The 72089-nt window shown below is 45.3% G+C and overlaps 2 protein-coding genes and 1 pseudogene across 2 annotated transcripts; 2 read left to right on the forward strand and 1 right to left on the reverse strand.

The window, feature by feature from the left end:
- Nucleotides 1–723: 723 nt before the first annotated feature.
- Nucleotides 724–26439, forward strand: LOC123586091 (olfactory receptor 10J1-like). The gene is made up of 3 exons (XM_045454957.1): nucleotides 724–1320; nucleotides 17966–17971; nucleotides 25520–26439. The coding sequence occupies exons 1-3, from the start codon at nucleotides 816–818 to the stop codon at nucleotides 26437–26439; spliced, it is 1431 nt and encodes a 476-aa protein (XP_045310913.1). The 5' UTR covers nucleotides 724–815.
- Nucleotides 26440–47015: 20576 nt separating this feature from the next.
- On the reverse strand, nucleotides 47016–48841 carry LOC123585792 (annotated as a pseudogene).
- An 18566-nt stretch (nucleotides 48842–67407) lies between these two features.
- LOC123586085 (olfactory receptor 10J4-like) lies at nucleotides 67408–68343 on the forward strand. The gene has a single exon (XM_045454952.1). The coding sequence runs from the start codon at nucleotides 67408–67410 to the stop codon at nucleotides 68341–68343; it is 936 nt and encodes a 311-aa protein (XP_045310908.1).
- Nucleotides 68344–72089: the final 3746 nt, after the last annotated feature.

The following is a 72089-nucleotide window of genomic DNA, read 5'->3' on the forward strand; positions in this document are numbered from 1 at the left end:
CAAGCAGGGGAGACGGGCAGAGGGAGAAGGGGAGGGAGGGGGGAGCGAAGGGGAGAGGGGGGGAGAGAGAGAGAGAGAGCGAGAGAATGAATGAATATGAGAATCTCAAGCAGGGTCCATGCTCAACGCATCTGGGGCTCAGACTCACGAACCATGAGATCATGACCGAAGCCAAAATCAAGAGTCAGACACTCATCAGAATGAGCCACCCAGGCGCCTATTTTTTCCCTCCTACTCTGTTATTTTTATAACTTCTCAGGATGAGTTCTCATCAATTTTCAGTTTTAAAAAAACAAGCATTTTCAATGATAAACTTTCTTCTCATAATGTTCTGAATGCACAGTGCACGTTCTGCTACATGGTTCTTCCATTACTATTTAATTCTAAATACTTCCTAACTTCCATTTTAAGTTCCTCTTTGAACTATAGATTTCCAAACATTTCCAATTTTTCAAGCTTTTTTGTGTGTCTATCTCATAGTCTCTAACTTAATCACACCGTCCCCTGAGAATGTGGTCAACATTTTAAGAAAATCTAGACCAACTTCATGGGCCATCCACAGGGTCAGGTGTCCTTGCAAAGAATGCTTTCCCTCAAACTTTCAAATACTGTTGCTCAGATTTTTGATCTTTATTTCAGTTCTAGGACTGAGTCTTCCACGTCCCTGGGAAAGGCGGTTGATTCATGAAGTTTCGAACCTGTTTTGAGCTACTGAATCTTTGCTCTTGACAGTGTGCTCACCAGGGGACGTGGTGGTCTTTGGTGCAAAGGGATAGTGTCAACCTTCTCTTTACCCTTCTCATCTGACGTCCTCAATGAAGACAGCCAATCACACAGAGGTGAAGGCGTTTGTTTTCCAAGGTTTCTCCAACTTCCGAGAATATCAACTCATACTGTTTGCCGTGTTTCTAACCCTGTACCTCTTAACTCTGGCCGGCAATGTCATCATCGTGACTATTATCCGTGTTGACCACCACCTCCACACCCCCATGTACTTCTTTCTAAGTGTTCTCTCCACATCAGAGACGTGCTATTCCCTGGTCATCATCCCACGCATGCTTTCCGGCCTCGTGGGTCTGAGCCAGTCCATCTCCCTGGTGGGCTGTGGGACTCAGCTCTTTTTCTTCCTTGGCTTTGCCGTCACCAACTGCCTCCTGCTAGCAGTCATGGGGTTTGATCGCTACGTGGCCATCTGCAACCCACTTCGTTACCCAATCGTCATGAATTGGAGGGCCTGTACCATTCTGGTGTCCTCTGTCTGTGCCTCGGGGTTCTTGCTCTCTCTGGTTCAGGCTGTGGCCATTTTCCGACTGCCTTTCTGTAACTCACTGATTGAGCACTTCTTCTGTGATGTTCGACCCGTGTTGGATTTAGCCTGTGTTACTCCAATCGTTAATGATATCTTGACCTTAACTATAAGCCTCTTGGCCATCACAGCCCCTGCCACTTTCCTCCTCACCTCCTACGTCCTCATCGTCTCCACCATCCTCAAGATTGCCTCAGCTGAGGGCCGGAAGAAAGCCTTTGCCACTTGCTCCTCCCACCTCACGGTGGTCATTATCCACTATGGCTGTGCTTCTATCGCCTACTTCAAGCCCAAGTCAGAGAACACCAAGGATCAGGACCAGTTAATCTCAGTGACCTACACGGTGATAACACCATTGCTGAACCCTGTTGTGTACAGTCTGAGAAACAAAGAAGTCCAGGATGCTCTGAGGAGAGTGGTGGGGAGGAAATCCCTTCCCTAAGATGAAATCTCTACCCAAATAGGCACGCGTATCTTCCGCATGGGAGCTTATAGGTAATGTTACGCGGCCACGGCTTCAAGTGATTGGCGAAATCTCACTCCTCGCGGCCAGGGCCAGAGCAAAAGTGAGGCTGGGGGCCGGCTTCTAATAATTGATTCTTACTTCCTCAACCTCTTTGTTAACATAACAAAAACATAAGTCACTCTGCAGGCCTGTGAAGAGATGCCCATTGGCCCTATTCCAGGAGATAACTACAAGGTCAGAGCATGATCTAGTGTTCATCTCAAAAGCTTCCATTTAAAGTGACCAGTCCACTCCCCTGAAGTATAAACCACTTTAAAATCACACTTGACTGAATCTTCTTTTAACATAAGCTGGATGCTTGAACCAGTGGTTATTAAAATGGAGACTGGGCCAAAAACTAATCGCCTTGTGTTTTAAGAAGATAAGGGAAGCAAAAAGAGAGATATCTTTCAGGAAATGGGTTTGGGATGAGCTAGAAACCTTCTAGAGAGAAGGTTTTCTAGCAACACCCTGCAAGTTTCCTGTAACTCACACGTGGGCCTTCAAGGGAAGGGAAATTGGGGGTGGAGGAGAAGGGAATTTACGCACAGGGGACTCCTAACCACGTGTGAGAGTCGTGAAGCTCTGGCCAGAGAAACAGCGCACATGACTGGGTCTGACCCTTTGCTTCCTCTGGCTGAACACAAGCTACACAAAGAAGTCCTTGTGGGGCTGACAGCAATGCCCCCCCCCCATGGACGGGATGACCAAGGGGCTCAGAAGAAGAGCAGACAGATGGCTCAGGGAGCAGACTGCTCAAAGAATGCTGTGAAATTGAGTAAGAAGAAAGAAAAATGAGAGGCAGATCCAAATGGGAGCTTCCAGTGAGAGGAGAGTAGGAGAAAGCAGAGGGACCAGGGGACGGTCAGGGCAGGGGGCAGGAATTCAGAAAACGTCCTTCAGATTGGGTCTTGAGCCCTTCACAAGCACAGTCACAAAGGCAAGGAAAGAAAGCTCAATGAAAATATGAAAAAAGGGTCAACAAAATATCTTTCTGATATATTAGGTTAAATTATTACTCCTGGAAAGCTAAAAAAAAAAAAAAAAAAGTCAACAGTAAAGGATTTTTGACATGAAACTTCCATAAAAACAAAGCAACTGAGTTCGATGTGTAATAATAGACTATTCACCATTATTCGCTTCAAAAATATATAAAACAATGAAGGTGAACTTCAGACTCAACTTGTGAGACGAAATAGGTGTTGACTAACACGGTGATTAGCAGTTGTAATTGCTGAGCAAGTCAAAGTTACTCTCCTGAGCTATTTGTAAAGAGACACAATAAACACACGAGTACACAGTATTCTCATTGCAAAATATTTTTGAAATGCAGAAATATCAAAATGTGTTAAGTGATTATGAATTTAAACCCAACGCATGCGGGTGCATAAACACCTAACTTTTAGAAGTTCTACGATTCCATCTATTTGGTCATTCTGAGCTCCCAATCGGACGGATAAAAGAAAAGGCCTCGAGTCCTTTCCATGCACACTGGGGCAATTTAGTGAATAAGTCACTTTATGAGTAAACATAATTGAATTCAATTCCTGCTCCCCCCTTTTTCCCCATTCTCCTCGGGGCGAATCAGTCAAGTTCTGCTCAAGGCTTCTAGTCTCCTTACCACAGAGGAGGGAACTATAGTCCACGGTCACTTCTAACTGCTCCGCGTTGGATCCTATGGAGATACATGACCCCCAGTGGCCATCTTTGGTGGCATCCTTTTTTTTTTAAGTTTATTTCTTTAGAGAGATGGGGTGGAGGGAGAGGCAGAGAGAGAAAATCCCAAGCAGGCTCTGTGCTCACCAGAGAGCCTGACATGGGGCTCAGTCTCACAACCATCAGATCATGACCTGAGCCGAAATCAAGATTCAGACGCTCAACCGACTGAGCCACCCAGGTGCCCCAGGTGCCAGCTACTGAGAGGACCCTGGTCTCGTGCTCTTTAACCAATGTGGTCCGTGCACCTCACCTTCCTTATGACTACTCTAGGGCCCCTGGACCTCCCTCAGCCCCTCCTTGAAGGCATCTAGGCACTCAGCTGTGCCCCTGACCCTGTAATGAAGAGGTCGATATTCAGAACCATGATTTGTAAGCTAAAAGAGGCTCTCCTCTCTAGAAAAGTTTGCTGAAGTTAAAAACTGTTTCGGCTTTTAAGACAAATGCTTTAGTTAAGAGTTTTAAAAAAAATCTTTTTGAAATTCAATGGACTTTTTTTTTTTTTCTGGGTTCTTTCAGGTTTACCCTGGGGCGAATGAAACTCCTGTGAAATGAAGAATGGGAAATGCAAAAACAAGGCAGGATTTTTATTCTGTCGCATTTATGTGTTTATTCTGTGTGTCCACAACATTAATTATCATGGATTTTTTTTTCAACGTTTTATTTACCAGAGCTAGTTATTTGCCATTCTTCTTTAGAATTTTTTTTTTTTTTTTTTGGATGTTTTGCTTGGCGTAAGTCTTAGAAGCAATCTGTTCAATTTACAACCCACCCTCCCCCACCCCAAAGGCACACAGCATTCTCCACACGGTTAAACACACACAAGCAAATCACACCCCAGCACTATTTTACGGGAATCCTACCACATTTATAATTTATGGAAAATTGACATCTTAATGATCTTGAGTCTCCGTATTCAAAAACATAGCGTTACTCTCCATTGGCTCAAGCCTCCTTTGGAATCAGGAACTTTAACATTTTTCTCTATTTTTTTCCTAAAACTTCTATAGTACTATGTTTTACATTTAAATGATCTCTTTTTGAGTTAAAGTTTATTTATTTTGAGAGAACTTTAACATTTTTCTCTATTTTTTTCCTAAAACTTCTATAGTTTTATGTTTTACATTTAGATGATCTGTTTTGAGTTAGTTTTAAGTTTATTTTCGGGGGGGGGGGGGAAGGGGCAGAGAGAGAATCTCAAGCAGGCTTTGCACCATCAGCACCGAGGGCTCGATTCCACCAAGTGTGAGATCACCTGAGCTGAAATCAAGAGTCTGCTTCTTAACCAACCGAGCCATCCAGACACCCTGAGTTAGTTTTGTTTCAAGTTTAAGGTTGAGGTCAAAGTTTGATTTTTGCTTGCAGATAACTACTTACTCCAGGCCAATCTTTAAAAGCAATCATCGGGGCGCCTGGGTGGCGCAGTCGGTTAAGCGTCCGACTTCAGCCAGGTCACGATCTCGCGGTCTGTGAGTTCGAGCCCCGCGTCAGGCTCTGGGCTGACGGCTCGGAGCCTGGAGCCTGCTTCCGATTCTGTGTCTCCCTCTCTCTCTGCCCCTCCCCCGTTCATGCTCTGTCTCTCTCTGTCCCAAAAATAAATAAAAACGTTGAAAAAAATTTAAAAAAAAAAAGCAATCATCTGGGGCCCCTGGTGGCTCAGTTGGTGAGGCATCCAACTTTGGCTCAGGTCAGGTCATGATCTCGCGGTCCGTGGGTTCGAGCCCCGCGTTGGGCTCTGTGCTGACAGCTCAGAGCCTGGAGCCTGCTTCAGATTCTGTGTCTACCGCTCTCTCTGACCCTCCCCCCCGCCTCAAGAATAAACATTAAAAAAATAAATAAAGGCAATCAGGCTCCACTGAACTGAATGTTCACATTTGTCAAAAGTCCGTTGAGCATATTTCTGTGGATCAGTTTCTGGGTTTCTTTCTGTTGCAGTCAGTGTCTATGCTTTCCAATACTGTACTGTCCTGGTTAATGCAGCTTTAGAGCAAGTCTCAATATTGAGTCAAGTGAGTCCTCTTATCCTTTGTCAGGAATGTTTTAATTACTCCAAGTCTTATGTATTTCTGTATCAATTTTAGAACAAGCTTGTCTATGTCTATGAAGCACGTCGTTGGGATGTCATAGGAATTGTATCAAATCTATAGATCAAGTTAAAGAGAACTCACATCTTTATGATGTGGAATCTTCCAGTCCATGGACACAGTAGGTCTCTCCATTTATTGAAGTCTTCTTTGATTTCCTTTATCACCATTTTGTAGCTTTCGGCATGCAAATTTTACACACATTCTATACCTGAGCATTTCATTTTCTTAGGAGAAATGGTAAATGATATCGTGCTTTTAATTTTGGTTTCCATACATTCAGTGTTAGCTTACAGAAATGTGTTGATATTGTGTGTTATGACCTTGCTTGAGTCACTAATTTTAGGAGTTTTGGGGGTGGGGTTTGGTAGACTCTCTGGGTCTTTCTGTATAGACGATTAGGTCATCTGTATAAATGAGGACGGTTTTATTTCTTCCTTTCTGATCCGTATGCCTTTTCTTTTTCCTGCCATATTGCACTGACTAGAACTTCCATTACTATGTTAAATAAGAGTGGTGAAGGCAGACATCCTTGCCTTATTCCTAAGGTTGTGGGGGTGAAAGGGGGAAACCGTTCAGTTTTTCACCATTAAGTACAGGTCTTTCAGATATGCTTTTTATCACACTGAGGTAATTTTCCTCTATTCTTGCAAAGAATTCTTGTCATGAGTGCTGGATTTCATCAAGTGTTTCTTGTAGTTGATGTCATTATATGATCATTCTTCTTTCATCTGTTAATATGGTGGATACCATTGTTTGATTTGTGACCATTGATCTAGCTTTGCATTCCTAAAAGAAATCCCACTTGGCCACGGAGGGTAATTCTTTTTATACGTTGTTGTATTCAGTTTCCTCATATTTTGTTAGGGATTTCTGCATCTAAGTTCCTGAGGGATACTTATCAATAGTTTTATCTGTACAGCCTTTACGGGGCGTAACAAGGTAATAGTGGCCTCATAAATTATGAACTCCTAAAGTGAGTTGATCAGTGTTCTATCCCCTTCTGTTTTCTGGAAGAGACTGTTCATATTTGATATTGATTTTTCTTCCCATGTTTGGTAGAATTCTCCAGTGAAACCATCTAGGCCTGGAGATTTCTTAGAAGTTTTTAAACTATGAATTCGATTTCTTTAATGGTTATAAGATGACTCCGATTATCCAATAGTTATAGGATTTTTCAGATTATCTGGCTGAGTTTTGGTAGCTCGGGTTTTTTTTGAGGATCCACTTGATCAAGTTGCTGGATTTAGAAACAAGGTTGCTCACAGTATTTCCATATCATCCTTTTAATAGCTGCAGAATGCGTAGTGATACCCTCATTTCATTCTTGATGTTGGTGACCTGTGCATTCTCAAGTTTTGTCAGTCTTTCTAGGGATTTATCAATTTTGTTGATTTTTCAGAGAACCCATTTTGTTACATGGATTTTCTTCTGCTATTTTCCTATTGTTTTATTTCATTGACTTCTGCTCTTTACCATTTCTTTCTGCTTGCTTTGGGATTATTTTCTCTTCTTTTCTAGTTTCTTGAGGTAGGAACTTTAGATTACCAATCTGAGAAGTTCCTTCCTTTCTAAATTTTTTAAATTTTTTTTTTCAACGTTTATTTATTTTTGGGACAGAGAGAGACAGAGCATGAACGGGGGAGGGGCAGAGAGAGGGAGACACAGAATCGGAAACAGGCTCCAGGCTCCGAGCCATCAGCCCAGAGCCTGACGCGGGGCTCGAACTCACGGACCGTGAGATCGTGACCTGGCTGAAGTCGGACTCTTAACCCAGAGCCTGACGCGGGGCTCGAACTCACGGACCGTGAGATCGTGACCTGGCTGAAGTCGGACTCTTAACCGACTGCGCCACCCAGGCGCCCCAGTTCCTTCCTTTCTAATGTAAGCATTCAGGGCTATAAATCTCCCCAGCAACACTGCTTTAGCCACATTCATGTACGACACACCCTACATTGATTCTCACTCCTTTCTAGGTATTCTTTTATTTCCTTTGAGACGGGGTCTTTGACCCATGGATTTGTTAGAAGCAGGATGCTTAATTTTTATGTTTTTAGAAGTTTTCCTATTGTCCTTCTGTTACTAACTTTTGGTTTGCATCCTGAACATTTTGTTTATTATGTTAGAAGACTCGAGATCCTACTTAAGTCTTTTATTTTAGCAGGCAGTCGCCCATTTTAGGGTTAGCGTGCAGGGCCTGGCCTGCTTTTGTTGCCTGTGGTTCCAGTGATATTTAATTTTCAGAACATTTTCTGTTGTTTGGCTTATTTGGGGCTGTTGAGATGGCCCTCCTGGTGCTGCCTGAGGGTTACCAGGGGTTTCCCCAAGCTGGGCTGCTGGTGTGGAGGGGAGTCTGGGCCTTGGGGACAGAGGCTTCTCTAGGCAAGTGCTTGTTAGGGTCACACGCCCCTCACATGTGGGAATGGAGAGTCTCTTCTAGTACTCCCCATGCCTATACTTGGTCTCTGGAGGATGGAGGGAAGCATCAGCCTCACAAAGTCAAAGAGGCTTCCAGAACTGGGTTTCTTGGTGGATCAGTAGCCCTAATGTCTTGGGTCAGGGAGGGGAGCTACAGGCCCTGCAGGGAGAGAACACACTTTCCCTGGCTACTTATTAGTGGGTGGTGGTGCTAGGCTCGCCAACTGTTGTGGGAGGGACTCCTCTTTGACCCAGGATAGGAAAAGAGCCAGGTCGACGGGCAGGAAACACAGGGGCCAAGGTGACCTTATGTTGGGATGGGGAAGGTTAAGATTTCCTGCCACTGTGCTGTTTCTGTAGGCCTGAGGTCCAAAACACGTCTGGCTTCCTCTCACCGTCTCTCAGAGTTCTCCTTTGGTTGCCTCTTGGGTTATTTCCAGGGGCTATAGTTGTACTTAAGAAGAGAAATGAATCTATACCATTTTATCTGTACCAGAAATTTGTTTTTCTATAAATTTTGCACATTTCTGTTTATTCTTTGACATTTCTTATAATTTTGCAATTGGAAATAGCTTTTCTTCCATTATATTATTAATTGGCTTTTATTCCCGTGTAGCTAGGAAAATGATAAACCTGAACCCAGAGTCCTTGTGGAATAATTTTAATGTATGTAATAATTTTTCAGTGAATTCTCTTGGGTGATTTTACAAGTATTCTATTATATTACCTGGGAAATACAATCCTACCTCTTCCTTTCCAGTTTTTATACCTTTTCACTCTTTCTCTTGATGTAATATTGTTGGTCAGTACACAATAATGGAGTTAAACAATAATGGTTACGGTGACCATTTTGTCTCTCTTTTTTTTAAAATTTTAATGTTTATTTATTATTGACAAACAGAGAGAGACAAAGCATGAGCATGGGAGGGGCAGAGAGAAGAAGAGACACAGAGTCTAAAGCAGGCTCCAGGCTCTGAGCCATCAGCACAGAGCCCGATGCGGGGCTCAAACCCACAGACCGCGAGATCACGACCTGAGCCGAAGTTGGATGCTTAACGGACTGAGCCATCCAGGCGCCCCACTGTCTTGTTTTATTTAATGGGAGTGTTTCTCATTTTTATGTTACAGAATTATTCATCTATCCTATTTAATTGGCTATTTTAAATGAAGAATGGTTGTTACATTCTATTGGATATCCTTTCCAGCATCTAGAGAAAGAGGCATATAATTTTCCTCTTTTTATTTATATGGTTTATGGTTTATTAAATTTATTAATAGATTGAAACATCCAGAATGCTTGTATTACTGGTATTATAATAGGGAACATACTGAATACTTACCATGTGTCAGGTACTTTCCTAAGGATGTTTGCTAATTAACTAATTTCATTCTCAAAATAACCTTGGGACGTAGACACCATTATTACCCCCACTTTATAGGTACGAATGTTATATAAACTTTGGTGAAAAGGAAACCGAGGCGCCTAGAGGTTAAACAACAGGGCAAAGATTACATAGTCCATAAGTGATGAAGCACGTTTTTGAATCCCAAGAGTTTTGGATCCAGTGGTTTTCCTACTGATCACATGCAATATGGCTGTGACGCATTGCCACGGGATACTATTATCTTAATCTAGTACTGGTTGCTCTTTATTCACGTTAGTGAAATCCGTATTTTCTGTCTACTTGCATGCGTACAGCAGGCAGCCCCAAGATGGGCTGCTTTGTCACATAGGCTATGTTGAGCAATCAAAACCCAGCAGCTTCAGGAGAAGCTCTTTACCCCCCCCCCCCCTCAATTGTATGCCAGTACCAGAAAGAGCACTATTAACAGAGATTCCTGCTACCTAAGAAACTTCTGGGCATAACAGGGCACCTTTGTTTTCCAAACACCTGCTCTCACCTTCCCACTAACCATCTTCTTCCCCTTTGTATCCTCAGACCCTGCCCTTCTCCTGAGCTCACATTGTTGCCTGTCTTCGAAATTCCGGGACAGTGTGGCTTCTCCACACATTTGTCATTAAATTGGGTTTTCTCCTGTTAACCTGTCTCATCAATCTGATTCTTAGTCCAGCTAGAAGAACCTTCAAGGGTAGAATAAATTCGTCTTCCCCAACACGTGTGTGTGTGTGTGTGTGTGTGTGTGTGTGTGTGTGTGTGTGGGTGTGTATCCGTCCAGTGTCTGTGTGATAATCAAATCGGGCTTTGTTTTCAATGCTATGCCCATCATAAAACAATTTGAAGGGCTCCCTCTTTTTCTAGCCTTCCCACCTTTTTAAAAGACTGGTGTGGTTATTTATTCCTTAAAGTTTTGGTAGAATTATCCTCTGACTTCACACCACATGATTTTATAGCCTAGCGTTTATCTGGAGCTGGGACTCTTGTTGTGAAGGGAAAGGTTTTTGACCACTCCCTCTACAACGTTTTCTAAAGAAAAGGTCGCTTTAGGTTAGTGCTTGTTGCGTTATGCTGATAGCTATGAAAAATAAGGGGAAATCCCAAATTTATAATTCCAGCTGTGGTCTTTCCCGGATCCAAGCTTGTATAACTGGCTGCCTACTTTCGCCACTTCCATTTAGAGGTGTAGGATTATTCCAGATAAAACACATCCAAAATTAGTATCCATTCCCCAAACTAGCCAATGATACCTTCTCTACCCAGTTGCTTGATCCAAAACCCAGTGAGCCTATCTTGAATCCTATCTTTTCCTTCCTCCTCCTCCCCAGAATGGCATCTGTCAGCACATTTTTATGCAAAAGAAGAAAAAGACAAGATCCTGCTAGCACCGCAGGGTGTTAAACCAAACGAGGTTGTAAGGAGAAAATATTCACAAGGACACACAATCTCCCAACTCTCTTTAACCCGTAGCTTTGGCTGTGCACAAGTGGGCTGCATGTACCACGGGAATGACACACTTATAAAAAAGGGGAAACAGGGACTATCTAAGTGATTATCCAACAGCAGGAGCTCCCAGGGGGAAACAGCCCTGTTACAAAGAAGGGCAGCATCGAGAACTTGGCAGCTGGCGTCGGCCTCTCCTTCCACTGAAATTTCTTAGACTGCTGTGTCAGCTCTTTGCCAAACTACTAAAAGGAGAGAGAAAATGAGCCTTTGGGGCCATCTAGACTGGGATCTCCTGACGAGCTTTGTCAGCCCTATCTACAAAACACAACGCGAATTTATCCGTTTCCTCCATCTCCACCGAAACTACTCTGATCCAGAAAGAGTCTCTCACGATGCACTCTCCTTGTTTATTCTTGTGCTTTTCCATTCCATTCTCTACCAAATAGCAAAGTGATCTTCTAAAAATGAAAATCCGATGACACCCTTCCCCTCATTAAACTATCCAACAGATCCCCATTGCACCCGGAATAAAATCCACCCTCCTCCTGATGGCCTATAAAGCTCTGCCTGTCCTTGCCGCCCGTGCTTTAAGAAGGGCGTCATCTCTTCTTGCGAACCCCCCGCTACTCCAACATCTATCAACACGGCAGGTTTATTCCCTCTGAGGACCTTTACACCTACCATTCCTTCAGTCTAGAGTGCAGGTTCTCCACGTTCTCGTTTGTTCTTTCTCCATCAGTCAGGCCTCCAGCGAAACGAGCTCATGTGCTCCTTCCCTGACCACTTCATTTATCATCAAGCACACCAGTGACATTCTCCAGGAGCTCTTTTATGGTCCTTCTAGCACTCATCGCTAGCTATCTGACACAAAATAAGAAGGTTGGCTCTAAGGGCGGGAAAACTATACACCAGGCAAAATACTAAATAGAAGAGAGCGGAAAGCACAAATGAAAACAAACAGGCTGTAAACACAGCTCCTGCTGTCGGAGAGCGTATACTTCAAGAGGATCGTAGCTGACTTCAAAAGTGTGTAGGTGATCTGTATCATTTTGGTATGTAGTAAGTGTCTAAAGATAAAGCGAAAAAGGACAAAAGAAATGAAATGAAGGCATGAGCCAACCGTAGGAGGACCTGGGGGAAGAGCACTCCAGGCTGAGATCAGAGCCAAGGGTCCGAGGAGGGTTAGCTGTGGCATTAACAAATAGGCCAGCACAGCTGGAGACAATGAGCAGGATGACGGGGGAGAGTCAAACTGTGGTCTCACAAGCTATGGCAGGGACTCTGAATGGGATGGATAGTCACTGCAGGAACATCTAAGCAAGCGATGACTTGATGTGGTTTATGTATTAAAATCTTTATTCTGGGGGCACCTGGGTGGCTCCGTCAGGCGAGCGTCCATCTTCGGCTCAGGTCATGATCCTGCAGTCCGTGAGTTCGAGCCCCGCGTCGGGCTCTGTGCTGATGGCTCACAGTCTGGAGCCTGCTTCCGGTTCTGCGTCTCCCTCTCTCACTGCCACTGCCCAACTCATGCTCTCTCTCTCTCTCAAAAATAAATAAAAGTTGAAAAAAAAATCTTTATTCTGGCTGCGTGGAAAATCAACTCCCAGAGCCAGAGGGGAAACAAGGAGAAACCAGTCAGGACCTTGTTGCTGGGCCCATGTTCCAGGTGATGGCGGCTTGGAACAAGGTGTGCCTTTGCATGAGGAGTTGGCCGGTTCAGCCGGGGGCACATTCTATTCAAGAGGCCAAGTGGACATCCAAGCAGGGATAATGGACTGACTGTTGAACATACAACTTCACATCCTGAAAAGCAGTATGGAGTAGAGATTTAATTCGGAAAGTGTTTAAACTTTCCAAGGATAGGTGAGGATAAACATAAGAGGTGAGGATAAACACAAGAGTGGTCTGGGGCTGAATCTTGAGGTGAGCTAACACCAAGAGACTGAGGAGAAGAGGAAAGAGAAGGAACAGTGGGGGAACAAAAACAAAGTGAAAAGTACCAACATTCAGGGCATGTCCTGGAAACTGCATGAAAACCGGTTTCCAAGAAAGAGAAGTCACATATTTGGGTCAAATGCTGCCAATATGCCCAGTAGGGTGAGTTACAATTAATTGACCATTAGACTTGGCAAAATGGGGTGATTAGTCCCACTGAAAAAAAAAAAAATCTGTATTGGTAGTATATAATGGTGAAAAAGCCAATTTAGTGGGAATTAGAGGATAGAGAAACTGAAGACAATGCAATTCCTTCCAAGAGTTTTGGTAAGAAGGGGAGCACATAAATGGGCCTGTAGCTGGAAAAGGATGTGGGATCAAAGAAGGTTGTGTCTGTTTTCATTCTTTTAGCGCAACGAGAATTAGAACACAGAAGTCTGTAAATGAAAGTGAGCTACTACAAACCTGATGAATCAAAGGAGACAGGGGAGAACCGCGGAGCCAAGGTCCTGAGTGAAGATGAGGGGCTGTGACACGGGCACCCAGCCAGGGGGGTGTGCAGTGCTCCCCAGGGGGAGGGTGTGCTCGGCTCCGAATCAGAGCACAGGCACACACAGCGGCCGAACGTGGTGGTGGGAATATATACCAGGCCTCACTGTCAGTGTGGAGCCTGATACGGGCTCGATCCTACACACTGTGAGATTATGGCCCGAGCTAAAATCCAGAGTCAGATGCCTGACTAAGCCACCCAGGCGCCCCCATTCATTTATTTTAAATTCTAGTTGACATACAGTGTAGCATTGGTTTCGGGAGTAGAATTCAGTTTATCCCTTACACACAACACACAGTGCTCGTCCCAACAAGGGCCCTCCTTAATGTCCATCATCCATCTAGCCCATCCCCCGTCTGCCTCCCTCCATCAAATCATCTGCAGAAAACAAGGATAAGGAAGAACCTCCAGAAGTTGGAGGACCGGAGATCGTGTGCATGGTAGGTGGGAAATATAGCACGTTGCTCACCAACATCAATACCCCGCTTACTGTGAAATGTCATGAAATTTCAGTAAGAGCAGTAAAGGGGTTCGGGTCACCAATTCTGATATGTGTGTGGGGGGGGTGGTTTCCCCACACCCCTGAGCCATTTTCCAACACCAGCTGAGTGTCCTCCGATTCAACTCAATTCTGACTCCACCACCTGGAGTCAGCATCAGATCCCACAGGTAGAAGGGTTCAGTCCTACCAGATGAACCCCTCCTTCCTTCAGATGCCAATCGCAAGCCCAGGTTGTCACCTGACCACCTATAAATCAGAGGTTCCCGTGACCCCTTCCTTGGGTTCTGTTAATTGGCTAGAGTCGCTCTCAAAACTCAGAAAACCGGTTTATTGACAAGACTACAAATCTAGTACAAAGGATGTTAAAGAATACCAGTCATCAGTCAGATGAAGAGAGGCATAGGTCAAGGTCCTGAGCAAAGGAGTTTCTGTCCTCGTGAATTTGGGGCCCCGCACAGGGACACATGGATATATTCTCATTCCCTAACCTGGAAACACTCTGAACCCCGTTCTTCTGAGTTTTTATGGAGGTTTCATTACACAGGCACAATTGATTAACGCATTGACCATTGGTGACTGATACAATCTCCAGGAACTCTCCCCTCCTGCGAGGTCATGGGGATTGAACGTTCCGAGTGTCTAACCACACGGCTGGTTCCCCTGGTCTTGTTTCCGGCCACCTAGCCCCTATCCTCAGGTATTTTCCAAAACTCGCCTCGTTAACATAAACCCAGCTATGGTTGAAAGGGGCTCGTTATGATTACTGAGACAGTCATCTCACCCTTTGGCTCTGATGCCCAAGGACAAGAGACCAGGTATTACTTTAATGTTGCAAAAGATGTCTCCGTGGCTCTAACTGCTCAAGGACTTTGGACGATTTGGGGAGCTGTGAGCCAGGAAGCCTGGAGGAAGACCAAATACGTATGAGAAAGGAACTTGGGTGATCTCAGTGACCAAATATGTTCGTTCAAATCAAAGTATTGCAACCAGTTACCAGCGTCACCAGCGAGACCCCAAAACCTGACTTTTGCCACCCACCTGCACGTGCCCACCAACCTTCGTCCCACATTTCCCTTAAGCTCTTCTCTCCAGCTCATCTGTTGACTCAGGCAAAAGACTGGCTGGGGATCGCATCTGGGGGTGGTGGAAATCCAAACTACCCCTCAAGCAGTGACGACTGCCCTCGTGAGGAGCCGCCCCAGACCAGTTTGAGCTCAACAGCCAACTCAAACTTGCGCAGATGGACCGCGCAGGGACACGTGGAGAGAGCTTTACCTCATTTTAATGCTAAAATCTCCACCCAAGGAGGAACACACGCCTCATTAACAAACAGGCGTGTTTTCCTTAGGTGCATTCACGACCTTATGCACGCCTCTACATACAGGGACAAGGCTCCCCTTTCTAAATGTTCATCCTAATCCTACATAAAAGGACCCCATTCACCCTCGCTTGGGGCGGAGGCGTGGTTTTGCAAGTTATTCCCTGAGATGGCCTTATTTGTTGCAAATAAAGTTCCTTTTGTGTGACACCTCCACCGGGTGTGGTTTCTATGTGTGACTTACCAGGGAGCAAACGCATGCTAATTGCGTGACGATAGTAACATATTTTTCACCAGTGAAGTTCAGCTGCCCAGGTGCTCTCCACAAGCAACATTTGATTCAACCAAAGCTGGTATTATGCCAGGTAAAACAGGGGCAAGTGAATTAAAGGTAAATGCAAAGCAACAAGGAAAATGACAGTCTGTGGAATCTTAACCGGGGAGGGAGGAAAGAAAGAAGAGCCAGGGCAGTCTCAGGGCAGGAGCCCCTGAGAACGAAACAAACACCCACAGATATAGAGTGTAGGACTTTATAAACTGAGAAATTTTTGGATTAGGGTGTCAGGGAGAATGAGCTGGAAAGATAAGTGATAAAAACAATAGCTCTTTAGAAGATATAATGGAAGTAGCCCACTTCTAAATGAAACAAAACACAGCAAATACACGGGAATAGGAAATGGGCATTTTCCATATGGAGAAGATTTTTAAACCTCTGTGAAACACCTAAAAGCATTTCCTTTTAAATCCCACTTTGGATAGAGAGCCTCCGTGTTGTAAAAACTAAGGATATTTCTTCTCCTTAAATTTCTATGAATACAAATAAGAAATCAAGAAAAGCACCATTAATTGTTAAATGTGCGAATAACTAGAAAAACTCCAAAGAAGAAGAATGGTGGGGGTTGGGATCAGCATATAGTAGCATCACAGAGTAACGATGCAAGATGTTTTTCTTATTTAATAGATGACATAGGGGCAGAAGGTTTTCCCTCTTCTAAGTACTTTGGTTGGCCTAATAATTGATATAAAATTGATATGAAACAGGTTAATGGGAGGGAAAAAAAGTTTAACAACATACATACCTTCTGTATGCATCGGAGAAACACCGAGGAAAACTAAGTACTCCCCCCAAATAAATGAAGCCATCATCTCAAATACCTTTTTCAGCCAAAGACAGAAGAATATGTGGGGGAGGATGGGGGGGGGAGGATAGAGGGAGGTGACCATGAAAAGCACAGCCAATAAGGCTAAGGTTGTGATGCAGATCTGATGAGACTTTAAACAGATTGAGTCATTCCCCTCTTCCTGGTACAGTGAGGGAGACACCCTTACAAATGGACTTTTCCCTTATAAATGCAAATGTCTTTTACAAAAGGGCAAATTCTACTCAGTTTCCACCTACGTGTGCTGTTAAAAATAACCAGTTTTAAATAATCCCTTGGGGTGCCTGAGTGGTTCAGTTGCTTAAGCATAGACCTCAGGTCATGATCTCAAAACTCTGGGTTCGAGCCTCGCGTAGGGCTCTGTGCTGATGGCTCGGAGCCCGGAGCCTGCTTCAGGTTCTGTGTCTGCCTCTGTCTCTGTCCCTCCCCCGCTCACTTTCTGTCTCTCTCTCAAAAATAAATAAACATTTAAAAAAAATTTTTTAATAATCCCCATGCCAGAGAGACATTTTGGGATGGCAAATTTTGCTCCCCCTTTAATGGTGTTGAGACAATGCCTAGTTATTGGGAATAATAAAAGGTATATCTGATTTAAGAAATATTTCTAAATTTGTTTCTTAAAACCAATTAAATTCCAGACGAATCAAATACTGAAACATAAAAAGTATAAATGAAAATAGGGATACTTAAAAAAAACAATCTCGTAGTCAGGGAGGCCCTGATCCACACATAAATATAATACTAATAAAATTTCAAACCCGTAAGCTCAGTAAAAATGATAAATGGAAGAAAACTATCTACAACGTGTATGATAGAAGGCATATTTCCCTATTATAGAACTCATTATAAGAAAATGACAATACGATACAAGAAACTGAGCAAGATACGTCAATGGACGTTCACAGCCAAGGAAGTACGCATGACTAACGGGCATATGAAAAGATACTCAGCCTCATTCATAATTAGAGAAATAAAAATTCAAAGAAAAAAAAATAAAACAGCATTTTTACCTATCATCTTGCCAAACGCTGAAGAAAAATTGGTCAATGCCCACAGTTGATGGAAATGTGGGTAAGAAAGCATTCTCAGTTATGCCAAATGTATACAAATGTCCTACCTTGGCTTCAGTTTAGCAATAGTTATTAAGTTCTTAAATGCACATATCGCTGACCAAGGAATCTTACTTTCAGGAGGGTAGCCTGTAGATATGCTCCCAGAAGTGCACAATTATATATGAAGAGTGATTCTCTAGAATATGCCTAAAAACCCACAAACAGCTGAACTATCCATTGATATAGGATAGGTTAAATAAATTACGCTCTGTTCTTATTCTACAATTCGCAGTTGTTCAAATGAATGCGATAAATCTTCATATACTGATTTGTAAAAGCATCTCAAATGTATTGTTATACGAAAAAGCAAGTTTATAACAGTACACAGAATACAGTCCATTTGTATTAGAAAAGCACACGCTCAGATAAATGGATAGAACATTTCTAAATTCCATTTAGTAGGTTTGGTTTTTGACGTGGCACAGGTTAGCAATTCAGAGACAACTTTCTATGTATATTAGACGAGCAAATGTGCAAATATATTGAGAACATGAACCAGGTTTCTTATTGCTGTAGACAGGAGTTATAAATATGGAAAGGGGCAACATCAGAATATACTCTGAGACAGTTTGAATTGCAGACACCGTCGTGAAATCATCGATTTTAAGATGTAGATGTTAATCCGCAGACACCAACACACATCCCACTTTCTGGTTGTTTTTCCCCACTGAGAGTCTAAGACTAATTACAAGCAATGACAATATCCAGATCTCGGTTTCTAATACGATCCGCCACCAAAGGGTATCAGAGCTCCCTGCAGAAATGGATGGTTCGAGGGCCAGCGCCGGGGAAGTATGAGAGAAGTACGAGAGGGCTGGTGTGTAAAAAAGTTACGAATGGATAATGGAGACATGTCAGAGGAACAGGGGAGCCAGATGACAGCAGCTCCCACTGACCAATTCGGTGACGATGTAAACATCAAAATAACATTATAGTATCTAACATTACCAAATAGAATCTACACGATCTAAATCTAGTTGTATGTAAATAGATCCCTTCCTTACGTAGAATGCCAATCTACAGCAAGGATGATGGAGTTAGAAACGCAACAATGGATCCTAAAACTGGAGAGCGAGAATTTGATGAGAGACAAGGTATTCATCTCAATAGATCACCCTTCGAGAAAGAGAAAATACTGACTTTACGACAGAGAACTCTGGTGGAGACCGCCTTGAACGAGAGATTACAGGTCACGCCACTAATATCGGGACAAACTGACAACATGTGACTCCCAGTACGATGCACGGAGAACAACACAGCATCACTTTTTTTAATGAATATAATTTATTGCCAAATTGGCATCCATACAATACCCGGTACGCATCCCAACAAGTGCCCTCCTCCATGCCCATCACCCACTTTCCCCTGTCTCCCCCCACCCCATCAACCTTCCCCCCATCAACCCTCAGTTTGTTCTCAGTATCCAAGAGTCTCTTATGGTTTGCCTTCCTCCCTCTCTGTTTGTAACTATTTTTTCCCCCTTCCTTTCCCCCATGGTCTTCCGTTAAGTTTCTCAAGTTCCACATACGAGTGAAAACATATGATATCTGTCTCTGAGTTATTTCATTCAGCAGAATACCCTCCAGTTCCATCCAAGTTGCTGCAAATGGCATGATTTCATTCTTCCTCATTATACAGCGTCACTTTTGGGATATTCTTGTGGAAAACTCATCATCTGAATATAATCATGAAGATTAAACCAGAAGATAAAGAAAAAAGAGAAAGAATTCCAAAAGAACTGGAGGTGAATGTGAGGGAAAAACTAGAATTTCTACCCCTTCTCGGGTAAACCCAAACTAAGAGACATTTTGCAAAACACTTGGCCTGTAGTTTTCAAAAGTGTCAAGTCTGAGAAACACAAAGGAAACCAAGGTGCTGTTTCAGATAAAAGGCATTAAAGGAAGAGGCGGACAAAAAGCAACGGGTAATCTTGGATGGGACCCTAGGCTGCAAAGACGCTTAGCTGTAAAGGACATTATCGAGACAACCAGCATAACTTACAATGAGTTGCGGATTAGGTAACGCTGTTACCGTATTTGATGTCATATATGCGCATGTCTCTCTCTCTGGACATATACACCGACTCTCAGTAACTACACAGTGGTTATACAAGGGAATGCTCCCTGTCTTGCAGAGGACACACGAAAATATTTAAAATGCTGTGAGACAATGGCTTCAACATACTCTCAAGCGATTTGGAAGAAAATTATAGAAGCAGAGGAGGAAGGAAAAAATTGATGAAGTGGGGCGAAACAGAAATAATTGGGTATCCGGATACAAGATGTTTAACAGTTTTTGTTCTTACAACTTTTCTGTCCGTTTGAAATTGCGAAAAAGGGTTTTATTTTTTTTTATTTTTATTTTTTTATATATGAAATTTATTGTCAAATTGGTTTCCATACAACACCCAGTGCTCATCCAAAAAGGTGCCCTCCTCAATACCCATCACCCACCCTCCCCTCCTTCCCTCCCCCCATCAACCCTCAGTTTGTTCTCCGTTTTTAAGAGTCTCTTATGCTTTGGCTCTCTCTCCCTCTCTAACCTCTTTTTTTTTCCCTTCCCCTCCTCAATGGGTTTCTGTTAAGTTTCTCAGGATCCACATAAGAGTGAAAACATATGGTATCTGTCTTTCTCTGTATGGCTTATTTCACGTAGCATCACACTCTCCAGTTCCATCCACGTTGCTACAAAAGGCCATATTTCATTCTTTCTCATTGCCACGTAGTACTCCATTGTGTATATAAACCACAATTTCTTTATCCATTCATCAGTTGATGGACATTTAGGCTCTTTCCATAATTTGGCTATTGTTGAGAGTGCTGCTGTAAACATTGGGGTACAAGTGCCCCTATGCATCAGCACTCCTGTATCTGAAAAAAGGTTTTCAAACACATGACAAAATTATTTTCTTTACGGAGATCTGTGCGGGAAAGGGTTAGCTCGGGAGGCCTTGGGTTGCTCAAACCCTGGAATTCCCAAGAAAGGCTCATCTTGAGCACTGGCTGGTGGCCAGCTCCTGGGAAAGGAGTTCCGAGCCCCTGAATTACTCGGTTTGATAAGCGTTTTATATGTCGAGGCCTTGCGTTAAATCCGTCTGATGAGATAACTTATGTTAACAATGTGCTTTATGCTGAACCCCTGCTCTTGGTAACACAGGTGTTGTGTGACCACGTGACTGACCCCTAACAAAAACCCTTGACACCAAGATTCAGGTGAGATTCCTGGGATGATGTCACTTCACACTTATCATCATGCACTGGTGGTGGGAAATTCACACATGTCTGTGGGACTCGGTCAGGAGAGGACACTTCACAAGCTGAAGCCGATTCTCTCCGGGACTTTGCTCCGGTCCCTTCCCCCACTGTTGATTCACATGCACACCTTCCCACTGCAATAAACCATAACCATGACTACAACAGCTTTTCGGCATGCATCCGGTAAGTCCTTCCAATGGAATCATCTAGCTCCATGGTGGTCTTGAAGATGTCCGACAAAAGGTTAAAGACATTTAAATATATGGAGAGATAGCCTATATCAATTCACCCCTTATATTTGAATTCAATGCAGTTCCAAACCCGACCTAAAATGGAAAAGTAACTGTGCAACCACTTAAAAATAAAGAGGCGTTGATCTCTCTGATAACTAAGATTTATTTTATTTTTCATTTTTTTTTAACGTTTATGTATTTTTGAGACGGAGAGAGACACAGCACGAATGGGGGAGGGTCAGAGAGAGAGGAAGACACAGAATCTGAAACAGGCTCCAGGCTCTGAGCTGTCAGCACAGAGCCCGATGCAGGGCTCGAACTCACAGACCACGAGATCATGACCTGAGCCGAAGTCGGACACGTAACCGACTGAGCCACCCAGGCGCCCCTAAGATTTATTTTAAAGTTATCACTGCTAAGACAGTGTAATCTTGGTACAGGGAGTCAAACTGACCAGCGGAGCTGGAGAGAGAGTCCCTGAACTAACCCACACGTACATACGATTGTGAAATATGGCAGAGAGAATCGTGGGCCAGTGGAGAAAGGAGGCTTTTCAAACAAAGGTGCTAGGGTAATTGGTTACCCATTTAAAAAAAGAAATCTCAGAAAATTATAGACAGAAGATCATTTTTATAAAGCTCAGAAATAGATACAACACATTGCTTAAACCCATATATATGCAATAAAGGTATGAAATAAACGAAAATAAACACAAAATTAGAAAGGAGTCATGGCTGGGGGAAGGGGGTCAAGAGAAATGCGTGAGAACAGCCTAGGGTTGAGTGACGAGTTCCCAGATGTGATGCCCCACAATTTGCGTGCTTCAAACAGAGCGTTAAGTATAAAGTGTATTCAAAGTGATAAATATATAGGGGCACCTGCGTGGCTTAGTCAGTCGAGTGTCCAACTTCGGCTCAGGTCATGATCCCACGGCTCGTGGGTTTAAGCCCCGCGTCGGGCTCTGTGCTGACATCTCGGAGCCTGCAGCCTGCTTCCGATTCTGTGTCTCCCTCTCTCTCTGTCCCTCCCCTGCTCACGCTTGCGCTCTCTCTCTCAAGAATAAATAAACATTAAAAAAGATTAAAAAAAAAGATATGAATATAAGCCCTTCATTTTTGCTGATTGTAGAAAACTCCACTTGGAAGAGTGCCGTCAGGATCTGGCCAGGGACCGATAAGGGAACCTCTGTTAGATTAATTAAACACAGAGGCCACGGCTGGCTGGCTGGACCACCGTGGCGCCTCCAGAAACGAACCCAAATCTGAGCCTGTAAACGCCTCACAGTTACAAAATCAAAATACTAAGGATAACCAATCACAAAGGGCCAAGTAGGCTTTAAGCTGCAGCCACTCAATGCTCCCTGTGTTTCCATCTCTTCTCTAGAAAAGTCTCCCCGGGTTCCTGCTGGTTGGGCACTCCTAACCACTTCCCATTTGTCATTGCCAGACTTGATTTTTGCTCAAATAAGCTTCATGTTTTCAATACGTCGCGGTTTATCTTTTAACAATATAAAAGAGAAAAATAGAATACGACACTCTCGGGAGAAAAAGTACATGGAATTGGGGCAGGGAAAGCGGCGAGGAGCTGGGCTCAGGAGGCCCAGCGTGTCTCACTGTCTGCCTGGGTCCCTGAGGCTGAAATCCCGGCTCACGTTTGTTTGGATGCTTGCAGTGGGTCTCCTGGTCTTCTAGAAAGGTCCGTTGAGCTTTACTCTCCCACTTCTGAACCTCACAGGACAACAAATATAGTCATATTTGACTGTTTTGGTTCCAGAAAAGGAAAAAAGAAAAGCAACAACAACAACAAAAAAAAACCCCAGCTTCTAATACCGAGCAGGGCTCTTGACTACAGGGAGAACTGTGCAGTTTCCTGGAATCCAAGCAGCGGCTCTTAGCTCGAGCTCACTGGGGCTTTGTAACCATGGTTTTTCAAGGCCCAACCGTATAAAAATAGAATATTTATTTAAAAAATGAAGCCTGACAAATAAGCCACTGCTGTCTCTACTCACAAAGTGCCGCAGCACAGGCCCAGGTGATGTGGGAAATGAGCCCCACACATAACGAGGTCCCCGGCCGCTGGCTGTTGGCTTCCTTCCAGCCCCAGTGTGGCTTTCACGGGTGCCCAGGGGAGGGCACCCAGAAACCTCAAGAGATGGTCCTCAGAGAGCCTTTCTTGGTTAAAAGCTCCTCCTCCAGCTGGAGGGAATATCTAGTATCCAAGAAGCCCCTGTGACCTTCCTTCCCCTGCCTTCCCCTGACCGGCCCTAGTGCAGGTGGAAGGGCCATGCTGTCTTTGCTTCATGACCTTGACTTGTGAATACTTGTGACCAATGGGCCACATCTCTGACCTCTACTTTCATTTTTCTGTTGAGCCACAGGTTTGCAGGAAGAAAAGTAAGTGAGATTTCAAAAAAGACTTCCACGGTTTACAAAGGGCCATGATTGTCGTTAAAGGGTTAAATTAAACTAAAAAGGGTCCTGGTGTCTACGAATATCTGTCACGTTCAAAGATGCCTTGCTAACCCTAAGGAATCCTGGCTTCCCAGGATTAAAGCGTACCTTGGCCAATAAAGAACGGAGGCTGCCACTTATCAGCTGTGATTCCTTGGCTACGTTCTATTAACAAATCATAATCCAGAGACGCTGTTGACAAAGCTTCGTGGAGCAGGTTTAAGTTTCTTACCACGGTGCACACATCAATGCCAAACCACCTCCCTTGTCAAGAAATGGTCTGTGAGGGGCACCTGGGTGGCTCAGTCGGTGGAGTGTCCAAATTCGGCTCATGAGCTCACAGTTTGTGGGTTCGAGCCCCACGTCGGGCTCTGTGCTGACAGCTCGGAGCCTGGAGCCTGCTTCGGATTCTGTGTCTCCCTCTCTCTCGCTCACTCTCTGCCCCTCCCCTGCTGTGCTCGGTCTCTCTCTCTCAAAAATATATAAACGTTAAAAAAAAATTTTTTTTAAGAAATGGTCTGTGAAACTGCACTGTTTTTTTGCAACCTCATGCCATTTTCTTTCGTAACATGCTTGCTCTAAGGGGTTCAAGGTGTAACTGTGTCAATCTCTTATATCTTTTTGCAGATTTTCTTTATTAAAAATGGTGTGTTTCTGAGAAGTCGGCTAATGTTAAAAGTACTCGAAAAGCGTACCTTTGTTTTTTTACCCGACAGTAAACCATTTTGCGATGTGGGTGATTCGCTTTACTTCTGGCAAAAATGTACTTTTTAGGCAACTCCATCGTTTCTATTATCGAATTTATTTTTTTTTTTATAGCCACTTGGTTACATAATTATATGTTGGTTGGTAATCGGGTAGAGCCTGTTGGACGAGCTGCACCACGGTGTATTTTCCAATCAAATGTTAGTAGTGTCATGCTTTCTTCTAGGCTTATAATCTCAGTGTTAAAATTTAGCCCAGTGCTGTAGCTGTTTGCTGATGTCACGGGCACAGACAGCCGGGAAAAGGAGACGGTGTAAAAACATTTACTCCTCTTCTCTGAAGAAAACCTCACTGTGGTTTTCCTCACTCCAGCATTCTGCTTCCTCCCAGGCAATGTATCTGGTGGGGCAGGACCGGTAATGACTCTGCCAGCAGATATTACGCCCCCATCGCAGTGGCCACACGGCTCCCTATTCTCAGAGACCATATAATCTCGCCCTGGTGGGGCAGGTCTGCTTTGCAGTTTTGGGTAGCGGGAGGGACATTGGAGACAGGATCAGAAGCCATGGGCTCAGGCTGATAGGTGTCCCCGGGCAATTCCCGAAAGAGTTTCTGTATCTGAAGACAGCCGGTATTCCTTGTTCTCCCCGTTCCACCGGATGGGAATGAAATGAAAGGATGTAAATGTCTTTGGTAATCACAAATCCACCGTAAGGTGCTTTCAAGACAAAAGAGCCAGTAAACAGCTCTGTGCTACCTACCTGTGGAAGGAAGCGGAAGCCAGAGGGGGAGGTGGGGTGGAGAAGAAAGGAAAGGGTTTCATAGGTGTCATGGGCTTTGGGTAGCTTTGAAAAATGAGTAGTGCCTCGGGAAGAGGCCCGGAGGGCAAAGGTTGAGGGGGACGGGACCCGCAGAGCTGCGGCGTGGGGAGGGGACCACGGTGGCAGGTGATCCAGCCAAACCCTAGCAGCTCTGCTGGTGGCCGCAGACCCTGGAGCTTGGCAGGACACCCACTGAGCCAGGATGTATTCGATAATTGTCTGAATTCTAACAGAAACGCTTACACTGTTAAGTATCATGCTCATCTGAACAATTCTGTAACATCACCATCGCTACACTCGGATCAAGATGATGGGACTGGTCTAAGAGATGCTGATTCCTTACCCGAGACAAGTGGGCACGTGTTAGAAGTAGGATATCTTTCCAGCAGTAAACTCGAAAAGCCACCTTCCTTCTCTTAGTGAGAAAATGACGTTCTTCCACTCTCTGTCCCCCCAAGGAATACACATGAACGTGCATATCAATAAGCAAAGCCCGAGGCAGATTAACCACAAGAACTTGCCCAGCCTAGCTGACAGAAGTCACGCGTTTAGGTCCCTTACATGGTTTTTTCTTTCTTAGATCCCACATACGATTTGGTGAAGACAGAGAATCACACTTGGGTGAGTGAGTTCACTTTCCAGGGCTTCTCCAGCTTCCGCGAGCACCAGCTCGGCCTGTTTGTCGTGTTCCTTGCACTGTATGTCGTGACCCTGGCCGGCAACGTCGTCATCGTGACCATCATTAGCGTGGATCGTCACCTCCACACGCCCATGTACTTCTTCCTGAGCATGCTGTCCGCTTCAGAGACCGTATATACACTCGTCATTATACCCAAAATGCTCTGTAACCTTGTAGGCCTGAGTCAGCCCATCTCCTTGGCTGGCTGTGCCACCCAGATGTTCTTCTTCATCACCTTGGCCATCAACAACTGCTTCCTGCTCACGGCGATGGGGTACGACCGCTACGTGGCCATCTGCAACCCCCTGAGATACTCCGTCATCATGAACAAGAGAGGGTGTGTCCAGCTGGTGGGGGGCGCCTGCGGCATTGGGCTGATCGTAGCGACGACGCAAGTGACATCTGTGTTCAGGCTGCCTTTCTGTGCTACGAAGGTGGCCCACTTCTTCTGTGACATCCGACCTGTAATGAAGCTCTCCTGCGTCGACACCTCGGTCAACGAGACCCTGACCGTGATCATCAGCGTGCTAGTGATCCTGGTCCCCATGGGCCTGGTCTTCATCTCCTACGTCCTCATCGTCTCCACCATCCTCAAGATCCCCTCCGCCCGGGGCCGGAAGAAGGCCTTTGCCACCTGCGCCTCTCACCTCACGGTGGTCGTCGTCCACTACGGCTGTGCCTCCGTCGCCTACCTCAAGCCCAAGTCGGAGAACACCAGGGATCAGGACCAGCTGATCTCGGTGACCTACACCGTCATCACCCCCCTGCTGAACCCGGTGGTGTATACCCTGAGGAACAAGGAGGTCAAGGATGCTCTGCTCCGGGCCGCTGGCAGGAAGCTTTCCTGACAAGATGGGCCTACTTCAATGGAGGATCTTATAAGACTTGCTAGAGAGGGAAAGCAGAGAAGGGCCCACAGTCCCTAGAGTTAAAATTCTAGAACTTACTACAGCAGTGGGTGGGCCAGAGAGAACAAAGGCATTCCAGATTCAGCTACTGGAGAAAGGGACACATTTCCCTGGAGCGTGGACATGGACCGCATGGGACGTCAACACGGAAGGAACTTCTGGGGAGTGGATGTGCCATGTGGGAAGAATGAGATCAGGACAGAAGGAGTGATTAACCTGGGGAGGCTACTCCGGGACAGGGCTAACGTTTTAAATGTAATCTGTAATGTCCTTGTTTTGGACGTGGGGTTTCCCCTTCACCCACCTAGAGCTACACACATTTAAACCCAAGCTGAAGGAAATCCTTCCCTGGCAACTCAAGTTCCTTGCATCCTAGACATCATAACTAAGTGGATCTCAGAGATGGGAGCTTCCATAAAACTCACTAGTTTTGAATTCAGGATCTTTTCCATAGAAGTTCCAGGTTGGCCAGATGGGAAAACGGCAACCTGTTCTCATGATCATGTCAGAGAAACATTTTTGGAAAGTGACTGAAATCCCTTGAAAGCAATGAACGCTGTAGCACCAAATAAATCATATTGGCATCTATATTATGAGGACAGACAAAGGTTGGTGAGTGGAATGGGTGAGTGATTCACCCATCAAGGAGAGAGGGGCTTGCCTCGGGAGAGGCTTTTGTGGAGTGGAAGAAGTAATAAGTGCAGGGGAGTAAAGGAGAGAGTCTACAGCAGGGGCGAGTAGGAGAGGGTTGGGCGGTTGTGCATGGTAAAGACAATGTAGCCCTCTGATAACTTAGGAGCAACCAAAGACACTCCACCCATCCACCCTACTACCACTTAAGACCATCTAGGCCCCGAATTAATGGGACACCATCCACTGGTCACCTCCACTTCCAGCACCCCTGCCCTCAGCCTGTCCTCCACCCTACCACACCCAGTGACCGGCGGCCTCCCTTTTCCTATCCTCGGGCCAGTCTACTGCTAACTGGAAATCCCTCACTGCCACTCGGCGGGGCGCTCTCCTCATTTTGAAACCCCAAACCAAAGCCTCTCTCCTGTGGACCTTCTGATGAAATCACTCCACCTACTCCCTCCCGCCTCACTGCTGCGCATTCACACATCACTACGGGGAGCTCCCCCCCGGGCGTCTTCATGCACGAAGGTGTGAGCGACGCAGCACCCAGGCGCTCAGCTCCACCTGCTCGTATCACGGCTCACTTGTACCAAGGGATGTGGTTTTCACGGACTGTGTTCTCCTTTATGTTAATTTAAAAAAAAATAGGGCTCTATCCAGATATTTCAAAAAAAGCTCATTATGGTCCATTCTTACACAGATTCAGACTATGGGCTTTTGGGTGTTTTTTTTTTTTTTTTTTTTAGAAATTTATGGTGAAATCCAAGAGAACCCAAAAATAAAAGTACCCTGCATTTGCCAAAAGTCAGTTTTACTAAGTGAATAAAAAGATGTTTTTCAGACGGGCTTCAAAAATGCTGCCCTATCTGTTCAACCTCCTCAGTAGATAATCTATAACTGCCAACTTAGCCACGTAAACACTAGGCAGTGGTTTTGGGAGGTCAGCTGAGTGAAGGGGATGGAACACAGGCACTGCAAGAGAAAGGCTCTGTTTTGAGTCCTTTGAACGTCTTACAATCCACATGTGAATGAATTATTTAGCCTCACTAAGCCTCAGTTTCCTCATCTATAAAACATACCCAAAGCTTCCTGTGATGAACACATGAGATACTTAAGTGTGAAAGGCCTTTGTAAACGATGAAACAGAGACAGTTCTTTAAAATTTCTATTAGAGTCAGAAAACAGCAAAATCATCGCCATGAACTTCCAACTGCATCTACCGAACTCAGAGTTCAAGCTCGCCCACCCAAGGCGGCCCCCGCCTCCGAGATTTCGGAAGCCGCTCTTCCGCCTTCCTGCCACCCCTCTTATTTCTATGCCTGGCTTGTCTCTTTCCTCGGACACCCTGGAGAATGAGGAGGGCAAGTTCGCTTCCGGATGGTCCTCCAGGCACACAGCAGGCACGAACCCGAAACGGTGCCTCGGGGAGCACCAAGAGACGGAGAGCGCGTGTCGTACTCGGTTTCCCCAGACACCTGGGCGCCACCCTTCACTTCTCAACTGGTCTCTTCTGTTCCAAAGAGCACAAAATCATAAGGCATTTGAAATGAAGACACACGTGTACTCCTTCCCAGCTGTGGATCTGTAAGGAAGTCACTGAATCTTTCCTTATCTACAACATGGGGCTATCAATGCCCGCTCCGTCCTTCCCATTAGGCTGTTGTAAGAATCAACTACACTAGAATAAACACAGGAGAAACTGCTGTGCTAACCACCAGAAATGTGGAGAAATATGGCATGTTATCATCATTATCCCTCTTATTAGCTAACACGATCCCTATGTTCTTACCTCTCCAATTTTTCCTGGCCATTTTATATTACTTCACTATTGAAAAAAAAATTTTTAGAGGGGAGCAAGGGGCAGAGGGTGCGAGAGAATCTTGAGCGGGCTCCTCGCTCAGTGCGGAGCCCGACGCAGGACTTGATCCCATGACCCTGGGATCATGACCTGAGCCGAAATCAAAAGCTGGATGCTCAACCGACGGAGCCACCCGGGCACCGTGATCTCACTTTTGATTCCTACCTTCCTCCCACGTATGCTTAACTTCTAATGCTACTGTATTTCTCATCAACTGTGCAGGTCGCACACGTGCGGTCCCTTACAAAAAATAAATAAATAAATCCCCAAACTGGGCGTCACTAACTTTTGTTCGCAATTCCAGAATTTACTGCCTATTCTCCTGTGCTCTGCCAGGCACCCCGGTTCAAGGGATTTCAAAGTCTCCACCATGACCCTCAATCACAAATGCTTGTTGTAACATAACCCAGCGTGGCTGCATACATCTATAAATGGAATCAGAAAATTCACAGACCGGTATTTATCCTTACTACTTACCAAGAATTGATGGTTTTCATTCAGTCGGTTCTAATTCATTTCATTCAAATAATGTCAATGAACAGAGGTGCAGCTCCAACACATTTTGATCAAATACCCAACAGGTGAAAGCTAAAATACTCAACTGAAGTTAATGCTGAAGTCCAATACCATTAGACTATGTTTCTGGGCTACTGAAAGTAAAATCTTACTTGAAAACGTTAACAACGCTGGAATTTTATTATTAACTATTCGGTGTTCATATTTAAGTACTGGACATGTCAAAGGAGGGACGCTTACGTAACTGCTGGGTGGCTGCGGCCATCACACGTGTGGGATGCCAGGTGGGTATTCACTTCTCACATGAGAGACAGAGATTGGCAGAGAAGCAAAAAAAAGATCTTGAGGGAAATACCTTATTTTTTTGTCTAACACTTTCTTCTATTCACATTCTTCATTAGGTATGGATTAAAAATAGTATTTATCTTCCATATATGATTTTGGAGGCAAAATTATAATCGTACTGCAAATTCAGGACTTAAATAGAATTAAAAAAGCTAAAAATACTGTGCTTCACTGTTGTTTTATTTAAAAGTATAAGGTTCATGCGGAGAGGAGGTAAGATGGCGGAGGACGAGGGGGACCCTAAGCTTGCCTCCTCCCTCAAACACAACTAGATAAATATCAAACTGATGAGGGAAACAAAGGCAGGAAGAATGTAGTTTAAATTAAATCCCCTTAAGACTTGCAGCCCACTGAGAGTTTCCAGAGACCTGCAGTGCCTAACATTCCTCAAGAAGTTTCTGGCTGCCTTAATGCCTTGATGTTTCCATGTCATTAAAAACTAAAAGCAACCTTGCCTTGACAATAGCTAAATCCTCAGGGTCCTGTAAGACCTCGGTCTCAGCATCCAGAAATTCCTTGGAAACCGACTTTTTCTCTATGCCCTCTCCCTCCACAAACTTCAAAGTACATAATCGGGTTCACTCTTCCCAATCCCAGCGCAGCCATTTCTGCCCACGGGTCCTGTCCCCCTGCTATGATAAGACCATCTTTTGGCCCCCAAAATGTCTCAAGGATTCTCTCTTAGCCGTTTCCTCACAAACCCCACTTTAAATTTCATCAGCATCAGGGGCGCCTGGGTGGCTCAGTCGGTTGGGCGGCCGACTCCGGCTCAGGTCATGATCTCGCGGCCCGTGAGTTCGAGCCCCGCGTCGGGCTCTGTGCTGACGGCTGGGAGCCTGGAGCCTGCTTCGGATTCTGTGTCTCCTCCTCTCTCTGCCCCTCCCCTGCTCATGCTCTGTCTCTGTCTCAAAAATAAATAAACGTTAAAAATAAATAAATAAATAAATTTCATCAGAATCATTCTGAACGTGTAAGGAATCAACGTGAGGACAGAACAAAACTGTAAGCCTAGAAGTGGAGAAGTGACCGTCTTGTGGAAGGCAGGAGGTGCAGAGAGTTGACCTGGGGGGAGATAAGCACTGTGGGCACTGCAGGGCGGTGGGGGGGGGGGGATGCCCTGCTTACAGAGACCACCACAAGTTACTATCCCCAGCAGAACATAAACTCTCAGGTTTCAGAAGTCCACCATCGCCGGGGTCATGCCTGGCTTGGCAAGGGTGCTGCCGTGGGGAAGGAGGGTGGTGACCTGGGAGGGGGCAGCTGGTCTGAGGATCCCCCGGGTCACGTGGGAGAAACAGTTGCCCTGTTCGGAGTGCACTGGGGCGTGGTGGCAAGCCCTCCCCGGGGACAAAAGTGGCAGCGCGACGGGCTGCACCGTTCTCAAGCGTAGGAAGGGGCGTGTTGGCGGAGCGCGGGCAGCCTTGGTGCCAGCTTTCGGCTGAGTTTTACCGTAAACTCTGAACTGCTTCACGGTCACACGACCACTTTCCTGGGACAGACCGGCGAACAGAAAAGCACAGCGAGACCCTCCCTCCAGAGTATCAGCGCAGGTCCGTGTGCCACAAGTCCCTTAAACTTGGGAGTTCTGAGACCCTGCCATGTGCCTGAGATAAAAGACGGTGCCACCCGGCAGGAAAAGAGCGTGGACGCAGACGGGGTGAAGGCAGGGATCCGGCAGAAGCCGCGGACACAAGAGGGGTGAGTCTGTCCCATCCGTGAGGGCTTCCTAAAGAGTGGCAGGCACAGACCCTTCAGGGATAAGAGAGTGGGGAAATGCCATTTTGCCCTCCCCCAACCCATCAGCACTGACCAACCTCAGTGAGTAAAACAGCACCACCAAGTGGAGACCGGAGCCATTTACACCAAGCTCCACACCCCTGCGCCCTGCAGGTGCATCTCTACGAGGGCAACACCACCTTAGAATCGGCACAACAGCCCCCTCCCCCAGAAGACCGGCACAAACCCGTCTCATGCGCCAGGTCGACTGATCATAGAGCGCTGTGAAGCTTCCGCTCTAGGGGAAATAGGATCTAGCTTCCTTTTTATTTTTAATTTTATTTTTTATTCTTTTTAAAAAATTCATATATATATTTGGATCTAGCTTTTAATAAGCAGACCAAAACACACCTCTGACCTAGTGGTTTTTGTCTTATTATCTTTTTTTTCTGGACAAAATGAGAAGATGGAGGCATTCACCCCTCAAGAAGAACAGGATGAAGTAACGGCCAGGGATTAAGCCAATACGGACATAACTAAGGTGTGTGAACTAGAATTTAAAACAATGATTATAAGGATACTAGCAGGGCTTGGAAAAAAAAGCACAGAGGGGCGCCTGGGTGGCGCAGTCGGTTGAGCGTCCGACTTCGGCCAGGTCACGATCTCGCGGTCTGTGAGTTCGAGCCCCGTGTCGGGCTCTGGGCTGACGGCTCGGAGCCTGGAGCCTGTTTCCAATTCTGTGTCTCCCTCTCTCTCTGCCCCTCCCCCGTTCATGCTCTGTCTCTCTCTGTCCCAAAAATAAATAAACGTTGAAAAAAAAATTAAAAAAAAAAAAAGCACAGAGGACACTAGAGAATCCCTTATGGCAGAGATAGAAGAACTAAAATCTAGTCAGGCCAAAAATAAACACGTGATAGCTGAGATGCAAACCTCACCACAGCAATGAGAGTGGATGAAGCAGAAGAACAAATTAGTGACACTGAAGGTAAAATTATGGAAAATAATGAAGCTAAAAAGAAGAGGGAAACAAAGATAGCGGATCATGATGATAGACTTAGGGAACTCAGTAACTCCTTAATGCATAATAACATGTGTATTAGAGGAGTCCCAGAAGATGGAGAGAGATGGAAAAAGGGGAAGAAGGTTGATCTGAGCAAATTATAGCTCAAAACTCCTCTAATCTGGGGAAGGACACAGACATTGAGATCCAAGAAGTACAGAGAACTCTCATGAAGTTCAACAAAAGCTGGTTATCACCAAGACATATCACAGTCAGATTCACAAAATCTCAGACAAGGAAAAAATCCTGAGAGAAGCAAGGGGGCAAAAGTCCTTAACCAACGAGGAAGACAGATCAGGTTCATAGCAGATCTGTCCACAAAAACTTGGCAGATCAGAAAGGAGTGGCAGGCTATATTCAACATACTGAATGGGGAAAATATGCAGCCAATAATTCTTCATCCAGAAAGGCTGTCATTTAGGATAGAAGGAGAGATAAAGAGTTTCCTAAACTAAAACTGAAGGAGTCCGTGACCACTAAATCAGCCTTATAAGAAATATTAAAGGGGATTATTTGGGGGGAAAAAGAGCAAAAGCAACAAAGATGAGAAAGGAACAGAGAACATCAACAGAAACACCAACTTTGCAGGTAACACATTGGCACTAAATTCATCTTTCCATAGTTGCTCGGAACATAAATGGACTAAATGCTCCAATCGAGAGACAGGAAGTATCAGAATGGATAAAAAAAACAAGACCCAGCTATATGTAGCCTACAAGAGACTCATTTCAGACCTAGACACCTGCAGACCAAAAGTGAGGAGATGGAGAACCATCTGCCATGATAATAGAAGTCAAAAGAAAGCCTGAGTAGCCACACTTATCATATCAGACAAACTAGATTTTAAACCAAAGACTGTAACAAGATACGAAGAAGGGTATTATATCATAATTAAGGGGTCTATCCATCAAGAAGATCAAACAATTGTAAATATTTATGCCCCCAACTTAAAGACACCCAAGTATATAAATCAATTTAATCACAACCTTAAAGAAACTCATGAATAACAAAACAATAATAGTAGGGGACTTTAACACCCCATTTACAACAACGGAGAGATCATCTAAGCAGAAAATCAACAAGGAAACAAGGGCTTTGAATGACCCTCTGGACCAGATGGAATTAAAAGATATTCAGAACATTTCATCCTAAAGCAGAATACACATTCTCCTTGAGTACACATGGAACTTTCTCCAGAATAGATCACATACTGGGACACAAATCAGCCCTCAACAAGTACAAAAAGATCCAGATCCTACCATGCACGTTTTTAGACCAAAATGCTATGAAGCTTCAAATCAACCACAAGAAAAAAATTGGAAATATCATGAATACTTGGAGATTAAAGAACATCCTAATAAAGAATGAATGGGTTAACCAATAAATTAAGGAGGAAATTAAAAAGCACATGAAACCAATGAGAATGAAAACACGACAGTCCCAAACCTCTGGGATATAGCAAAGGTGGTCATAAGAGGGAAAACTATAGCAACCCAGGCCTTCCTAAAGAAGGAAGGAATTCTCAAATACACAACCTAACCTTACACCTAAAGGAGCTGGAAAAAGAAGAGCAAATACAGCCCCAAACAGAAAATAATAACAATTAAAACAGAAATCAATGACATAGAAACAAAAAAGACAGCAGAACAGATCAAAGAAACCAGGCATGGAAACAAAAGCAAACATGAACTATTGGGACCTCATCAAGATGAAAAACTTCTGCACCGTGAAGGAAACAATCAACAAAAAGGCAGCCTACTGAATGGAAGAAGGCATTTGCAAACGACATAGCAGATAAAGGGTTAGTATGCAAAGTCTATAAAGAACTTATCAAACACAACACCCAACAACACAAATAATCCGGTGAAGAAATGGGCAGAAGACGGGAATAGACATGTTTCCGAGGAAAACATCCAGATGGCCAAAAGACACATGAAAAGATGCTCCACACCACTCACCTTCAGGGAAATACAAATCAAAACCGCAATGAACTACCACATAACACCTGTCAGAATGGCTAAAATTAGTAACACAAGAAACAACAGGTGTTAGTGAGCACGCAGAGAAAGGCGAAGCCTCTTGCACTGTTGGTGGGAATGCAAACTGGTTGTAGCCACTCTAGAGAACAGTATAGAGTTTCCTCAGAAAGTTAAAAACAGAACTACCCTAGGACCCAGCAGTTTCACTACCAGGTATTGACTCAAACAATATGAAAATACAGATCCGAAGGGGCACAAGAACCCCAATGTTTATAGCAGCATTGTCAACAACAGCTGCACTATGGAGAGAGCCCAAATGTCCATCGAGCGGTTCATGAAGAAGATGCGATATATGTAGATGGAATATTACTGACCCATGAAAAAGAATGAATCTTTTCCATTTACAATGACATGGATGGAACTAGAGCGTATCTTGCTAAGCGAAATAAGTCAGACAAAGACAAATGCCGTATGATTTCACTCATGTGTGGAATTTACAAAACAAAACAGATGAAATAGGGGAAGGGAAAAAAAAAGAGAGGGAAGCCAACCACAAGAGACTCTTAACGATAGAGAAAAAACTGAGGGTCGACGGAGGGAGGTGGGTGGGAGATGGGCTAGATGGGTGATGGGTATTACGGAGGGCATTTGTTGTGATGAGCACTGGGTGTTGTATGTAAGTGATGAATCGCTGAATTCTATTCCTGGAACCAATATGACACTGTATGTTAACTAACTAGGATTTAAATAAAAATTTGGGGGAAAAAATCTATTACTAAAAAAATAAATAAAATGAAAGCATAAATACAGGACACCAGACAATTTTGCAAAGATTAGAACTGTGGTATCTAATTTCCATTATTCTGCTTTGTATATTCAAATTTATAAGTATGCATTGGCTTTACAGGATATGACATTCTTTCTAAAACTGAAACCCAACACACTCTTAATATTTATGAAACGGGGACTTATTTTCCTATTTAAAACTCTTAAATTTGCCCCCGAAATTAATAGCTCTCAACCATCAACTGTTCTTGCATTTTACGTTTGCAGTAATAAACATAACATATACCTCTACTGGATTTTACCGTGCAAAGCTATTTTGGGCTAAGTCACAGAGTGATTAACTGTATTTCGAAATGTGTATCTGAATATTTGTCAAAAACCCAACGGCTTGCTTTATGCAGGTTCTGATGCTGTCAGCCTGGTTGGAGACAATAATGCATGCTATCGTGGATCACTGTTCAACTACGAACTCAGGGTTGTCCCCCAAAATGGCATACGAGATTTTCAGCCATCGACTTTGCAAAGACTAAAGAGCAAAGTGCAACGAAACAGCAGGTTCTAGTAAAGACCCAAAGCAAGGTCAGGCTGCCACGTGCTCCTGGGGCGGCCTCTAAAGTTAGGGAAACCCAGGGACACCTGGGTTCCATAAGGGGGCGTTACATGTGTGAGCCCCACCACACTGGCCACGATGGTAGGCAAATCATCTGAGAAGGATGCCACCCATTTTTGTCTTCTTTTCTTGTCAAACGGTGGTACGTTAGTGGGCATTCTTCTGTTTCTAAAAGCAATACTCACTCATTGAAAACACTTCAGAAAATGGTAAAGAAGAAAATGGAACCCGTGTTTCTCTGATGTTCACTGTAGCACAGTGAGCGCAGCGAGCATTTCTCTTTTCCACACTCTCCAGCCGCACCCCTACCAAACCCTGGAAGGGAAAACAATTTTAAAGCAGGAGCATTCAGCCAGACGATGAAAATGGATGACATGGAGTTTTTAGTGGCTACAAACTATGCGGCATGACCTAGAGACTCAGAACAAGTGTGATTCAACCGATAAGGCACCTTGGAGGCCACGGGAGTTGGAAGGTCAGCCCAGTCAAGAAAGTACCAGAGGTGGAAGACAATAACAGTGGGAAATACCAGGAGAAGGAAACAGGGGGGTCGTGGCCCAGAAAGGGCAGCCCTCCCTGTCGGGGTAATATTTTTTTTAATAAAAGAATTATAAGAAAATTACACTCCCTTCTCTTGTTCCATGGGAAGCTCTACACACTGGCTAAGACTAGTCACAATTTAGAACAAAGTTTTAGGAATTCTGCTAAACAGAACTGAAACACAGAGTTCACATATGTAATAGTTTGCGGCTTTGCCCTAAAGCCCTACTCAATTTCAGTTCAGAACAGGCTTGCCTCCTTAGCCATAGAAACAGCCAGATGACAGCAAGAGTGTGAGGCAAATTATGGAATCTGGAACGCAGATTAATACACTGTTACTGTCTTCCGTGTGACTTAGCACATAGACCGCAGAAGGTGCCTGATGCAGAGCAAACAACAGAAACGCCGATTTCTCACCCAGAATGCCGGAAGGCAGAAGCGTTCAGGAAAGGGAGGCAGCAAGCCTTTCTGAACCTCAGAGTGTGTGATTAGTTTAGTAAAACACCTCTGAAAATGTTTAAGAAATGCTATGCAGCCAGAACCTCTCCTCCGCCTGTGCAGAAGGCTGGAGGGTGACTTTCTGGGGACATTTACAGAGATGAGGTGTGTGTGTGGGGGGGGGGTGCCATAGCAATTTTTTAAAAATTAAGGAAGAGGCAAACCTTATAGGATACTGACGAAAAAGGCTTACAAGCTCCCAATCAGGAAACTGAAGGATATTCCCTGGGCAACTTAGCATTTCATGAACAAAGACCAAAAGATATGGAAAGTTCGGTGTCATCCTATGTTGAAAAAGTAAGCTTATCCTCAGAATCCAAAGAAAGCATCTTTACCACATCACCCAGCTTTATCACCCTCATAAGGAAAGCCCACCATTCAAGATATCCCAGCCCTTCACACACACACACACACACACTTTCCAAACAGATAGTCATTAGTGAACTAGTCATATTACAAATGGACTGACAAGGATCCCCAAGCCTTTGGGAATAACATGAAAACAGACATCGCCTGACAAACAGGTAACAAAAGAACATGGGAGAATCAGATACGGCCCAGAGAGCAGATTAAAGTCTTTCCAAAGACACATATTCAACATTTTCTGAAGGACGTGACAAGATGCCGTGCTGGTGAAACAAAAGTGCTGCTGTATAAAAGGCATGTTCTGAGAAGCAGAAAGAGCTTTGACAAATTAAAAATACGTCACCTGAAATAAAAAATTAAATGGCAGAGTTGGGGGAGAAATTCGAGGAAATGTCTTGAATACCAGAACCAGATGGCAAATAGGAGAAAAATCAGGGGCCAACATGAATATCGACGATAAAAGAAGATGTTGAATAGTTGACTAGACAGACTTCAAACATAAGTAGAAGGGTTAAATTTTCAAAGCCATAGTAAAAAGAGAATTTCAAAAAGCAAAAGGACATGAGCTTCCGGCCCAAACGACTCCCACGATGAAAACAATCATGGCCACATGCAAAATACATCTTCACGAAGTGTCTAAAAACGATGTTAAAAAGGCGACCTTACAAACGTCAAAATAAAAAGCCAGATAGAATAATAAGCAATGGACCAAGGATCAAAACGGCCCTGGACTTTACGCTACAAAGTAGAAAACCATGAAATAGTGGCGTAAACATTTTGAGGGAAAACTCGTCCCGTTAATCTTAGAAATAGCAACTGCAAGTTATTTTACCAGCACAAGATGGGTTTATATGGGAATAAGAATGGCAGTCGGGGGCAAACAGGCTGCAGCACAACCCTACTCAAGTCTGAGAACAAAGGAGAGGCACCTTCCTTTTAAGGGGAAAAGGGGGGATTGGGGAGGGCTGTTGGCAACTAGAAGTCCATTGGAGGAAAGGGGGAGTTCCAAGTATGGGGCTTTGCACTGGCTGAGCTGTTCCCCGGGGGATGTAGCCTCCTGGAGTAGTAGAGTGATATCCATAGGACGCAAGGTCCAGTCATGTAGGGTCAAGTCCCTCTCTTCCTGCTGGGTCTGCAGTGATGAGGAGTGCTACGGCTGACGGCACCCCTGCAGAAGCCTCCAGACTCCATTTTTCAGGAGACTTCGCATCACTAGTTGTCAGTGTCCCAGACCAGAATTCTAAATTCAGCCAATCACCAACCAAGCGCGAGAGTAAAAGAACACTTTTTACAACATGCAAGAGCTCAAAATTTGCTTCTCCCCTCTTTCTCAGGAAGCCATGGAAACGAAGGTGTACACACTGAAGATGAAGAATCCAGGAGACAGTGAATCGAGAAGAGCAGAGAGGGAAGGGGACCCCCAGGTTGGAACTGAAGTGTCACCTCCCTCCAATCAGCTAAGGAGCAACTGGGAAAAACTGGACAAAGGCAGAGGGCTCCTGGACAAGTGGCTCCATGACAAGAAAAAGGGAAATTAAGAAATGACTGATATTACGGACCACAGAGAGAAAACAAAAACAAAAAACCAAAAACGTTTAGCCTTCTTGTTCAAGAGATACGTGTTTATAGCACATGGCACAGATCAGCTGTGAATAATATTCATTGAATCACTGTCACTGAAACAGTAAATGACAACTAAAATAAGAATGTAAACCTATATTGAAAAAGAGGAATGAGGAAGCATGTGAGTTAGGAAATGAGGATGGAAACTGATAAAGTTGTTGAAACTAGTGTGATGGTTGATTTTATGCGTCAACTTGGATGGACCACTGTGCCCAGACATTTGGTCAAGCAGCATTCTGGATGTTTCTGCGATGGTGTTTTGAGTGGAGATTGACATTTAAATTGGTGGGCTTTCAGTAGAGAAGATTTCCTCCATAATGTGGGCGGGCCTGTTGAAGGCATGGATAGGACACAAGACTGACCAACCATGAGCAAGAGGGAATTCAGAAGATGGCCTCAGACTTGAACTGCAGCACCCGTGCTGCCCTGGGCCCCCAGCCTGTTGAGCCACCTTGTGGACTTGGGATTTGCCAGCCTCCATTATCATGTGAGCCACTTGGTAAAAGTAAGCCTTCATCACCTCTCTCCCTCGCACACAGGTGTACATAAAACACACACATACACATGTAACTGGTTCAGTTTTTCTGAAGACCCCAAAAACAGGTTGCCTCTAGGGAAAAGAAAAGGGTAGGGAGGGGTGGAGTAGAGAATCACTTCCTTTTGTGTGTGTGTGTGTGTGTGTGTGTGTGCGTGTGGACATGTATATATATTTTAGTAATACTTGAATTTTTAAACTGTAGGTACGCTGTTTCCCAAACATAAAAATGTTTTTAAAAGGGTAATTCCTAGCTGAAGAGGTAGCAAGTGGAAAACTTTCAAGCCAGTATAAAGCATATAAAACAGACCATCTAAAAACTGAGGAAAGGCTGAGAAAAAGGGGAAATGAGGAGAAACATGATACAAGGGAAACCCAAAATAAGAATAAGCCTCCTGTAATAATTACATAAATATCATGTGGACTAAAATTCATTGAGAAAAAAGGGCACTAAAAGGCAAATGGAGTTCTGATAAAAATAAAAAAAAAAAAAAGAACGATTTCACCAAAAATGTGTAGATGCCATCACTGGAATGGACCTAACAGCCAAGCTTCAAAATATATCAAGCAAACACTGACACACATACAAGGAGAAACCGGCATCGTAAAGTCATTTAAGAGACGTTAAACATTTTCAAAACACTGGTAAGGCAGACAAAATGTGAGAAAATAACCAAAGTTTTCAAAAGGTGAGAAAAACCCTTGGACCCAATTTTAAATTATTATTATTTTTTTCAACGTTTATTCTTTGGGACAGAGAGAGACAGAGCATGAACGGGGGAGGAGCAGAGAGAGAGGGAGACACAGAATCGGAAACAGGCTCCAGGCTCTGAGCCATCAGCCCAGAGCCTGACACGGGACTCGAACTCACGGACCGCGAGATCGTGACCTGGCTAAAGTCGGACGCCTAACCGACTGCGCCACCCAGGTGCCCCCCAATTTTAAATTATTTTAAGGTGCCCGCGATTTTTCACAAAAATCTGACCACACTGTCTGCTGCAAAGAGATCTCCTTGAGCTTCAACACACGGCTTTCACACACCGTGCAGTACATTTGAAAACAAACAACCACAGAAGTTCGCTACCCACCCCTTGCTAGGCCCTTCCCACCACCAACCCTACAGCTGCAAATATAAAAATATACTTCGGAAAAAAGAAGTATGAAAGAGGAAATAAAAATGTTAAAAAAAATTATAAACCATTTGAAATTAAAAGATAAAAATGCAGACTAGCAAAATCAGAGTGGTGTATGAAGAGGTCCCGAGGTAAAACCGCTTCCTGGAAAAACCTAAAACGGAGTGTTTAATTCAAGAATGCAGAAAAAGAAAGCGAATACAAGGGAAAAAAATTTTCAAGTAACATTACATTGGTAACATATGAATTAATGGCAAAGACAGAGACAAATTAAATAATTAGATGGGCCTTAAAGATTGAAGTAAAAATAGCAATAAAAAGGAGGCCTTGAAGGTATTAAAATTTTGGTAGTTACCCCTGAGAGCAGATGAGGGAAGGATCACCCAAATAAAATCACAAACGAAATAAGGACCTACCTAGGGATGCAAAATACAGCTGTTAAAATGATAACAGCACGAGACGCTTTAGATTAATTTGAACACCCGGACCAAACGTACAACTCTAATAAAAATACTAATTTGTAATAATGGCCTGAGAAAGATTCGAAAATGAACAGAGCAACAGTCAAGAGACAGGAAAATGACAGTGAAAATGTAGTTTTCCGCCCTCCTCAAGACAAAGAGACCAAAGGTTTAAGAGCAGACATGCAGATTCTTTCAGGTTTTATAAAAATAGGAGAGGGGCGCCTGGGTGGCGCAGTCGGTTAAGCGTCCGACTTCAGCCAGGTCACAATCTCGCGGTCCATGAGTTCGAGCCCCACGTCAGGCTCTGGGCTGATGGCTCAGAGCCTGGAGCCTGCTTGGGATTCTCTGTCTCCCTCTCTCTCTGCCCCTCCCCCGTTCATGCTCTGTCTCTCTCTGTCCCAAGAATAAATAAAAACGTTGAAAAAAAAAATTTAAAAATAGGAGAATGTCCTCAGCTCAAATCACGAGGCCACTAGCCTCAAAAGCTTTGTATCAAACCAGAAACAGGCAGTTAAAAATACAAAATTAAACGCTAATGTCACCTACAGATGAGAATCAATAAAATTTTAAAAAAAGCATCCATAGTTAAAACAAAACAGCATCGTCGTCCAAGCTGGGTTTTAAACAAGGAATGCAAGCATGAGTTCACAGTAAAAGAATCAAAATGTATTATTTCAAAGGCTGAGAAACATAAAACATCAGATGTAAATCCAACATCCAGTTGATCATAAACATCCTTATCGAGCTAAGACTAAAAAGAAATTTCCTTTACTTATGCGCAGCTGTCAGAAGTCCACAAACGTCATTTCATGACCACGTTTGAACATTCCAGCTAAAGTCAGAAAACCCCAAAACTACACACGTGTCAGCAAATAGAGAAGACAATACAGATGCGTTTTGTTTGCAACTCTCTTCTCCTCCCGACTTAAAACACAGCAGCACAAAGCACTCATTACGAGAATGTGTACAACGATGTACAAAAAAGCAATATGTATAACAAGGACAGCAAGAGGTAAGGGAATAATCGACATTGGGACAAGGTTTTTGCTTCTGGGCAAATTAAGTTGGTATTAATAAGAATTAGCATGTTTTTTAAGGTAAAAAATTGTAACCCTTCTCGGGGCAACCACTAAGAAATCAACTCAAAAAAATCCGGGCAAGAAAAAACATGGTACACTAGAAAATACCTATCTAACAGAAAAGAAGGCAGGGATAGAGGGCCAGAGGAAGGAAAAACACATGGCAGACAGAAAACTAACAGTAAGTGGGAGATGTAGCTCCTCCTTGATCAGGAAGTACAAAAAAATAGAAATAAATTAGCTAATCCAATCAGGAGGCTGAGATCGGCAGAATGGAGTAGGAAATTTTAAGCCAACTATACAAAGTCTGCAAAAGACAGGCCATAGATTTAAAGACACAAATAAGGTAAAATTAAAAATACGGAATGAGATACGCCTGGCAAGCAGCAACCCAAAACTATCTGGAATGGCTATATTAATATCAGACAAAATTAACTGGAAGGCCAAAACTGCTGTAAGACAAAAGTGATAAAAGTTCAATGCATCAGGAAGAGATGACAATTCTCAACTGTACATTTACCTACCAGAACCCCAAAACACGTGAAGCAAAAACTCACAGATTTGAAGGAAAAGATAGGTAATTCCATGGTAATAGTTGGAGCCTTTAATACTCTGTATTCAATAATGGGTAAAACAACCACGCATAAGACCAACACGGAAGTAGACACAAACAACACTATGAAACAGCTACAGCAGACATCCATAGAACATTCCACCCAAACTATCAACACATATACATCCTCATCCAGTCCACAAGGAACATTCTTCGGGATAGACCGTATGTTAGACCATTAAGAAGCCTCCATAAATTTAAGGGTATTGAAATCAAACAAAGTATGTTCCCTGACAGCGGCGGAATTAGAAATCACCAACAGAAGGAAATTTGGGAAATTCACACCTATGTGGATATTAACACGCTTCTAAATAATTACCAAGGTGTCAAAAAAGAAATAAAAAAGAAAGCACTTTAAGATGAGTAAAAATGGAAACACATCCCCAAACTTAGGGAATACGCAAAAGCAGTGCTTAGAGAGAAATTTAAAGAAGTACATGTGTGTATTAAAAAAGAAGTTCTCAAGTCATTAACCCAAGATTCATCTTAAAATCCTAGAAAAAGAAGAGGACACTACATCCAAAGCAAACAGATGGGGAAAAAATGAAAAGATGGGAGGGGAAATAAAAAATACAGGTAACAGAATTTAAAAAATTAACAAAACCCAAAGTTGACTGTTTAAAATGATCAACAAAGTTGATAAACCTTTAGTTACACAGATCAAGAGAAAAAGATGACACAAGTTGCTAAAATCAAGAATTAAAGAGAAGAGATCACCAGTGACCCTACAGAAATAAAAATCATAGAGGAAGGCTATGAACTGTGTGCCAACAAGTTAGGTGACCCAGAGGGAATGGACAACTTCCCAGAAAGTTGCAAAATTGACTTAAGAGGGGATAGAAAAACTGAATAGACTTACAAGAAGCAGAGATTGCATCAGTAATAAACAAAGAGTAGCCCAGAACCACCATTAGCTTCGCTGATGAAATCTATGAAACATTAAAGAATTAATACCAATCCTTTATACACTCTTCCACAGCATAAAAGACGAGGAAATGATTTCCAACTCATTCTATGAGGCCAGTATGACCTTGATACCAAAAGCAGACAATGGCATCACGAGAAAACAAGAGGAAGAGCCACAGACCTATATTCCTGATGAATATAGATACAAACATCCTCTACAACATGGAATCCAGCAACAATGCCATCTGGAGGCATATATCCAAAAGAAATGAAAAAGTGTCCACACAAAAACTTATAGGCTGATGTGCCCAGCAGCATTATATTTATAAGAGTTACAAAGTAGAAACAGCCCAAATTCCCATCAACCGGTGAATGGATACATAAAGATGGCATGTCGATATGTTAGAATACTATTCGGCCATAAAAAGGAATGAAATATTGATCACATGCTACAACATGAATGGAGATTAATCACATTGTGCTAAATGGAAGAAGGTAATCACAATTGTGTGATCCCGTTCATCTGAGAGGTGCAGAATAGGCAATTTCATAGATAGAAAGTCAATCCGTGTTTGTGAGTGGCTGGGGCGAGGGGAGAAACGAAAAAGTGGCTGCTAATGGCCACAGGGGGTCTTTGGCCGTGATGCAAATGTTCTGAAATTAGGTCGTGCTGACAGGCGCACAACTCTGATTTTAGTAAAAGCCAGTGAATTGCATATTTTAAAAGGGTGAATTTTACATTCTGAATTCCATCCCAATAAAGCTGTTGTCTATTTTTGTTGTTTTTGTAAGGTGCTCAGACAATTTTGTTATTACAGTAAATGGATATTTTTCTAGGAGATCCTTCTGGAGAATATTATGCCCCGTTGCTGGAGAACATAAAGGAAGCACTGTGTAAATGGGGGCCACCTTCATTGATGGGAAGATTCAAGGATGCAAAGATGTCAATTCTTCCCAGATCAATCTACAAATTCAATGCAATCCCAATAAAACTCCCAGGAAGATGCTGCACGCATACTGACAAACTAATTCTAAAATTAGTCCAGAAGTAGAAGCTCATTCCTTTATTTAACAAATATTTATTGAGTACTTACACTATGTCACTTTTATTAAAGCTGCTGGGGTGCAGCCAGCAAAATGATAAACAACCTCATTGCTTTCATGGGGCTTATGTTTAGGAAATGTGCAAAAATAGACGAGGCTCTTTCAGAAAAAAAATGACAATGGGTTTTTTTTTACTTGATCTAGCAGATATCAACATACCTCATAAATCTATACTAATTAAAACAACACAAAATTGGCACAAAATAGCCAAAATAGATCCATACAACAGAACAGAATCCCAAAACGGATGCGTATGCATACACCAATTTGGCCCATGACAGAGAAGGGCCCACGGTTGAATAGACATGAAACGTGCAAACATGAAACTCTCTTTCATTAGATTTTTTTTTTTCCAAACCGCACTTCCTGGCTCTGAACTCCAGTGTGCTTAGAGCCAACTACTACAAAAATATCCATCCGGTGTCCCTTCCAGTTGGATGCTGGCAGTCCAAAGGACCGGTCTGAAGCTTCAGCTGGTGCTAGGAAGCATCAAAGACTCTGGTTTGCTGGGTGGGGTCAGGAGTGAGGGAAATCAACAGGCAAACAAGTTTCGGAAAGCCAGCCTTTCACCCACAAACTGAGCACTGAGGGGTAATGAGCCTCCTGACCCCAACTCTCCATTTCTTTTCTCCACTCTCCTGCGCAGGCGTGCTCCGTGATGCCCCTTCCAAGGGACCAAAGGGATGCTCGAAGAGAGGAGGGGCCGGGACGGCCTCCTCAGGTCCTTTGCTAACCGCCCCCAAGGAGTGATGCTTCCTCCCCCCGCCACGCCCACTTCTGGCTCTGACCTTGATTCTAACATCTGCGTGGTCGGTGGAGGCAGATGCGGGTGTGCTTCCAGAGGCTCTGTCCAGTCAAAACCATTCTCATGATGAAGCGGACGTTCTTCACCTTTTTCGCTCATTCTCTTCCGGGAGAAGTTTTTCCAGAGGCTACGCGATATGCGATAGGGCGTCAGGTCACGTGCGGGAGAACCGGGTCTCTTGGATGAAACCAGACGCTGGACACATTAGCAAAAACGTACACGGGCGTCACTCTTTTTGTCTGGGTTGTAGTTATTTTTCGTAACAACGTGACTTGTGCTATCATTTGGATTGTTATTTTTAAGTGAATAAAACATACTTTGGAAATCTTTTGGTTTTAATTTCTACTGCGGTCAGGTGGTACCAGCAAAGACTCGTGGGTCCTCCTTCATTTTTACGAAGAGTTTAAAGGGGTCCCCTGGTCACAAAGTGTGGGATGGCCCCAGCCTTCTTAGAGCCAGCTTCACAGCATCAACGGGTCATACAGCCCTCAATAACCACCACTTGGGTAAATGAGCGAAGAAATGAATCGATATACCAGCTTTTGAAGGACACGGGACATACCGTGTCGAACACGGTGCCTATTGCACACGAAACACTTAACGCATCCGTGTCGTCTTCTCTGACACCGAACTAGAGGCACCGGGCTGGAAACTGGGAGTTTAAGATCATAGCTCCTGTATCTGTAGGAAGATGTCCGAGATGCTGGCAGGGTAACCGTGGCCTCCACCCCCCCTCCACGTAAACTCCTGCCTCCAGCTCTTGGCAGAACTGGGGACAGATCTGGTCCTCAGGACCCACAGAGGCTGGCTCAGTCTAGGAGCCCCCGTGCCGGTACCACACTTACAGTAACTCCAGAAATTGTACGTCTTACACATCCTCTCGACAAGACCCGAGTTAGAGATGTGAGAGGGACTCCAGTCGATAAGGGCGGGCTGGGAAATGAGGCTTTCAGACAACCCGGGACTGAACGAAGACTGTGGGCAAGGACACTGGCACCTATTTGTTTCCTCGTCGATCCCTCGATCAGCCCTGCGGCGTGGGATTCTGCAGGTGTCCAGTGTGACACTAAGGGGGTCCATCCACAGCTTAGACATCTGGATTCAGGATAATTCCCAGGAGAGGGCAGTAAAACCGTCATGGCCATTTCTGACAGAAGCATCCAGAGGAGAGGATGCTTTTTTCCTCAAGGGCACAAAGCCTCCTGCAGACCAGCCACAGCCCTGCCCACGCTATTCCCTGAAGGTCCTAATTTTGCCCGTGAAGTTCCCGCATCTTGTAAACGGATTCACTAAAAGGAATTTTAGTTTCTTTATTTACGGCACAGGATCGTTGCTGACCTGCCTACCTTACAGATCACATAAAAGCCTGCAGGTGGAAATTCCCTATAAATCGTGAGGTGTGTACAAAGGCAAACAACTTTATCATTGGTGTGATACTAAGTCCCGGTGTTGACACGCCACGGCCGTGGGGGAGGCAGGAACAGCAGCCGGGAGGAACAGCATCCAGCAGGGCTCAGCACGGGCTCCCTGGGGTGGGGGGGCGCAAGAGACCAGCTGGAGAGAAAGAGTAGTGCACTTGCACCAAAGTCTGGCAACAAATGAAAACGTGAGAGGAAAGTGTATAAGGCGCAGTAGATTGACCGACCCCATCTCTCCTGGAGGTCCCCTGGCCTCAAAGCAGAACAGATTTTTGGAGCGTTTTCCAAGGTGTCCAACACGAATCTTCCTTTTTTGTGTGTTATTTGGCAGATGTAAGAACTGGCCAGAATCCCAGGGCCTGTTACCTGCGTTCATGGGAATATGACTGAAGTGTGACAGGAGACGTCTCCGGAGAGGACACTGCAGGGGCAGGCCCCATTGGAGGCTCCGTGGAGCTGTGGAGAATCACGATGTCCCTGCGAGTCAACACTCGGAGGAACGAGCACGTGGAGAGAAACTATCACAGTCTCGATGCACTGAGAGTTGAGCAGTGTTTTTGCCACGGCTCTGCACCGGGCACCTTTGACCTCCTTGTTCCCCAGGCTGTACACGACAGGGCTCAGCAGGGGAGTGAGGACGGTGTAGGTCACAGAGATGAGTCTGTCCTGCCCCCACGGAACTCTGGGACTTGGGCTTGAGGTAGATGACGGAGGCACAGCCATAGTGGATGATGACCACCGTGAGGCGGGAGGTGCAGGTGGCAAAGGCCTTCTTCCGGCCCCGGGCGGAGGGGATCTTGAGGCTGGTGGAGACGATGAGGACGTAGGAGAAGAAGACCGGGCCCGTGGGCAGAATCAGGACACAGACGCTGACGACAAAGTTGATGATCTCGCTGACAGGGGTGCCCACGCAGGCCAGCTTCAGCAGGGGCCTGACGTCACAGAAGAAGTGAAAGATGACAAGGGCGTCACAGAAGGGCAGGCCAAACACAGATGTTACCTGGACAAGGCCATGCCCAGGCCAATTCTTAGAGACGCAGACGTCCACTGGCACAGGCCTCTTCCCTAGGATGGCTGTGGTGGTGAATTTTGTGCGTCAGCTTGACTGGGCTAAGAGATGTCCAGACAGCTTGCAAAACATTAATTCTGGGCACGCCTGCGAAGGTGTCTTTAGAATATATTAGCATTTGAATCAGCAGACCGAGTGGGGAAGATCACCCTTACCCAAAGTAGGCAGGGATCATCCCATCTGCTGGGGGCCTGAATAGAGCAAATGGCAGAGGAGGGCAAATTCTCCGTCGGCGGATGAGCTGAGACATCCGTCTTCTCCTGCCCTCATGCATCAGTGCTCCTGGTCTCGCGCTTTCAGACTCAGACTGGGGTTTACACCACCAGCTTTCCCGGTTCTACACAGCTTGCGGATGTGAGGTCACGGGACTCCTCGGCCTCCTTGAGCACATGAGGCAAATTCCTACAGTAAATCTCCTACACGGATCAATAAAACCTATCGGGTTCTGTTTTTCTGGAGAACTTCGATGAATACGAGGACCGGCTACCACAGGGGTTGCAGATGGCCACACAGTGATCAGGCTGCGTGGCCAGGAGCAGGAAAAGCCTTGTGGGCTGCACAAGTGAGGCAGGAGACGAGTGGGCATGACCGTCTTGAATGGCAATGGGCTGGTGAGGACTCAGGAGGCCAGACAGGATGCAAGGAATGATGGCCACAGCGTAGCTGTTCTCCGAGATGGAGAGCATGCTTGGGAAGATGTATATGTCCCACATAGAGACAGTCAGCTGATTGCTGATGAAGGGAATATGGAGGTGATGGTCCAGAAAAATAACAGTCACGATGAGGACGTCGTTGGAGAGAGTCACAGCAGGTACAGAATTAGAAGGACAAAGAGAAAAGGAGGCCAAGCCTGTGTGACCTCCCAAAGCTGGAGGAATCTGTGAGGAGGAGCTTGGCTGCAGCAAGAGCTCAGCCTTGGCGCTGAGAAGGGTCCGGATCCGAATGAACTGGCCAAAGGGAAGGGAGGGTGAGATTCTCGCTGCACAACAGGTTGCACTGCGCTCCGAGCTGCAGGCGAGAGTGCTGCCCCGGCCTCGGGTGCCAGCAGTATTCTTCCCCCGGCTAGGAACTCTGCACTCTTGAGAATAAATCAACAAGTCTCTCGTGATGTGCTTGATTTAGGGCAAGGATGACAGGGAGGAGAAGTCTCAACACAAACGAACGGCAGAATCATGAGAACAACTACCCAACTTGACCACGAAAGAGGTGGGTCCAGGTCAAAGACATGGCGGGTGTTGAGTGAGCGTGGCACTTGAGTTCCCTCTGTGCTGTCTGAGATCGGTCCAGTCCTCTCTGTCAACATGCATTGCCAGCACAAAGTGCCCTGGGAATCTCCCAGAGCAGGTGTTCTTACCAAGTACTGAGTCCTGTGTTTTCCTTTCCTTAGCCCTGCTCCTTCATGTACACGAGACCACTAGTACGAGGCCAGGCGGTGGGAGGGCCATTCAGGCTATAACACTCATCATGTTTCCAGAAATGGAGGCCAACGCTCTTTTGAACTAAGTTCTGTCACATTTCTTTCTTCCTGTATACTGTGTCCTCTCTAGAGAAAAAGGCAGTGCCTGGTGTTAATAAATGATGTTGACTTTTTCCAAATCTCTTTGTGATGTGACGTTTCCCAATGAAAAGAAAGATATAAATAGAGGTGAGTTATTTTTCAAGGATTTTTTTCTACCCCTAAACCTGTACTTCATAACAATGGTTAATAATGCCATCACTGTGCCTGTAATTTTCGGTGACTATCACTTCCATGCCCCTCCTGTGTTTCTTAATGTCCTTTTCTTTTTTTTTTTTTTTTGTACTGCTTGGACAGGATCTCACTTTGGCTCTCAAGTATTGTGGAAGCAAGAATCAGCCCATTTCCCTGGAGAAGCATGGGATATGGCTCATCATTTTTGCTTTTCTGTCACCAACCCATGGCAGTAATGGGGTAATACCTTGATATGGGCAGCCCGCTCTTACTTAATTCCAGAAATAGAAGATCTGTGTCCTGCTGGCACCCTCAGTGTATACCACAGGATTGCTAGGTATACACAGGATCCCGTGTATACCACAGGATCACTAGGTTCACGTCAGGGGCGGAAGTAAAAAAAAAAAATCTTGCCTATAGAGTAACAAAGATTACACCAGCCTTCTCCTCAGCACTCATGCCAGCAAGAAGACAGCAGAGTGAAATATTTAGTGTTGACAGAAAACAATGACCATGCTAGAATTCTGTACCCTGCAACATCATCCTTCAAAAATGAAACAGAAATAAAGACTTTCTCAGGCAAAAACTGGGGGATTTTGTTGCCAGTAGACCTGTCTTCTGAAAACTGTTACAATAAATTTTGTAAAAAAAAGGAAAAAAATATAAAGTCAGAAAGCACCAGGCCCAAATGGGTTCACTGATAAATTCCACCAAATATTTAAGGAAGAAATTATACCAATTCTTCACAGCTTCTGTTACAGAATAGACGGTATGGTATTGGCACAAAGACAGACACTTATATCAGCGGAACAGAATAGAGAACCCCACAAATGGACCCACAAATATATGGCCAACTAATTTTTGACAAAGCAGGAAAGAATACCCAATGGAATAAAGACAGTTTCTTCAGCAAATGGTGCTGGGAAAACTGCACAGCAACATGCAGAATGAACCTGGACCTCTTTCTTACACCACACACAAAAATAAACTCAAAATGGATGAAAGACCTAAATGTAAGACAGGAAGCCATCAAAATCCTCGAGGAGAGAGCAGACAAAAACCTCTTAGATCTTGTCCGCAGCAACTTCTTAGTCAACACGTCTCCGGAGGCAAGAGAAACAAAAGCAAAAATGAACTATTGGGACCTCATCAAGATAAAAAGCTTCTGCACAGTGAAGGAAACAATCAGCAAAACTAAAAGGCGACCGACGGAATGGGAGAATATATTTGCAAATGACATATCAGATAAAGGGTTAGTATCCAAAATCTGTAAAGAACTGATCAAACTCAACACCCAAAAAACAAATAATCCAGTGAAAAAAATGGGCAAAAGACATGAATAGACACTTTTCAAAAGAAGACATCCAGATGGCTGGCAGACAGATGAAAACATGCTCAACATCACTCATCATCAGGGAAACACAAATCAAAACCACAATGAGATACCACCTCACACCAGTCAGAATGGCTAAAATTAATACCCAGGCAACAACAGATGTTGGTGAGGATGCAGAGAAAGGGGAACTCTTACACTTATGGTGGAAATGCAAACTTGTGCTGCCACTCTAGAAAACAGTGTGGGGGGTTCCTCAAAAATTAAAAATAGAACCTATACCCAGAAATTGCACTACTAGGTATTTATCCAAAGGATACAGGTGTGCTGTTACCAAAGGGACACATGCACCCCAATATTTATAGCAGTGCTATCAACAATAGCCCAAAGTATGGAAAGAGCCCAAATGCCCATCGACAGGTGAATGGATAAAGAAGATGTGGTGTGTGTGTGTGTGTGTGTGTGTGTGTGTGTGTGTATGCTGTACCCTACACATACATACATACACACACACACACACACACACACACACACACACACACACACAAATGGAGTATTATTCGGCAATCAAAAAGAATGAAACCTTGCCATTTGCAGCTACGTGGATGGAACTAGATGGTATTATGCTAAGCGAAACAAGTCAGTCAGAGAAAGATAAATATCATATGACTTCACTCATATGAGGAATTTAAGATACAAAACAGATGAACACAGGGGAAGGGAAGCACAAATAATACAAAAACGAGGAGGGGGACAAAACATAAGAGACTCTCAAATATGGAGAACAAACTGAGGGTTGCTGGAAGGGTTGTGGGTGGGGGAATGGGCTAAATGGGTAAAAGGCATTAAGGAAGACACTTGCTGGGATGAGCACTGGGTGTTATATGTAGGGGATGAATCACTAGATTCTACTAGATTATCACACTATATGCTAACTAACTTGGATGTAAATTAAAACATAAAAAAATAATTTAAAAATATTAAAAAATAAAAAAATAAATTCTTATAGAAATAAAAAAAAAACTATTTGAGGAAAACTACAAGAACTCTGATAAATGAAAATAAAGAATAAACGTAGAGATATTCACAGACAGGAAGACTCCATATCGTCACATCAGTTCTTCCCAATTGGATCTACGTATCCAATGCAATCCCAGTCAAAATCCCAGAAAGTTCTTTTATGGATGTCAACAAACTTATTCGAAATTTATTTGGAGAGGCCAAAGATCCCCAATATCTAAAGAGAACAAAATTGGAGAAGTGACACTACCCAGCTTCAAGACAGTATCGTGTTGGCAAAAGAATAGTCAAATGAGTGGAACAGAAGAGAAGGCCCAGAAGCGGACCCACATATAGTCAACTGATTGTTGGTGAAAGAACAAAGGTGATACGATAGCACAAAGTCAGTCTTTTCAACTGGTGCTGGAACTGAAAATCCACAGGCAAAAAAATGAATCTAGACACAGACCTACCACCCTTGAAAAAATGAGCTCAAAATGGATCACAGAGCTAAATGAAAATTGCAAAACTCTAAAATTAAAAGATTTTATTTCTTAAAAAAATTTAATTTAAAAAAAATTAAAGAGAAGAAAATTTCAATGACTTTGGGTGTGGTGAGGACTGTTTAGACAAAATACCAAGGCCACCATCCACGAGAGATAAAAACCTCTTCTCTGACATGGCAAGAGAAGGAAAAGACTGGCCACAAATTGGGAGAAAATATTTGCCGCTGACACGTCTGATATCTCCACAATATACACACAAGTTTCAAACTCAACCATGACAAAATCTGATTTTTTAAACGGGCCTAAGTGTGGGTTTCCTTGCATGGGATGAGTCATTTAGCTCTTGCTGATTTCATGATTTTTGTCTTTATCCTACAATAGTTTGTGATGTTTCTACATGTGGCTGTCTTTGTGTTCACCTTTGGCGGCGGGCGGGGGGCGTTGGGGAGTAGTTTCTTGGATGCATAGATGAATGTTTTCATCAGCATCTCAAAGGGAAATTGGCTGCTGAAACCACAGTGGAAACTGAGGAAGGAAGATACAATCAAATGTCTTTTCTTCGGAAAGGCAGTGCATGTTGGCTTTGCAACTTTAGCTCTAGCTCTTCTCTTTGCGTTCTCTCCTGAATAGCGCTCTTCCCAGAGGGGGTCCAAACCACTGGATTGATCGAGTGGTCAAGGTAGCTCTCCCCCTCCCATCATGCTGACCCAACCGGTACAGCTGGAATCTGTCCTCCCTCCCAAAGAGAGTCTCAGTTTTTCTAGAAACGATGAGTTTAACAGAGGGGCACTAAGGTTTACTTGTGTCTTGCTTCCCAACTGTTGTAGAATTCATAACACTGAATCATATGCACAAACATAAACAGTACGCATCCTCTACCCCTCTCTGCCACAAATGACCCTGCTTCTTTCTAAGAAATTTAAAGTATTCTAGTTCTCTTGGCCTCTTCCTATCACAGACGCTCTTTCACTGCGGGGTATTCCTTCTCTGCTTCTCCATACTGAAATGATAAAGGACTCATATCTAGCTTTTTTGCATACTTTCCTGACGTGCTTCTATTGAGTACCTAGTTTCTTCCATTCATCCCTCCTTCCAATTTTTTGTTGAATAGGTAATGCACAATGCTTTACAAAAACAGAACTAAGGCAGGTTCCATTTAACTATTAGTCTCCCTTAAAACTTCCTTTCTGTCCCTTCTGGAATGCTAACCCTCTGGGGGCACCTGGGCGGTTCAGTCGCTTAAGCATCCAACTCTTGGTTTCAGCTCAGGTCATGATCTTACACTTCATGAGTTCCAGCCCTGCATCAAGCTCCATGCTGACAGTGTGGCGCCTGCATGGCATTCTCTCTCTCCCCCTCTCTCTGCCCTTTCCCTGCTCGCTATGTCTCTCTCTCAAAAAATAAACATAACAAAAATTTTAAAAAAAGAATGCTAACTCTCTGAAAATAGCACTAAAATAACCTGTTGATAAGCAAAGCTGAGTTTATTCCTATCTTGACAAGGGAGAATATCACCTTCCTAGAGCAGTAGTGTTATATCTGCTAGTGGGGACTGAAAAGTGAGGCTATTCGTGATGTTTTGGGGCTATGGTATATGACTGGTTTTCCAACTCAGGAGCTTAATTAGGACTGGGTGTCATGCTAAAATAGTTTAGGATGTGTGGACCCAACAAAGACTTTTGAGGCCAGGGTTTCAAGTGCCTTAGAGAATTAACAGTCATTTGGTGGTGTTTATTGAAGAGCTGGAAAGTTTGATGGTCATTGACCTGAGGTTTTTTTTGCGAAGGTTCCCAAGAAAAACAATAAAGTTATACACAACTTTTGTCTTCCTGGACAAAGACTTTTTTTTTTTTTGGAATAGCAATGCCATGCTGATGAAGACAGTAGAAGAATAAAGTTGTATTATTGAAGACAAATGAATAGCAAAGTCATGTTAATGTAATCAGTAAGCACGCTCCCTCCTTACCCCCACCCCCACATTCTTTCCAGGAAATACATAGTATATAAACATACAGATATGCCTTCAAATACAGGCTAATATACAAGCAAACGTGTGCTCATATATACATTAATACTATCCCCTCTATATGTAACGACATCTCGGACATCCTTCCACAGAGCACTCAAAGATTTACCTGAATTCCTTTTAATGGCAGCGTAATTTTCCACTTTAGAGATGGGTCATTATTAACTCAGCTTAATGCTGACAGATGTTATTTCCCCCCAGCTGTCGCCATTATAAACAATTCCATACTAGAAACCAGTGAACATGTCATTTCATGCAGAAGTGAGCAAAAGGAAGTGAAATGCAAAGTCAAAAGCTATCTGCACACGGAACTTCGACCGAGTGCCACACATCCTTCTGTGACACGTCTTACCGAGCGATGCCTCACCAAGAAGGTGCCAAAATGCAATCTCCCGTGGTTAGGTCTCAAAGAGGAACGAAGAGCATAGGGAGAGGCAACAGGGCTCAGCGACGAAAGGCATGTGTCTGGAGCCACACTGCCCGGGATGGAATCCCACTTCCCTCTAGCCATGTCACCGCAAGGCAAGTCACCTCCGTCGCGGTTTCTCTCTGATGTGGGTTTAAGGATGGCACCCTCTTCACAGAGTTGTGAGCATCAAAGTCGTTAAGATACGCAGAGTGTTCAGATGTGTGTCTGGCACCTAGCAAACTCCATCTAAGTAAACTAAGTACCTATAAGGTGTGATTATAGAATCACCACCAGCAGAGACACTGAGCACCCAGTGCCTTCCAGGGATCTTAGGGCAGGGACCGGAAGCGGACGAACCGGAAGCTGACGAGAGAAGGCAATACTCACGGGAAGCTTGGGTGAACACAATCGATTCTGTAACTTCCTGGGTGTAGCCACGCATTCAACCCCCCTCTTTCCATGTTAGATTAGCAATAAAATTCACAACTGATCTTAAGGGGAAATGAATCTGAAAGAAAAGGTATTTATTTATTTGCTCAAACATTTCCTATTCCCCTACCATGTGATAGGATCTATCGATGGAATGCCTACTACCTACTAGCTTCTCAATAAACGTTTACTGAATGAAGAATGAATTAGAATGAGTCTCTGATGTTAAGGAACTCGGAACATCATTAGGGGAGAAAGATACATGCGAATGACCATACAGAACAATGGGTGCTATAATGGAAATTGGTACAGGATGCTACAGAAGCATCAGACAGGGCCAACTAATGCAGACTAAGGGTCACAATACGCTAGAAAAGAGCTTGTCCAAGTTAGTAAGGGAAAGGTGACTCATGGATGCGTTGCAGAGGGCATCTGGTTAGACAGATCAACATTTACAAAGGTCTAGGAAATGTGGAGGTAAAGCTCCAGATCCAGAAGGTCCTACGACTGAATCCTACTTCCCGCCTCGGGCAAGGTCCACTCCTCTCTATAACACACTTTCCACATCTATATAGCGGGTAACATTAGTCCTTAACTCCAAATACAGCCAGGATCAAAGAGGTTAGTGTGTAAGCCATTACGCAAAATGGCTGATACATAGAAAGATCTCAAAAAACGTTGGCCATAATTATCATCACCGTGAGGGATGATGGTGCCACGTTCGGGAAATAAAGAGTGGTTCTGAATGGGTCCAGGGTCCATTCGGTGGCCTGTGGTGGCTTTAAAGAGGCGGAGTCCTTGGGGGCCTATCGCAAGGAAGAGAAACCCAGCTGAGTCTTTGGGGCTGAACAGCGCCTTGGTGTGTGGGATTTTCCGAAATACAAAGGCTGAATTTGATGGAACCAAAGGTGTCATTATGTACTTTCTACTATTGTGTGAGCTGAATGAGCCTGTATTAGTGCTGTCCACACCATTCCTAATATGCTGGCGTGAATCACATCCCTTCTCTGCCTCTGCCTTATCAGACTACCTGCACACGGGAGCCCTGGCCCCTCTCCCGAGGGCATTTCCCGGCTCTTACCTGGTGGCTTGGACGGGGGTCACCTGCCTGCAGGAAGGAGAACCAAGGGTGTGTGAACGGTCTTTTGTTGTCACCGCTCCCTGATGAAACCCATTTTTTAAAATCTTTTAGGCCTGTATACTGGGAAATGGCCCACAGTGGCTGCAAACTCTGCTTTCTTTTAAATTAATAGCTCAGAGGACTTGATGCTTCAATCACGCTCTAGGCTCTCTTTTTAAATGTATTATTTTACATTTTCTCGCTTCCTCTTCCTGTCAGCCGCAGAGAAATTCCTGCCACTTATTTTCATTGACTTCATATCTTCACATCTTTGAATATATACATTTCCATTAAGATAAATAACCATTTATCTTGACCTTTATTACCTACCTGTAATCCAAACGTAATAAAGATCCTCTGTTATTTTAACAGCTCAAATATTAGAGACAGAGAGCCTTCCCAAAGTTTGAAACCCAAAATATATTACTGTTTTTATTTACAGAGCAAATGGATCATCTAGCCTCTTAAGAATACATTCCCCATTCCCCACTAAGCGCCTGGTTGGCTCAGTGGGTTCAGCGCCTGACTTGGGCTCAAGTTGTGTTCTTGTACTCCGCGAGTTCGAGCCCCACGTCAGGCTCTGTGCTGACCGCTCAGAGCCTGGAGCCTACTTTAGATTCTAGGTCTCCCTCTCTCTCTGCCCCTCCCCTGCTTGCTCTCTTTCTCTCTCTCTCAATAAATAGATATTAAAAAAAAAAAAAAGATATGGTCAAACATATCCAGTCATTTCTGTCTCCATCCATCTTTATCTAGCTTGCTGGAGCTTCTTTTTGTCTTAAGACCAGCGTTCTGCACTCCTCTTTCCTCCAGCTCTAGTCTGGCTGGGGTTGCTTTGTGGGACTGCTCTAGGGTTCTAATCCTGTAACTCTCCTTCACCAGCATTCCCCCCGACCCCCAGCTTTATTAAAGTATAGTTAACAAAAAGAAACTGTACGATGTCTGAGGTGTACAATGCGATGATTTGATGTATACATTGTGAAATGATTACCACAATCAAGCGAATTAACACATCCCTGACCGTGTGTGTGGCGAGAACACTGAAGCTCTCTCCTAGCAGATTTCAGGTATATAACACAGCGCTATGGGCTGTGGTCACTATGCTGCAAGCTCTATCCTTAGAACTTATCTTGTTTCTTCTTGAATTTTTTTTCAATGTTTATTTAGTTTTGAGACGGAGAGAGACAGAGCATGAACGGGCAGGGTCAGAGAGAGGGAGACACAGAATCTGAAACAGGCTCCAGGCTCCGAGCAGTCAGCACAGAGCCCGACGCGGGGCTCGAACTCACGGACCGCGAGATCGTGACCTGAGCCGGAGTCGGACGCTCAACAGACTGAGCCACGCAGGCGCCCCAGAACTTATTTATCTTGTAACTGTAAGTTTTTAACTTTGACCAACATCTCCCAGTTCCCCCGGCTGCTGGCAAGCACCTGCTCCCGTGACCTTCACATTTTTAAATTCCACATCTAAGTGAGATCATTTGGCTTATTTCAGTAACTGTTATGTTCTCCAGGTTCATTCACACTGTTGCAAATGTCAGCATTTCCTCCTTTTCTGAGGCTGGATAATGTGTGTGTGTGTGCGTGGGCACGTGTTTCTCTCCCACATTTCTTTATCCTTTCCTCTGTTGATGGATGCCTAGGTTGCTTCCATGTCTTGGCTATCGTGAGTAATGTAGCAGTGAGCACAGGGGTGCAGTTATCTCTCTACAGAACACCCCCTGTGCATGCAGAACCGTGGTTAGAGAATTAAGAAAATTGGAATAAAGCCCCCATCCAGAGCTATGAAGGGTCTGAGGCTGACCCTACTTGCAAGTTGCTGGCACGTTAGCCTGCCATCATGTCACGGATGCTGGCAGAAGACACAGACTCCTGGGTCTGAGACAAAGGACGTTATTATTCACAGCAATAGTATTGACCCTGGCTCTGGTTCTTCGAGCTCTGGTTCTCATACAGGAACAGAAAGAGGGCCAGGAAGGACCTGATCATGCAACGAATTGCATTAGAAAAATGACACTCTGAGCTTGGGGACTCCGAGTCTGCTGTAACGCGCAGTAAAGTTGCCTCCTCTGTGCTTCAGAGGCACACATGGTCTATATTCCAAGGCCGTTCATTATACAGATTTCCTTGAAATAATAATCTAGGACAAAGGCGTGAAGTGTCTCTGTTCACAAGATGTGCAGAAAAGTGAGACCCGAGGAGAACTGTCCCAGTTCAAGTAGGTACTGTAGAACCTCAGAGGGAAGGAGGAAGACATCATGTGTGATGGCAGGTGGGGTAAATGCTGCCTGCAGGTGGGGGTAAATGTTGGCTTCTGGAATGAAGCACAGACACACTGAATGTCACCTGTGAGGGAAAAGCATCTTGGCTCTTATATGAGGAATGTATTCTTTTTTTTTTTTTTAATGCTTATTTATTTTTGAGAGAGAGAGACCGCGCATGAGCAGGGGAGAGGCAGAGAGAGGGGGAGACCCAGAATCCCAAGCAGGCTCCAGCCTCCGAGCTGTCAGCACAGAGCCCCATGTGGGGTTCGAACCCACAAACCATGAGATCATGACCTGAGCTGAAGTCGGACACTTAACTGACTGAGCCACCCAGGCTCCCCTGTGTTGAACCATACCTACCTAGCTTTGGAAGAAGGTTTTCCTGTTCTGGAAAAAGAAAAAGGAAAAGGAATTGAGGTTGGATTAATTATGCATACTTCAAAACTGAAGTAAAAGGGTTCACTTACTAAAATTTAGTGAGAAAACCAAAGTGCTGGAAGAGAGCCACACTCGTAGCGTGCTACCTGGCTCAGAATAATATTTGCATATTGCAATGATGTATGTTCTGAAAACAGATTGAAGTGTTTTTTCATTAAATGCTTTTTTATTTCTTTATTTTTTTGGGGGGGGGGGGCAGAGAGAGAGGGAGACACAGAATCCGAAGCAGGCTCCAGGCTCTGAGCTGCCAGCACAGAGCCCGACGCGGGGCTCGAACCCACGAACCGCGAGATCATGACCTGAGCCGAAGTCGGATGCCCAACCGACTGAGCCGCCCAGGCGCCCCCAGAATGAAGTTTTAGTAGGAGGATGACACGAGGAGAAGCGTGCGTATGTGTTCATGGGTGCACAGTGTCACAAATGAGCTGGGAAGTCAGGAGAGGATGTCTAAAATCTAGGAAGTCAGAACTATTATTGCAGCCATGTTATGGAGAAAACAGAAGCAGCAGAAATATGGAGGGGACACCACGAAAAACAGATAAAAGAGAGCTGGATGTGGGTGCTTGTAAGAAGTGAGAATCACAGGTGGATGGAGAACTGTTTTAATAACGAAGTGACATTTTGTATTTTTAATCCTGCATTTGGACTATTTGTAAAAACTAAATTCAGTTGTACAGAATTCACTTTCACTTTTGGATGACTAGAAGTGGTACATAAATCACCAGAAAATGAATCAAACAAAAAGCCTGGGGAAGAAACAAACAGAGAGGAGGACGGTAATTTCCAGCAACATCTCTAGTTATAAAAGATGTGAGTTGGGGTGCCTGTGTGGCTCAGTCTGTTGAGCGTCCAACTTCGGCTCAGGTCACGATCTCACAGTTCGTGGGTTCGAGCCCTGCGTCGGGCTCTGTGCTGATGGCTCAGAGCTTGGAGCCTGCTTCGGATTTGGTGTCTCCCTCTCTTTCTGCCCTTCCCCCACTTGTGCTCTGTCTCTCTCTGGCTCTCAAAAATCAATAAATGTAAAAAAAATTTTTTTTAAGAAAAAAAAAGATATGAACTGATTAAGTTAATCGATTGAAACAAAAAGGCTCTCAGACTGAATTTTAATAATCTGGCACAACACTATTAAAATAAAATTAAAATAAAAAGGAAAGGTTGCAAATGAAGAGGCTGAGATGGGATCCAGAAAAAGGCTGACAAAAAAAAAGTTGATGTAGGGGCGCCTGGCAGGCTCAGTGGGTTGATTTTGGCTCAGGTCATGATCCTGGGGTTGTGGGATCGAGCCCTGCGTTGGGCTCTACGCTAAGCACGGAGCCTGCTTAAGATTTTCTCCCTTTCTCCACCCCTACCTCTGCCCCTCTCCCCCACTTGTGCTTTCTCTAAAACAAAAAAAATAAAGCTCATGTAATACTACAAACATCAGACAAAATACTATTCAAAGTGAAAACCAATAAGGAATCTAGAGTATTGATAAGCAAAATAATTCACCGGGGAAGTCTTCCACTCGTGAATTTATAAGGTCCTAACAGCATAGCTTCAAAACGTACTACACAAAAACAGATAACACTCCTGGGAGAAACTGAACACTCAATCACAGGAGACATTCAGGCAGTTCTCTCATAAACTAACAAAACCATCAATGGGTCAATAGGGTTCAAAAGGGTATAAGGACAATTAACACGCCTGATCTACAAGTCTAACCTTCACACAGAGAATGGTCACGATTTTGACCCCACAGGAAGCCTCGAGAAATTCTGAAACACTGATATTATATAAACAATTTCCATGAACCACAACGCAATACATCCCCCGTCCCAAAAAAGGAGCCAAACCCTGGATCACCGTCTTCATAGACGTGGATGTTTACTTCATAAACACTTCTGTGCCGGCCATTATTCTAAGCACTTTCAAATATTTACTCACCCGATCTTTACAAGAGCTGTTTGAGCAGGAAGTCCTATCATCCCCCGCATTTTACAAACAAGGAAATGGACACACACAGACTTGGAACGACTTGCCCAGAGTCACGGAGAGTAAGGGGCAGAGTTAGACACAAGCCCGGCACCGGGACTCCACGGTCTAAGCTCCTGATTGTTGTATCATGTTTATTCTACTAACATAAACATCTAAATATGCTGTGAGTTGGGGCGCCTGGAGGGCTCAGTCGGTTAAGCGACTGACTTCAGCTCAGGTCATGATCTCACGGTTCGTGAGTTCGAGCCCTGTGTCAGGATCTCTGCTGACAGCTCAGAGCCTGGAGGCTGCTTCGGATGCTGTGTCTCCCTTTCTCTCTGCCCCTCTGCCTCTTGCGCTGTCTCTCTCTCTCTCTCTCTCTCTCTCTCTCTCTCTCTCTCTCTCTCAAAAATAAGTGAACATTAAAATTTTTAAAAACAAACTGTGAGTTAAAGAAGAAATAAAAACAAAAATTTTAAAATACATAGTTCTACAACTTAACAGAAGCACTACAGATCAAAATAAATAAGGAATATCCAGAGCAGTTCCCAGAAAGCAATTTACAGCTTTCTAGGTTTACTGTAAGAGGCAAGATAAATAAAAGATTCTAATCCAAAAAGCCTGGAAGAGAACAAAATAAACCCAAAGGAAGTAGAAACAAATAATAATGAAGTAGAATTTAATTAAAATCCAAAGTAAACATGAAACAATAGAAATGTTCTTTTTTTTAAAGTTTGGAATCTCTGGAAAGATGAGTTTAAAATAACCTTCAACAACAATGATAAATCAGAAAGACTAAACAAAATGAGGTAGGAGAAAAGGACACATAAGATGATTATAAAAACATATCTTGAACAACTTTGTATCAATCTATTTGAAAAAGTATATAAAATGGGCAAACTCAGAGGAAGATATAAATTACCATAATTATACCAGGAATAGAAAATGTACTAGAATAATAACCCTAAAAAAATGGAAAAGCAGTGGGGGGAAAAATCCACCCTTTCAAAAAACAAACAAGAAAAGACACCAGGCTCAGAGCTTAGAAAAGGCGTGAAATTTCCCCAGCTTTGAAAAACATTGTTAATTGCAAACGTTTGGTACCAAAAATAGGCAAAGTAGGAGAAGATAACTACTGGCAAATAACAGGTAGATGAAAAAAATAGCTAATTCAATTCAATAGTGTATATTGGGTCTTGGTCTTTTGACCAGGCAGGGTTTTTCTTAAAAATGTACCAATGAGTCAACCTTAGAAAAACCTATTGATGTAATTCACCACCCTAACCAACTAAAGAGTAAAAAGCATACAATCCTATCAATGGATATAGAAAAGGAGCCAGCTGAAAATTTAATAGATCACTAGTGATAAAGTGGCAAACAAACCAGGAATAGAAAGGAACGTCCTTCATCTGATAGAGGGCAATGCCAGAGATGTGCCCCAAACATCCCCTGTCATGGTGACCGAAACATGAGAAGCATTTTAATTAAAATTTGGAAAAAGGACACAAGTCTCCACGATAGCCTCTGTGGCTGCTAGCATTCGATATTGTATCATGGCTCATAACTGAATGCAACAAGAGAAGATATAAAAAGTCGGAACGGAAGAGACAAAACTGCCAAAAATAGGCAGATGATGTAATCAGTGTATTTTCTCCCTTTTCAGGAAAAAAAAAAAAAAAAAAAAAAAAAAACCTCCATCCACTCCAGATTTTCCAGTCTTTTTACGTCTAAACTTATGTCAGAGAGACCCACGATAAGAACCATACATGTTCTAAAAACGCACGCAGTTTCCAGATCATAATTTCAACACCAGGGTTTCCTTTTCTTTCTCGTGGGTGTCAATCCCATTGTAGTCCTAATTCCAAAGAGCTGCATAAATATTTGAATTGAGCTGCCCACCGGAAAAACTGTGAAGAAGGGACACTGACAAATGGGGCCCAAGATTAACGGATTCTTTTCAGGTCTTGGGAAGACCCTCCGCGCCACACAGCCCCCCCCCCCGCCCCAGCAGTGGTAAATACACCATGTAGTATCTCTCTTAGCTGTGGGTCTCTCTGCTCTTAATGGCTCATCAGCCCGAGTGTTTCCGGTTTCTCTCGGGTCAACATTTGGGGCCAGGAGAGATCATGTGGGACCGGACTGGATGGCTGGCAATTATCCCATGCTGGTTTGTCAGTCTCCATTGACCCAGCTTATCAAAGACACGTTAATAAACTACCTTACTCCCAGGTATTCATGCCTCAAGCATGCTGGTTCTTAGAAAGGGAGCCTTTCGTACTTTGGGAAGGTCTCTAGGAGAAAGGCATAAACTGAGCTCCAGAACTAGGAAACACCAAGGAGTCAAAGTCCCAGGGAAGCTGGCGGGTCAGTGTCTGGGTTGCCTTCAGCCTCTGGGAAGGCCCGTCTCGGGCCCCATTGCAGGAGAGGCAGACGAGGCTGGGTCTGCTGACTGCCCAAAGGCCAGGAGACATGGGAGGGAGGCAGGAATCTGGAGGTTGTCTGCTCTCTCCAGCGATTTGAAGCGACGCTCTGGACTGACGAGCAAGCAGCGGGACTGGCGTCAGTACGGATGCCGTGTCCCCAGCTGCCGCCACATTCCCTGGCCTTGGCGCGTGCAAAGCGCTCAGTGAGCACCTGCTGAAAGCATCCACAAGTGAATGAGTCACAGCTTCTGGAATATTTGAATTGCAAGGGGCCTCACAGATCTTCAGCAATTAGGGCACGAGACCCCAGGGCACGAGTGGCTTGCCTAATAAAGCTGCACCCTGCAACATGGTTGGGTCCTGGGGCACCTGGGTGGCTTGGTCGGTTAATCGTCTGGCTTCAGCTCAGGTCATGGTCTCAGTTTGTGGGTTCGAGCCCCGTGTCAAGCTCTGTGCTGACCGCTCAGAGCCTGGAGCCTGCTTCGGATTCTGTGTCTCCCTCTCTCTCTGCCCCTCCCCTGCTCACGCTGTGTCTTTCTCTCAAAAATAAATTTAAAAAAAAATGTAAAAGTCTGGTTGGGTCTGGAGACAAGAGCTCCTCGTCATCTATGGAGAAGATCAGGGCCATGTCTTGATGCAAAGGCTTTGTTCCTGCTGGAAACCCCAGATCGCCTCCACACATACCGTCCATGTGATCGGGCTGATGAGCCCCCTTTCTAATGAGGTCCCCAGACATCAGCAGATTTGGATCTTGCTACTGCCCCCTTGGGGAAAGGGACCCCGGGGCCCAGGGGCCCGGGGGAACAGTCCTCCCTGACAGCCTGTAATACACACGTAAGGGGCAGGGCTCCGGGAAGGCACAGGGGAGCCTGGGGCTGCTTTTGTGACTCCCAGACCTGACCAATCAGCGCAGGAATTAACAGACAGACCCGGGCAGGTTCTAAGGTTTTCTTCCAGGCTTCCCTTCAGAAGACTCTGAGCGTGCTGCACCTGCCCAGGGGAGCAGGAGTGCTGGCCGGGGCTCTCCAGCCTTATTCTCTGAAGCCAGATCGAGCCTCGGCCCTGCCTGGCGAGAGGTGAGTCACCCTCCACCACTCAGTAAAAGCAGGCTTCTTGTCTGACTGGGCGCGGCCTCACGACTCTTGCTCATGGGACACCACCTTTTCTTTTTCTCCTCTGTCCTGGGACTATCGTCAAGTGGAACAATGACTGTGTAGCTGGGTTGTAAGATTTAGGGAATAAAAAGCATTATACATACTAGGGGAAAAAATCATTCGGAAAGGGTTATCTGGGACTTAGCCTTAGAAAAACCTGAGGCAGAACTTTCTAAGGGCTTCATTGGTCCCTTTAGCCCAACAAAACAACTAAAGGCTGAAGGGAGAGCCAGGGGAACTGGGAACATGTACTCCCACCCCTCACAGTCCTACCTGTCACACTCCTGGTGAACGGGGCCTGGTGGCAAGCCACAAGCCACCAGACTCTGGCGGGGTGGACCCACGTGGGCCCTTTCCACCAGGAAAAGTGGATTTCCCGAATACAGAAGTCCCTGCCATTTCCTCCCGTTTCCTGCCCCAGATCTCAAGCAGGGGCCAGGAAAGTGAGGGTCAGTGAATGGCCGAAGTAGAGTTTCCCGAGCGCAGGAGTCCAAGCAGAGCCCGAAAAGAAGGTCCCAGACGCAGGCACGCCTGCAGAATTGTTGCACTGGGAGAGGCTTACCCATCCCGACCCACATCCGCACGCTCCCCCTGCCCTTGGGGCTCTCTCCCCTGCGGGAATGTCTCCTTCCCTGTTTCTTCCTACTCCTCCTCCTCCTCCTCTTCCTCCTCCTCCTCCTCCTCCTCCTCCTCCTGTCTCTAAAAGCTAGCGGAGCACCCTCTATGCAGCAAGCTGGTAAATACGTTCTAGCTACATGAAGACCAGCCACATCCTGAGCTGGGACTTGGGAGAGAAGTGAAGACAAAAACAATGACCTAAACTATTCCTATTTTGACATCTATGCTCATCTTTGTCAATGGTTTCCATTTATTTATTTATTTATTTGAATGTTTATTTATTTTTGACAGAGAGAGAGACAGAGCATGAGCAGGGGAGGGGCAGAGAGGGAGACACAGAATCCGAAGCAGCCTCCAGGCTCTGAGCCATCAGCACAGAGCCCGACGCAGGGCTTGAACTCACAGACTGTGAGATCATGACCTGAGCTGAAGTCGGATGCCCAACCGACTGAGCCAGGCGCCCCCATGGTTTCCATTTGTTGATGGCCTACTGTATACCAGGCCTTCTGCTCAATGCCTTGTAGGCATCTTCTTGTGTAATTCTTCCGTCGGTCCTCTTCCGTGGAGATCGGTCCTGCCTTCATCTTACAAGGGGGGAAACCGAGGCCTGAGGAGATGAGGGAACATTTCTAAGGTCAAACATGAAGCCGGTAGAGCTGGGGCTTGCTCACGGGGGTGCTGGACTCCAGACCAGCCCCAGCCCCCCTCCAGGGTGCAGAATCTAGAACCGGGCAGGAGGTGGGAAGGGAGGACCGAGCGTCGCCGTCAACAGAGATGGGACAAATCAACGACGAGAACCCTGCACGACGTCTGGGTGGGTCTGACATTCAAGTAGAACCCAACTGGAAGTGGGGATGGGGAGGGTGGGTGAAGGAGCAGAAATTGAATGTACCGCTTGCCCGTTACATATCCAGAACTACGCTTGGCTATTTACACAGAGTAATTAATACAATCTCCATAGCAACACCGCGACGATAATATCATTCTATTTTATAGACGAGCACACACACGCAAGGTGAGCAAAGTAAAGCAAGCATCTTCTACTTACACTAAGGTTGAAGCCGGAGGTTCCTAGGAACGTCAATATTTTGTTATTTTTATCACTCTTGTCTTGGAGTTACCGGTACTTCACCCCTTTAGGATGTCTGAGAGGCTTTCTGTGCTCGACTAGAGACTAGGAAACAAGCAGAAACGACCCCTCCACACGGAAGGGAGGGGATGCAGGTGTCGAAACACAGGGTATTTGGGGAGCACAGGGAGGAGAGCAAGAATCAGGCTCTGGATCATAGTGTCCTGGGTCCACACGTTAGCCTCTCATCAAGAGAAAAAAGCAGTGTCTCCTCTCCCCGCCTCAGTCCAGACACTGGCCATTTTGAACTTGACCCACGGGGAGGACAATACTATGTGCTTTGAGCACACCTGGGTCTGGCCGCCCACCTCCCAGAATCATGCCTCCGGCAGCTATCTGTCCCTGGCTTGAATTCTCGCTCTACGGAGGTCCCCTCACAACTGGCTCTCTGACAGGCGGTGCGTCACTGCTGGGCCAAAGCAGGGGAGCGTGGGCGGACTTCCAGGCTGTGCACACTCAGTCTCGTGCCTTCTCTGGTCTGCAGCCCCTCCAGCCAAGCACGTGAGGTGCTTCCACCGCTCGCTGCGGGTATTTACTCTCTTCCCCACCCCCCTGCATCTGCCTCCCAGCGCCACGCCCCTGCGAACCCTGGGAAGTCTTGGTGAACTTGGCCAGTGTCTGAAAGCTGAGAGCTTCGGAAACCGGGAGCTACACCCATTTCGCGCCCCTGCACGTGGCTGACGAGGACCGTGGACCAGCCTCCTGCTTCCACCCCGGATGTCCAACCTCCCCGCTTCATCTCTTTCAGACCCAGATCGTCCTCGATGCCAAGACTCAACTTGACCGCCGTGACAGAGTTCACCTTTGAAGGTTTTTCCGTTTTGGGGTGGCAGCACAGACTCATTCTCTTTGTGGTCTTTCTGGTCTTGTACCTGTTGACCCTCGCCAGCAACGCCATCATCTTGACCGTTATCCGCCTCGACCATCAACTTCACACACCCATGTACTTCTTCCTGAGCGTACTGTCCATCTCTGAGACCTGTTATACGGTGGCCATCATCCCCCGCATGCTGTCCAGTCTCCTCAGCCCCCAAAGAGCCATCTCCATCCCACACTGTGCCACTCAGCTCTTCTTCTACCTCGCCTTCGGCATCAACAACTGCTTCCTGCTCACGGCCATGGGGTATGACCGCTACGCGGCCATCTGCAACCCCCTGCGGTATTCAGTCGTCATGGGCAAAAGGACTTGTCTACAATTGGCGAGTGGCTCCTGGAGCATTGGCCTGAGCACGGCCATCATTCAGGTGTCGTCCGTGTTCAGCCTGCCCTTCTGTGATGCCAACGTCATCTCCCACTTCTTCTGTGACATCCGGCCCCTGATGCAGCTGGCCTGTGCTGACACCACCATCAGAGAACTCGTCACCTTGCTCATCAGTCTGGGTGTCCTTGTTCTGCCCATGGTGCTGATCTTCATCTCCTACGTCCCGATTGTCTCCACCATCCTCAAGATCCCCTCCCCCCGGGGCCGGAAGAAGGCCTTTGCCACCTGCGCCTCCCACCTCACGGTGGTCGTCGTCCACTACGGCTGCGCCTCCGTCATCTACCTAAAACCCAAGTCTCACAACTCCCTGAAGGACAGACTCATCTCCGTGACCTACACGGTCATCACACCCCTCCTCAACCCTGTTGTGTACAGCCTGAGGAACAAAGAAGTCAAGGACGCCTTGCTCAGAGCTTTGGGCAAAAATCCTCTCCCTTAGGTGCTGGTTGGTCTCCGTAAAAGTCAACAGTTTGCTGAGGGGTCGCAGTGACAGAGCGAGTTTGACACCAGGCACCCGGTACCGGATCCGGGCAGCAGCTAGGACTGAGAGGGCTACAGGAAAGCGCGGAAGGAAAAGATGAACGAGAGACTGAGGGATTTCCCAAGACCAATAGGGGGGCTTCTCAGGCTTGATGGAAACCAGGCAAGATACAGCATATTCAGGAGCTGTGCCGTAACGTTAGTCCCTGTTCCTGTTACCCTTGGCATAAGGGACTGGAAACGGGTAGTGAGGGTGGGAAGAATATATAGTATCTATCACAGGGATTTATGGGATCGGAACTTGGCCTCGGCATGGAAATCGAGAGCACTGAAATAACAAGTTCTCCGTTATTTACACCTAACACTCTCTAGGCTGTATTTCATACAATAAAAAAAAAAAAAAATTCACTCCATTAATTTACCTCGCGCCCATTCCTACCTGCACGAACCCTCGCCACCTACGTCAGACATGGGCGCTGATAGCCCGTGGACAACCTGGTTGAGAAGGATAAAGCAAAAACTGTAAAAACAGCTTCCTGGATACTGAGAGTTGCAGAACAAGAGCCCCCATCTTTCACATCCCGTCCCCTCTCCTCCCCGGACACCCGGGTGATTTACTGGAGGCCGCTGCTCTGCCCGGGGCCCCTCTGTGGGCTGCCCCCCTCGCCCCCGCCCCCACTCTGAACCATCACCACTGGCTGAAAGGAGGCTTTCTCAGTGTGGGGGGGGGCGGGCGGGGGGACACATACCCCACTCCCACCCTCCCAGGGGCGGTCCGCGGCCAGCGCCTGAATAACCCGGGAGGTGCAACGGCCACCCCCCCTTGCCTCAAAATGGCATTCCCTCTAGAGTCTTCCGTTCGATCAGGCTGCCTGAGACCACATTCCCTCCGAGCTCTGCCCCCATCCCATTCTGCCTCCCTCACTCCATTTTCCGAGAGTACGCCCTCAGTCCCTAGCACGGGGACAGGCTCAGGCTCTGCTTCAGGTCACCCGACCCGGGCCAGGCGTGCCCGGGGCCACCGCGCACTCACTCAGCCTCCCCGGCCCGGGCGGCCTCTCCGCCTTTGCACCCAGCACAGTGTCTGGTACCTGCAGCTTGGGTGTTATTAACAGAAGGAAGAAAAGAAGGAAGGAAGACCGCTGTGAGCAGCTAAAACACGACCGGCCTCAGCAGGCAGCTCTCCTCTCTCTTCTCCTTTCGTGACGAGATTCCTTTCAGGTTGCCGGCCCCTACTTTGCGACGTCCCTTTCGGTCCCTTTACGGAACGCATCCTAGATAGCCGGCGTTAGTTCGAGCACTTTGTGTATTGAACCCTCACTATGGATCTAGGAGCTATTTTGTTACTTATCTTACAGATGGGAAACCCAAAGCCTGAAGAGATCAGGGAAAGTCCCGAGGGTCAGAGAGCTGGGCACGTGGACCCTCATCGGGACCCGAAAACGCGCAACCCAGCCCCAGAGTCTGTAGCCGCGTTACGGGCTCACGGGGATGCCTTTAGCCAGCTTTCCGCCTTGGTAATAATTGCAGAAGTAGGCGCCATACGTTGCAAATTTACGCAGGGCTCCAATTCCCCCCAGAACGGCCTTAGGTCTTGGAAATCGGGCTGGGAGTTCAGGAATTCCGGACGTAATATGCTTTTCCCTCAACTATCTTGGTGCGCTTTCTCCACTCAGCACAGCTCTAAGGATGCAAAGAGAAAAAGGATAAAGTGGCCCAAAGGCCATCGGGGGGCGGGGTTGATGGGGCGACAGAGCTCGTGCCCATCAGATTACTCTGTACCCATCCGCTCGCTGCCCCGCTGGTTTACCCTGATGACCGGAAGTAGGAGATACACAGGCAGTAATAATGTAGGGGGACTGCAGGCTTTGGGGCCAGGGAGGCCCGTGTCCTGATCTTAGGTCCTCCACTATGAACGTGTGTTCTAGGAAAGGGACTTAACCTCACCATGGCCTTCCTTTCCTAACTGCACCTTCCAGCCAGCAAGATCAACCTCCAGGGTTCCTTTGAGGCCCTGAAACCTTAGGGACCTAACAAGATCCCGGGGCGTGGGAAGCACCTGTAACTGTTAGCATCTCCTCTGCTCCCCACCCCCACCATGCACTGCTCTCTAGGTCAACATCAAGTCGCCCCAAATATGGACACAGGGCCCCAGTTTTGACGACTGAGTCCTCCATTCACCGAATGAGCTCCCCCTTCCTAGGAGGGACTTTGCAAGGGGCCCTCCCACGCCCCACCCAGTGGTCTCTGCTCCCAGACTTCGGTCCCTGAAACCTGTTCCCTCAGGGTCTGGCAAGAGTCACTTCTGGGTTATATACCTGCCACGTCTTAATAAGCCACGTTCCCCCCCCCCACCTCAGTTCCTACCTGAGACCCCCTTCCCCAGTGCCCTGCCCAGATGCTGGCCTGCCAGCTGCTTCGCATGGTGTCATTCCCCCTTGTCTCTGAAAGCCTGGAGTTGGTGCTGGGATTCAAGGGTGTGGTCTGCAGAGGCAGGCCTGTTACATGCTGACAAACACATATCGAGCTATTTTTGTGCCGTAATCCGTTTGAGAATATAGCGATTACTAAATTTGTGGCACTCTTTTTCAGAGTTTGTTTTTTTCCCCAACAATAGATGCAAATAGCACACGAGTATGATTCAACTAAGTATCAAGCTGGAGAGCCAGGAAGTATTTTAAGATTAAAAAGTGTTCACACGTAAAAACCTAGAGCCCCCAGCTCTGGATGAGAAGGATAGGGTTAGGGTGCGTGTGAGAGCAGACCTAACTTCACTGCTACAGACTGAATCGTGTCCCCCGAATTCACATGCTGAAGCCCTTCCTCCAGTGGGATGGTATTTGGAGACGGAGCTCCTGGGAATTAGGTTTAGGCAAGGCCATGAGGGTGGGGTCATGTTGGGTTTGGGGCCCTTTAAGAAGAGATGCCAGGGGCGCCTGGGTGGCTCAGTCGGTTAGGCATCCGACTTCGGCTCAGGTCATGATCTCGCGGTTCGTGGGTTCGAGCCCCGCGTCGGGCTCTGGGCTGACAGCTCAGAGCCTGGAGCCTGTTTCATATTCTGTGTCTCCCTCTGTCTCTCTGACCCACCCCTGTTCATGCTCTGTCTCTCTCTGTCTCAAAAATCAATAAACGTTAAAAAAAAAAAAAAGAAAAGAAAAAGAAGAGATGCCAGAGGGTTCTCTCTCCCCCTCTCCAAAGTATCAGGACAAAGAGTGAAACCACCTATCTGCAATCCAGAAAGCAAGCCCTCATCAGGAACTGAATCTCCTGGCACCTTGATCTAGAATTCTCAGCCTCCAGAACGGCAAGAAATAACTGTTTGGCTGACCACCCAGTCTAGGGTTATTTTGTTCAGCAGCCCGAACTAAGACATTCAGGAACCATGTCGACCTCAGCAACATCTGTAGTAAGCCCTCTTCAGGGCTCTGAAACCCCCCATAACCATTCTAAGGCATCATTAGGAAGTCTAGACTGGCATCCGAAATTAACGTGAAAGTCACAAAGGAGCCCTAGTAAGGGCTACTGGAATCTGGCCCCCCACATAACGTGGTCTGCAGAGCCGAGGGAGTTCGCCGCGGGTCTCCCGGCTGCCCCGCCAGCTTCGTTTCTAGAGTCACCCCACATGCTCCCTCCTGTCTCGCATCAAAGCCCTCATCTGTGAAATAAGGATGCGGGTCACTTGGAGGACTCAGAAAAAAACGTGTC

The sequence above is a fragment of the Leopardus geoffroyi genome, chromosome C3 (assembly GCF_018350155.1).
Source record: "Leopardus geoffroyi isolate Oge1 chromosome C3, O.geoffroyi_Oge1_pat1.0, whole genome shotgun sequence".
NCBI classification, from domain to species: Eukaryota; Metazoa; Chordata; class Mammalia; order Carnivora; family Felidae; genus Leopardus; species Leopardus geoffroyi.

What these genes read in the sequence shown, in the direction of transcription:
- LOC123586085 (XM_045454952.1), top strand. Translation starts at nt 67,408, where the DNA reads ATGCCAAGACTCAACTTGACCGCCGTGACAGAGTTCACCTTTGAAGGT.
- LOC123586091 (XM_045454957.1), top strand. Translation starts at nt 816, where the DNA reads ATGAAGACAGCCAATCACACAGAGGTGAAGGCGTTTGTTTTCCAAGGT.